This window comes from Salvelinus namaycush, chromosome 26, assembly GCF_016432855.1.
Source record: "Salvelinus namaycush isolate Seneca chromosome 26, SaNama_1.0, whole genome shotgun sequence".
In the NCBI taxonomy this organism is placed as follows: domain Eukaryota; kingdom Metazoa; phylum Chordata; class Actinopteri; order Salmoniformes; family Salmonidae; genus Salvelinus; species Salvelinus namaycush.
This window is the reverse complement of record NC_052332.1, coordinates 1,867,708-1,933,143: the sequence shown is the minus strand read 5'-3', so window position 1 is coordinate 1,933,143 and position 65,436 is coordinate 1,867,708. Positions and strand designations below refer to the sequence as shown.

Here is a 65,436-nt window from a genome sequence, read left to right as displayed (position 1 = left end):
ATTGGAGGAATCAGACTCATCACTTGGGTCAATAAACAGTCTCCAATCCTTATCTTCAAGACACCCCTCCATTTGTTCAGCCTCATCCAAGTTCTCTAGTGGCCGAGAAAGAAATATTAGAAAACAATATGGTATTGGAAGCACCTTCACACCGTATTGGTAAGAATGTATAGGGGATTTGAGTTAACATGGACATAGTGTAGCCAAGAGGTTTAGATCTATGACAACCAAAAACATGACTAAAGATAAAACACTAGTTCTACTAGTAATGTAACATGACTTATGATTGGTGAAAATTCTGCATGCAATGGAGTTTAGACAGATGTTAATGTCCCCTTAGACCACGTCATTTCTCATGAGACTGCAGACTGTGCTTAAAATCTCTTAAGGATCTGCCTCTTTTCACCTAAAATGACATACCCACATGTCATTTTGGGTATGTAGCTCAGGACCTGAAGCAAGGATATGCATATTCTTGATTCCATTTGAAAGGAAACACTTTGAAGTTTGTGGAAATGTGAAATTATTTTAGGAGAATATAACACAATAGATCTGGTAAAAGATAATACAAAGCAAAAAACATCAATTCTTTTTTTGTACCATTATCTTTGAAATGCAAGAGAAAGGCAATAATGTGTTATTCTAGCACAGGCGCAATTTAGATTTTGGCCACTAGATGGCAGCAGTGTATGTGCAAAGTTTTAGACTCATCCAATTAACCATTGCATGTCTGTTCAAAATGTTGTATCATTTAGCAGACGCTCTTATCCAGAGCGACTTACAAATTGGAAAGTTCATACATATTCATCCTGGTCCCCCCGTGGGAATTGAACCCTGGTCCCCCCGTGGGAATTGAACCCACAACCCTGGCGTTGCAAGCGCCATGCTCTACCAACTGAGCCACACGGGACCACGTGCGCTACGTGTATCAAATGTGCCTAATTGATTTATTAATAACTTTTCAAGTTCAAAATTGTGCACTCTCCTCAAACAATAGCATGGTATTATTTCACTGTAATAGCTACTGTAAATTGGACAGTGCAGTTAGATTAACAAGAATTTAAGTTTTCTGCCAATATCAGATATGTCTATGTCTTGGGAAATGTTCTTTTTACTTACCACCTCATGCTAATCGCATTAGCCTACATTAGCTCAACCGTCCCGCAGGGGACCCACATCCTGTAGAGATTTTAAAAATGTAACTACATGTAATCTAAAATATAATATTCTGAGTTGCAGTCACTTTTGAGGACCCAAGCTTAAGTACACAGTACAAATATGCTAAAAATATGAAATATTTTGACGTATTTCCGATTCAACAAAAATCGTATGAATAAGACTTGAAATGATTTACATGCTTTCTAAAAAATGGAACTGCATTTAATCTAAAATGTAATCTACGTTATCCCCGAAAGTAATAATTTATCATGAGAGGATCATAAACAATAACAAATAATGCTGCATACTCCAAAAAAGGTTACAATCTCACCATTCTGGTATATTTTTTTTATAAAATGCTGAGGTGTAGACACTGTTGAGGACACGAACTCAAGTACACAGTACAAATATGATAAAAATATGAAATATTTTATGACTTATTTCCTATTCAACAAAACTGTATGAATAAGGTTTGAAATGACGTATAGTATAATCAAATTATAAAAACCATTAACCAAAAACCATAAGACTTCACCTTCCTTATACTGTAACTGAAAATGCATCTGTATGTCTGGTTTTAGAGAAAATGTACATGTTTTCTAAAGGTCTCTCTTGATCAAAACATCTGCCCCCACTGCTATGAAGATCACACTCGCCTTTCATCTCATATTAATCTTGACAAACAGAAAGTATTTTTTTGTTTCAAATCACATTATTTGATATTAACGGTTATAAATTGATCTCAATGTGCTACCGTGGTGAAACCTTTCTCTCCTGCTGCGCTACAATGTAAGGATTCGAGACAAGTGCTTTGTCAGTGGCTGTGACATAGGATTCAGCCAGGCACAAAACATATACTACTGTGTCTGTGGGAACCAGGGCTATTGCTCAATGCCATGACTATGAAAATGATATATTCTGAATCAGGGGATGGAGAAAAATCCACCGCTTTTTTTCTGGTTAAAGTTTTTTTTAATTCTCTGGCATTCAATCGTCAATAGCTCTCAAACAAAGTGTCCCATGACAATGAAAATTATATATTCTGAATAATGGGAGGATGGAGAAAAATCCACTGTTTTTCTGTTTGTTGAATTATATATTATTTTATCCTGCAATGATTTGGGATATAAACTCAGCAAAAAAAGAAACGTCCTCTTTTTCAGGACCCTGTCTTTCAAAGATAATTCGTAAAAATCCAAATAACTTCACAGATCTTCATTGTAAAAGGGTTTAAACACAGTTTAAATGAACCATAACCAATTCATGAACATGCACCTGTGGAACAGTCGTTAAGACACTAACAGCTTACAGACGGTAGGCAAATAAGGTCACAGTTATGAAAACATAAGACACTAAAGAGGTCTTTCTACTGACTCTGAAAACACCAAATAAAGATGCCCAGGGTCCCTGCTCATCTGCGTGAACGTGCCTTAGGCATGCTGCAAGGAGGCATGAGGACTGCAGATGTGGCCAGGGCAATAAATTGCAATGTCCGTACTGTGAGACGCCTAAGACAGCGCTACAGGGAGACAGGACGGACTGCTGATCATCTTCGCAGTGGCAGACCACGTGTAACAACACCTGCACAGGATTGGTACATCCGAACATTACACCTGCGGGACAGGTACAGGATGGCAACAATAACTGCCCGAGTTACACCAAGAACGCACAATCCCTCCATCAGTGCTCAGACTGTCCGCAATAGGCTGAGAGAGGCTGGACCGAGGGCTTGTAGGCCTGTTGTAAGGCAGGTCATCACCAGACATCACCGGCAACAATGTCGCCTATGGGAACAAACCCACCGTCGCTGGACCAGACAGGACTGTCAAAAAGTGCTCTTCACTGACGAGTCGCAGTTTTGTCTCACCAGGGGTGATGGTCGGATTCACGTTTATCGTCAAAGGAATGAGCGTTACACCGAGGCCTGTACTCTGGAGCGGGATCGATTTGGAGGTGGAGGGTCCGTCATGGTCTGCAAGGGTGTGTCACAACATCATTGGACTGCGCTTGTTGTCATTGCAGGCAATCTCAATGCTGTGTGTTACAGGGAAGACATCCTCCTCCCTCATGTGGTACCCTTCCTGCAGGCTCATCCATACTGCTCGTTCTATGCGTGATTTCCTGCAAGACAGGAATATCAATGTTCTGCCATGGCCAGCGAAGAGCCCGGATCTCAATCCCATTGAGCACGTCTGGACCCCCCCCCCTTTGTTCAGGGACACATTATTCAATTTCTGTTACTCACATGTCTGTGGAACTTGTTCAGTTTATGTCTCAGTTGTTGAATCTTGTTTTGTTCATACAAATATTTACACATGTTAAGTTTGCTGAAAACAAATGCAGTTGACATAGTAATGAACATGTAGAGGTTGGGAGTCAGGACGAGAGACAGGCAGGCAGCGTTTCTCAGCCAGTCGAAATCATCAATCACCTGGCATAATTTTAAATGGATATATACAAAGAAATGCAAATTGAAAAAAGGTCAAACGAAACAAAGTGCAGCTAGTTTGCAGTCTTTACATCTTCAGTGTTTGAAGTGATTGTGTTAACGGTGTTGTTGGCTAGCTCCTCTGAACAACAGTGTGCTGAAAGGAGAGCACATTTTCTATGCCATCGGCTCATTGTTATGGATGTATCCAAATAAATTTCACTAGAAAACAGATTAAACAAATGCAAATGCAGCTACTGTTGTTATTATTTGGGGGGGGATGTGACTAAGTTAGTCGTAGTTGTCTAGCTAGCAAGCAAGGGAACAACAGTGTCCTGAAGAGAGAGCACATTTTCTATGCCATCGGCTCATTGTTATGGATGTATCCAAATAAATTTCACTAGAAAACAGATTAAACAAATGCAAATGCAGCTACTGTTGTTATTATTTGGGGGGGGATGTGACTAAGTTAGTCGTAGTTGTCTAGCTAGCAAGCAAGGGATAAGAACGTTGCCAGCCAGTATGGTAATGGACATTTAGAACGAACGTAGATACAGAACAAAAAGACTGAACAACTGGGTCACGTCTCTAGAAACCGAACCGATAGAATGAACGACCGACCAGCCGGCTTGGGTAGCAACCCTAGATTTGTGTCAGGACTATATCTTGTAAGGATGAAATAATATGAATAAATTAGCATTTAATAAAAATATGTGAATCAGTATTTTAATATGTTGGTAATCCGTACCAATATATCCTCCAAACACCGGCTTATCGAGCATTATCACTTAATTGCATCATTCACCAAGAGAATCTGTGTTCCAAGATCAAGCCCTTGGTGCTAATGGACAGCGCCTCTGTTTAGCAAGATATGGAATTCTTCCGTTTGTGGGCAATTAGATATTCAATAGACACAAGTGGCACATATGAAAATCATAACTGGCAGATGGTTAGAAATGTTAGGGTAAATTGGCACTCCACACAAAAACGGTTGCCGACCCCTGAGGTAGACAGTGATTGGGAGTTAAGGAGCAGAGGTAAGCCAAATCAACTGTTGTCACTGTAAATGGAACTTATTGATCTGTATTTGCATTTAAGTTTTGTATTTATCAGTACAACTTTATCCGCCTTTATCTGTATAACTTTCCATGCATCATTGTTCTGTTGTCTACTGTAACAAAGTTAAAAGCAAACTTTAATTTATACCTCTTGATTAATTCCTCATTTGAAAAAATCCATCATGTTAACAGTTGAAACACCACCAACCGTATTGAGCAAAAATTATGAGTTTTAATCTGGTACGTTTGGACAAGTAACAACACAAACAACAACAGTCTTATTTCTCAGCTGTCATTTAACTAACTAATTACTATCGACCAAGAAAGTCTTCAGCTAAAATTGTATGTTGCAATCGGAATACTGGATGTTGTTGACAACGTAGGCACGGATGTTGTCAGTGCCAACACAGGTGTACCTGAAAAACAAATACATGCACCAATGCATTAGTAATAATAGCCATTATTATAGCCTAAAGTTTGAGAAAGTTCTCAAAGGAAAACCTGCATCATATTGGATGTTTTTGAAAATATTACACACTGCTGTGTTTCCAGATGTAACAAAATATTTTACTGGTGTATGTGCAAAGCATATACAAAATTGTTTTATCCATTATCTTAGCTAACACGTTTCATGTCAAAATGCACATTGACTGTGTTCCTTCATGCCCCTCACACAGACCTAGAAGCTCTCAACCCAGCATGACAGAGATATTGTCCTGTTAAATGATGGGAAATCAGCTAGTTAGGCTTCCTCTTGAATTTGAGCGCTACGGGGTAGGGTTGAGAAGGAGGTGAAAATTACAAGGGCCCATATTTAGGAAGTTACAAAGAGGTGGGACTTGATCCTTGATCAACACTCTAAGACACTTTATGAATTTGGGCCCAGGGCATGAATTGACACTGGTTTTATTCAGTGACAATGTTTACTCACCCTCTTCGGCTATGGATCAGAGTTTCCCCAACTCTGCAAAGCTCTCTCTGATGGCTGGCTCCCCTTTTGCGACCTCTCCCCTGGTTGAAAGAAAATGATGCAACATCAGAGTCTAGATTAGAAAGTACAACAATAGTTATGGACTTGCAAACAGAAGTCATCATACTTTCCATACTGTCCGTAACATTGTAATGTTAGGTTAGAGCAAGGCATATTGTCTTTGAGGTCAAATGCATGCTGCTAGCTAGGAGTCCAATTAATGTTCAACATAGCGTGGACTAGTTTGATATTAAATTATGCAGTTATACTGACCATTTGTATGTGATGTGAACCTCCATTAAAGCGACCCACGTTGACACAACAATGAGAATTGGGTTCTTGAACCGTCCCATTTTCTTGACTACCAGTGGACCTAGCTGGTAAATCAAGTGCTTGGCAAACCCATTCGGGAGAAGAACGAAAATCATCTTCTCCGCCGAGAAAAGCCTTCAATGCAGTTATTTGCTGTTCTTTCAATTAAGTTATGCCCTTCAGTTCTGACATGATACTGCTACAGCAGCGGTTAACAGCAACCTCCAATCATTGTTATGATTTTTGATTTTCGTTGTCCTCAACAATTTAACCACCCCCACAGATTATCAGAGGATGCTGATTGGTCTGGCCATACGGTGGACGGGAGGGAGGGTCTCAAACGGTTTGAGTCTGATCGTGGCCAGATTATATCCATGTAGCGAAACAGATAGTAAACCTGCCGAGATCAGGATGGCTCGTATGAGGCTAGCAAACCGCTCTCTCAGGCGCCGTTCTATTGGGTTGAGATCTGGTGACTGAGACACACACACCCTTTAATGCCCCTATGCTCCTTTCAGACCCCTCTTTCAAAGTCACCGAAATCTCTTCTTTTAACCATAGCAGCCAAAATAATGGGCAACTGGGCATTTTTAAACATGACCCTAAGCATGATGGGATGTTAATTGCTTTATTATCTCAGGAACCACATCTGTGTGGAAGCACCTGCTTTCAATATACCTTTTATCCCTCATTTACTCTGTGTTTCCTGTATTTTGACAGTTACCTGTACATTTGAGTGATGGGATAGATGCAGAAGCCCAGAGCCAGTGGGAGATACTTGGGAATGATAAAGCAACAACAAATGCATGGAGTAGCGTGGGAAGTATACCAACCGTATAATGACAAGAAGATGATAAGAGGCTACAAACATGCATGTGCGATGAGTTATTGTTTCTATATGCTTAAACGTTTGTGTATTATTTATATGCTTTGGAAAGAAGAAATATTTCAAATGTAGTTTGATTTTCTCAGACCATTGAACTTCTATTTGGATGAATGAAAATGATAATGGACTGTTATTATTTGAAGTGTTAGTTCGATTATGTGATTGAGCTGGCATAGTATTTGACATGTCATTGGATTACTGTATTAGGAGGAGCACTTATGAGATAACTCCACAAGGTGTCGCCCAATACAAATGATTGACTCTTCATAGAGCTAAACCTGAGTTAGTGTATGAACTGGTAATTGGTCTGCACAAATGTTTGGATAGCTTAATCCATGAAATGTCTTTATTTTTATTGGCACAATAAAACAAAGGTTCAATTGAGGGAAAATGATTTAAACACGAGAATAAGAAAGTAAAGGGTACTCACCCGTAACCAAGTTAGTGGTGGAAAAAGTAACCAATTTTCATACTTAAAGGTAAATACACCAAAATGACTCAAGTAAAAGTGAAAGTCACCCAGTAAAATACTACTTGAGTAAAAGTCTAAAAGTATTTAGTTTTAAATATACTTAAGTATGAAAAGCACATGTAATTGCTGAAATATACTTAAGTATCAAAAGGAAAACTATACTATGTTTAAAACTAAAACTATGTTTTATTCCTTATACTGTATAAAGCAAACCAGACAGCAAATCATTTTATTTATTTAACGATAGCCAGTGGCATGCCCCAACACTCAAACATAATTTACAAACGAAGCATGTGCTTATTGAGTCCACCAGATCAGAGGCTGTAGGGACGACCAGGGTTGTTCTTTTGATAAGTGTGTGAATTAGACAATTTTCCTGTCCTGATAAGCATTCAAAATGTAACAAGTACTTTTGGGTGTCAGGGAAAATGTATGAAGTAAAAAGTAAATCATTTTCTTTAGGAATGTAGTGAAGTAAAAGTAAAAGTTGCTAAAAATATAAATAGTCAAGTAAAGCACAGATACCCCCAAAAACGACTTTAGTAGTACTTTCAAGTATTTTTACTTAAATACTTTACACCACTGAGTGTAGGCCTATGTCACAATCGTCATGTACAGCATATTTGATCTGGGGACAGCCAACACAACAGTTGTTTGACGCATGGCAATTTAAAGTAGTTCTAATTATGCACTGTTGTTCAGCTCTCTTTTATGTTTGAAATCGACAAAAGGCAGGTCTGAGTATTCCCTGGGGTATCAGCCCCTGCTCTTCCCTGAGCAAGAGGTCGGCATACCTTCGGCCCAGATGTTTGTCCGCCGCTGTCGTCGTACCTGGAAGAGAACCCGGTCAGACTTCTCAAGACCACCTCCAAGTATGGACGACAAGCGGACCGCCACCGGACCCCAGCTCCCCGGTATCGTCTCGGGTAGAAGGTATGGCTGTCCACCCGATACCTGCCCCTCCGATGGGAGTCCCGCAAACTTCCCCCCTGGTTTATCGGCTCTTTCCCCATCGCCAGTGTCATTAGCCCCTATGCTGTTCGTCTTCTGTTGCCCCGTACCCTCCATATACGTCCCACTTTTCATGTTTCTAAAATCCAACCGATGTCTCACAGCTCCTTGTCTCCTTTTGTTACTTTGACACTGTCTGCATCTGGGTCTTCCCTAAAACGTGATAGATCTTTCCTCTCAATAGCAGCTCATCATGTCCCTCATTGTCCCGAAACAATACACTAGTTTGTCTCTAAACTTTTAGGTCCCAATCGGTGGACATCTTTACACACAAAGGCGTGTTGCCCTACATCTCTTCCACAAAAACTGTAAAATGGTAACACCACAACCATGTCTTTCCAGGAGACGTGCATTACCAGCAAATCTTCTGCAAGAGGTCCAAACAGTTGATGGTTAAGGTCTACACCACTTCAGGCAATCTTATCCAGCTGGCAAATTTGTCTGCCTTTATGGATTGACAGAAAATATTTATATAAGCGGTATAGGGCTCTGTATCATCAAACAGTCATGCAGATATATCCAAAGAATGTTTAAAAGATAAAATACAAGGGAGTGAGTGTACAATACAATATTTAAGACTAACTCAAAAAGAGAACTGGGTATTCAACAAGAATGTTATATGGTAAAAGTAACATACACCAAAAACACAGCATGGACAGTGTAGTACAGTTCAGTGTGTCTCGGTGTAGTAAAGTGTAGCTACAGATTGTTACACCAGATAATGTGATTTAACCAAAGATTTTTGATATCCATTAATGGGAGGTACAGGATAGGTACTGTTTGGTGTAGCACAGCGAATTTTCGACCAACCTTAGCTTGGCAATGCTGTCTTTGTCCTCGATTCCTGGAAACAGGAGTCTCAAAATATCTGTGTCCAGTTGCATGGGGTCCGTTTAAATTTATAAAAAATGTTTTACTCCATGAAGTAATCCAACAGTGTACGCAGCCATTTTATCTATATCAAGTCTTCTCTCATTGATCGAGACAGGTGTGTCCACCCCAAAGAGGCCTATGTCATGATGACAGACACCTGTCTCACCATTCCAAAGAAAAATACACTAAGTTCAGAAAACACTTGTCACTGTGGAAGGAGTGTTGTCATGGTAAAACTGCCATTCAGCTGCTCTTGAGTAATCTTCAACTTGAAATCCAGCATAATGTCCAATCCAGCGAGAGGGATACAGTTCACGGGATACAGTTCTGCTACAATGACACACACAGCCAAAGGAATTCTGTTTCTCAACAAGGATCCACTCCAGGAAGAAGCACATGGTATTGTCTGTAAGACAAAAAAACATAATAAATGATTCTGCATTGCACAGTTTGAACAAGAGCTGAACTTTCCCAGCAGAACAACATTAGGGTAGACTAGTTGAACATGCATACATAGGCATAGAGATTACATTTAGAACAATATCTATCCTAATAGAAAGAAATATGTCATAACCTTCAACCTTTGCACAGATGTACATAGGTAGGTAAGCAGACAGTATCTAGCTACTGTACAGCCATGTCTAACAGGCATGCTTAGGCAAATCTTTTTTATAACAAAACCAGCTTATCAGTTTTAGAGATTTACAACAGTTAAAGTGTTGAATTATTGTTTCACCTCGCTGTTAGCTAGTAAACTTAACTAGCTAGCTTGCTGGATAGCCAATCATTGTTATTTACATCTGTTTGGAATCCTATCTTGTGTCTTGCTTATATTTTGTGATTTTGAAACGCATCCACAGTCATAATCATAACTATTGTCAACCCTCGTCAATTATGTTATATAGCTAGCTAGTAAAACTATTTACAGTTGCTAGTATTGCACATGTTTGCTAAAAAGTTACAAATGGGAGGTCCGGCGGCGCATAGTAACAAGTTAGCAGGCGCCTGGCTAACTAGCTAGCCAATGCTAGTCATATGCTAACTTTTGCCCGTAAACTTAGCCTTAGGTAGCTAATTTGTAAAGTAACCATATCTACGACTAAAAAGTGAAAAAGTTTACAATAGTGATACAATAGATCTCCGATTGTAAAATCTCTTCTATTTTTGTCATAGACATGGCTACCAGTAACTAGCAACCTACCTAGCTGTCTTAGTTAGCAAACATAGAATGTATTTGATTTCCCACCCACTGTAACACAGTAGTATGTTAGCCAGCAATACACAATATGTGACCCCCAACAGCTGGATTCGGTACTATGAAGAACATTTTGAAATGCTGTTTTTTTTACATTGGACAAAAGTCGAGACTCCGAGCTAGAAAATGGTCTATCATACACTGCATTTAAGGAACAATGGGAAAGTAATTCTGCTTTTTAAGTTGATAAACCTGTAACCACACTTTTGAGAAACTGGCCCTTGAATGTTTTGGTACACCTACTGGAGAACTCTTCTTTGTCTACACCTATTCAGCATCATTCACACCCTCATACGCCTTAGCCCCACCCATCACTTTAAGGATTCACATGCCATGTGCTAAATAACCAAAGATTTCAAGACTAAATGTGGTAAAAGTAGTAGCCTACAATAAGGAAAAAACTCCAGGTAAAAATACACTTTATCTAGTCCTCCTAATCTGATTTTGGTACAGGTCATGTTGATCTTCACATTACCATTTCTGGTAAAAACACACTATATAAAATCTATGTTTATTTGTCACATGCTCAGGACACAGAAGGTGTAAACGGTACAGTGAAATGGTTACTTGCATAGTAGCAAAAGTTTCCCCAGATACACTTGTATAAATTGACGGATCATGTGAAAGAAATTCTATAACCACCCCCCAGCCACATGTAGCTACGTGGATGGGTCACTATTGTCTAGACATGTACACATCTTCATGAAATACAATAGATGGCCGTAATCACACCAAGACACACCTGGTTAACTTGATGGGTCATGTAATCATCTGGTGAAGTGGAGTCTTTTGTTTAGACAGCTAGCTAGCTATCTAAACAATGAACCGGGATAATCCCAACTCATACTAATACCAATACAAACATTGTCATAGCTGTAGTATAAAGCTACAAGTAGATAAAGCTAACAAAACTAGGTTCAATGTTATCTAGGTAACATTAGGCTATAACTAGCAATGCAAATGGATCATACACATAGATCATACACGTAAAGTTAGTCAGCGAGCCAGCAAGCTAACGCTCGCTAGCTAGCAAACGGTACGCTTTAACTTGCAATGAAAACCACTTTGACAAAATTAGAAACATATCATACAGTACATCTTGTTTGGCCAGCATTGTGTCACGTCTTTCCGGTTCACATTGACCGTGGCATGTGCAGAACGTATCCCATCACAACTTTGTCCAACTGAATGTCGATAGCGCCTGCTGAATTCAATGCATCCCCTTACAAAAATGTACCATGGTAGTAAAATGAGAAAAAAAAATACCATGGTACTATCATAGGATGTATCATGTGGCATGCGAATCCCAGACCTCCTGGGCAATTATGTGTGAAACATCTCACTGACCTAGAAATGCCATGGACATGATGAAAACAAGCCCAGATTACCCTAGGGCGAAATTCCCCTTTAAGGATTAATGAATTGCTTTTTCAACATTGCTCAGTGGTGGTGATTATGGACTATTTAAAACAGCCCCACAAATAAGCCAACGTTCCTTAAACAGACATCTAACTCTTTGATTACACCGACAGCGTCATTGCGCAGAAATAGTACGCAGCATCATCTGGATATGTATGCAACAAATGTTCAACATTCACCTTCTGCTACCATTTCTGTCAAGCCGTCTACGCATACAGTTTGACGCATATGTTCGCTACATCCAACGCATGCACAGCAACTGCCTCTGCAAAGCAACGCTGCAAGGCAAACGCAGAGTTTAATTGGAATTGACTGTAATTCTGGTGTACCAAAATGCAATGACACTGTCGGTGTGTTCGAAGCATTCTGTCAAACGCCACACACCCTCTTGATGTTCAATGGCTGCTGGGGTTGAACCTCGAACGCGTCATAGGAGGAGTGATTTCAATTTGTGCTCCCTGTTGGCTTTGAACTAAGGAGTAGCTCCGCCTTCATATCACAAAGCGGTGTATAGCCATGAACAAGAATCACGTTCTATTAACAGAGCTCGACTGTCTGACATGAGAAACACTTCATTCACCATATGTAGCCTATTTGAAATCCCATGAAGTCGGCCAACACAGTATACAGCAAGGAAACAGATTTAGCCTACTTCTGGACTAGTCTGCATGATCTCCAAACGGAATACTAAACAACTGTTTGAAGTTGTTACATCTTGAGAACGGCAACAGTCGATCGTTGCAGCAGTCCACGAATTGGTTGAAATCGCTTACGCCTCGTGTTGTGACACGCGCCACCATCGTGATCATTTCTTCGCCTTGACTTCACATAAAACTACCACGACGGAAAGGTGAGCACCGGATGACATTTATTCACTTTTTTTTTTACCAACGTCCAATATGGTTCAAAGTTGCAGCCTGTGGTTCGGACGACTGTTAGACTTGTACATAGTAATGCATTTATGGCTATAATTGGAACATGTTGGTCCCCGTTTCTAGTCTATGTCTGACATGTTCGGACAGATTCTTGAGCGTAAGTTATTCGTCCGTGATTCTACATTTCCCTCTTTCCGGTGGTGAAAGTGGAGAACATGACTCACTTTTACCACTCATCGTAGCACACATCTCTTAACGGTTCGTCCATGCTGTTCTTGGAGGGGTGGGTGGGTGTCTTGACTTGACCGCATCACAGCTGCAAGAGAGCACTTATACAATGGGGAGTTGTGCTCCGTAATGGTCATTAAAAATGAGACCCTTTTTAATGAAGCAGGGATGGGTGTATTTATGGCCCTTGAGCGCATTATTAAACGAGAAGGATATTTTGCTAATCTGCCTTGGTGGCAAGCGGGCCTGACCACTGCTCACTGTAGGCCTGCTATTGGTACTATTTATAGTGTCTGTTAATGGTACAGTCATGCTTTTAATTACAAACGACTTCCCCTCGCTTGTGTGAGCAGATTATTTGTTCATTTTAAACTGAGGGGTTGGGTTTTGACAGGTTTTCATTAGTGTAGGTTTACCTAAGGCAGAGGGAGCAATGCGTCTCTACAAAGTGACTGGTGAAATTTGAACGGAGCCACTGATATATGGGACTTGTTGATGCACATGAATTGAATTTAAACAAGATAAGGCCAACATGCCTTAGCCTACAAAATGCCTGGTGGTCTTATAAAACAGTTAGTACTCACCATATGTTGAGAAAATAAGGTTATATAGGCCTATACTACCTAGGTAGGTGTTTCTCCAAAGAAGCTTTGCAATATAAGAAGATTATATGATTGGGAGATGAGCATCAAATTGAACATGGATAACATGACAGCTCCCCACTTAGGAAACCCGTCAATGTATACTGAACAGAAATATAAATGCAACATGCAACGATTTTGCCGAGTTACAGTTCATAAGGAAACCAGTCAATTTAAATAAATGAATTAGTCCCTAATCTATGGATTTCACGTGACTGGGCAGGGGCGCAGCCATGCCCCAGCCAATCAGAATGGCTTTATTACAGACAGAAATACTCCTCAGTTTCATCAGCTGTCCGGGTGGCTTGTCTCAGACAATCCCGCAGGTGAAGAAGCTGGATGTTGAGGTCCTGGGCTGGCGTGGTTATATGTGGTATTTACTGGATGCACTGCCAAATTCTCCAAAATGATGTAAGAGGTGTTTTATAGTAGAGAAATGAACATTAAATTATCTGGCAACAGCTCTGGTGGGCGTTCCTGCAGTCAGTATGCCAATTGCATGCTCCCTCAACTTAAGACATCTGTGGCATTGTGTTGTGACAAAACTGTACATTTTAGTGACCTTTTATTGTACAAGGTGCACCTGTGTCATGATCATGCTGTTTAATCAGCTTCTTGATATGACACACACGTCAGGTGGATGGATTTTCTTAGCAAAGGAGACATTCTCATTAACAGGGACGTAAACAGATTTGTTCACAACATTTAGAGAAATAAGCTTTTTGTGCATATGGAACATTGCTGGGATCTTTTATTTCAGCTCATGAAACATGGGACCAACACTTTACGTGTTGCATTTATATTTTTGTGCAGTGTATTTCTCCCCAAGTGAATAATTCAATGAAGAAGAGCCAAATGCAATTGTGTATCGGCAAGTGAACTATTATTTGCTCTGTCAACCTGAAACCAGATGCAATCCATCAGTCTGTACTCAGACAGCCACGGTATTGTGTTCCTCCTCATTAGCCTCTGTTTTTAATCAGTCTATTACTAGAGCGGAACAGCGCTGTCTCTTCTCCTCACTAACCTTTTTGTTTTGCTTGATAATTCATTTATCATGAAACACTGCAACGGAGACCACGGTTATTACAAATCAGAGCCAACAGACGCTTATTTCTCGATAATGACTCCAGTTTATCAGAGGAAAGAGTGTAAGTAGCCTAGTCAAAGACAGATTGCCAGGCAGACTCAAACTTTAATCTAAACAAATATAACTCTGTCACACCCCCCCCCCCCCCCCCCCCCCCAAAAAAACAAATGTGGTCCTTTAGTGTGTGCCACTCTTTCCTCTGTCTGGTACGCTTGCGTAGACTTTCCTAACCCCATTTTCTCTTTTTTTGTATTTAGAAAGCCAAGATGCTCCTTTTGCCTGGAGAAATGCCCTACCTTGTTTTTAGCGATAGGCTCTGGTTACAGATCGGCATTACAGAGTTGTGCAAAGTTCTGCTTGGAGGTGATAAGAAGGAACACTAAGTCCTTGTGCCCTCCAAACTAGGTGGGTGTCTAGTGTGTTCAGTGGGGAGATGAGCTTGTCTAAGTCCCGTATAGGCTAATGTACAGTTGAAGTCGGAAGTTTACATACACCTTAGCCAAATACATTAAAACTCAGTTTTTCACAATTCCTGACATTTAATCCTAGTAAAAATGCCTGGTCTTAGGTCAGTTAGGATCACCGCTCTATTTTAATAATGTGAAATGTCAGAATAATAGTAGAGAGAATGATTTCATGTATTTCAGCTTCTATTTCTTTCATCACATTCCCAGTGGGTCAGAAGTTTACATACACTGAATTAGTATTTGGAAGCATTGCCTTTAAATTGTTTATCTTGGGTCAAATGTTTCCGGTAGCCTTCCACAAGCTTCCCACAATAAGTAGGGTGAATTTTGGCCCATTCCACCTGACAGAGCTGGTGTAACTGAGTCAGGATGTAGGCCTCGCTCGCACACGCTTTTTCAGTTCTGCCCACAAATTTTTGACAGGATTGAGGTCAGGGCTTTGTGATGGCCATTCCAATACCTTGACTTTGTTGTCCTTAATTAATTAAGCGATTTTGCCACAACTTTGGAAGTATGCTTTGGGTCATTGTCCATTTGGAAGACCCATTTGTGACCAAGCTTTAACTTCCTGACTGATGTCTTGAGATGTTGCTTCAATATATCCACACCATTTTCCTCCCTTATGAATCCATCTATTTTGTGAAGTGCACCAGTCCCTCCTGCAGCAAAACACCCCCACAACATGATGCTGGCACCCCCGTGCTTCACGGTTGGGATGGTGTTCTTCGGCTTGCAAACCAAGCCTCCCCCTTTTTCCTCCAAACATAACAATGGTCATTATGGCCAAACAGTTCTATTTTTGTTTCATCAGACCAGAGGACATTTCTCCAAAAGGTACGACTTTGTCCCCATGTGCAGTTATAAACAGTAGTCTTCCTAACTGAGCGGCCTTTCAGGTTATGTCGATATAGGACTCGTTTTACTGTGGATATAGATACTCAGAGGCACTGAGTTTGAAGGTAGGCCTTGCAATACATCCACAGGTACACCTCCAATTGACTCAAATGATGTGAGTTAGCCTATCAGAAGCTTCTAAAGCCATGACATCATTTTCTGGAATTTTCCAAGCTGTTTAAAGGCACAGTCAACTTAATGTATGTAAACTTCTGACCCACTGGAATTGTGACACAGTGAATTATAAGTGAAATAATCTGTCTGTAAACAATTGTTGGAAAAATTACTTGTCATTCAAAGTAGATGTCCTAACCGACTTTCCAAAACTAGTTTGTTAACAAGAGATTTGTGGAGTGGTTTAAAAACGAGTTAATGACTCCAACCTAAGTGTATGTAAACTTGCGACTTGAACTGTAATTGTTGAGGCTTGCTCTGCATTGAAATATCTCCCCCTCTGAAGATGATGATGACATCCCCGAGGCTCAGTCTCAGATCTTGCCTTGTGCTGCAAAAGATGAATAAATGTTTATTTTTATTTAAGAGATTAGTTTTCTTTTTTTTGCGAGGTTATTTTGGCTCTTAGTGTACGGCGGACATTTCTGCAGGTGTGTGTGTTTCTGTCTGTGTTATTGCGTTCGCTGTGCAAATACATTCGCTGTGCTGCCGCAACTTGCTGCAGGTACGGCAAGGAATGCTAAAATGTTTTTATTTGCAGGGCTCCAGACTAACGTTTTCCTGTACTAACCTTTTTCATTTGATGGCACCAGCCCCTTTTCAGGTATTTGCTCTCAATTAGAGGTCGACCGATTAATCGGAATGGCCGATTTAATTAGGGCCGATTTCAAGTTTTTTTAACAATCGGAAATCGGTAATTTTGGACGCCGATTTAAAAAAATTATAATAATTTTTTTTTTTTTTTAAATCACAATTAAAAAAATGTTTTACTCTTTTAAATATATTTTTTTACACCTTTATTTAACTAGGCAAGTCAGTTAAGAACACATTCTTATTTTCAATGACGGCCTAGGAACGGTGGGTTAACTGCTTTGTTCAGGGGCAGAACGACAGATTTTTACCTTGTCAGCTCAGGGATTCAATCTTGCAACCTTACGGTTAACTAGTCCAACGCTCTAACCACCTGCCTCACGAGGAGCCCGCCTGTTACGCGAATGCAGTAAGAAGCCAAGGTAAGTTGCTAGCTAGCATTAAACTTATCTTATAAAAAACAATCAATCAATCATAATCACTAGTTAACTACACATGGTTGACGATATTACTAGTTTATCTAGCGTATCCTGCGTTGTATTTAATCGATGCAGTGCGCATTCGCGAAAAAGGACTGTTGTTGCTCCAACGTGTACCTAACCGTAAACATCAATGCCTTTCTTAAAATCAATACACAGAAGTATATATTTTTAAACCTGCATATTTAGCTAAAAGAAATCCAGGTTAGCAGGCAATATTAACCAGGTGAAATTGTGTCACTTCTCTTGCGTCAGGGTATATGCAACAGTTTGGGCCGCCTGGCTCATTGCGAACTAATTTGCCAGAATTTTACTTAATTATGACATAACATTGAAGGTTGTGCAATGTAACAGGAATATTTAGACTGATGGATGCCACCCGTTAGATAAAATACGGAACGGTTCCGTATTTCACTGAAAGAATAAATGTTCTGTTTTCGAGATGATAGTTTCCAGATTCGACCATATTAATGACCTAAGGCTCGTATTTCTGTGTGTTATTATGTTATAATTAAGTCTATGATTTGATAGAGCAGTCTGACTGAGCGATGGTGGGCACCAGCAGGCTCGTAAGCATTCATTCAAACAGCACTTTTGTGAGTTTTGCCAGCAGCTCTGCTGTTTATGAATTCAAGCCTATCAACTCCCGAGATTAACCGATGTGAAATGGCTAGCTAGTTAGCGGGGTGCGCGCTAATAGCGTTTCAAACGTCACTCGCTCTGAGACTTGGAGTAGTTGTTCCCCTTGCTCTGCATGAGTAACGCTGCTTCGAGGGTGGCTGTTGTCGATGTGTTCCTCGTTCGAGCCCAGGTAGGAGCGAGGAGAGGTACGGAAGCTATACTGTTACACTGGCAATACTATAGTGCCTATAAGAACATCCAATAGTCAAAGTTATGTGAAATAGAAATGGTATAGAGAGAAATAGTCCTATAATAACTACAACCTAAAACTTCCTACCTGGGAATATTGAAGACTCATGTTAAAAGGAACCACCAGCTTTCATTTGTTCTCATGTTCTGAGCAAGGAACTTAAACGTTAGCTTTCTTACATGGCACATATTGCACTTTTACTTTCTTCTCTTTCTTCTGCATTTTTTCAACCAAATTGAACATGCTTCATTATTTATTTGAGGCTAAATTGATTTGATTGATGTATTATATTAAGTTAAAATAAAAGTGTTCAGTATTGTTGTAATTGTCATTATTACAAATACATTTCAAAAATCGTCCGATTTAATCTGTATCGGCTTTTTTTGTCCTCCAATAATCGGTGTCGGCGTTGAAAAATCATAATCGGTCGACCTCTACTCTCAATAGGCATAAGCTATTTTCTAGTTAATGAGATGGTTTTTACGAAAGGCATTGTCCATCTATCAGAAGACAGTTCTCATTTGCATCGCTAAAGGCTACAGTGGTAGACATGCGTGCATCGCACACACACCGATGAGACGGGCTGTCCTGTGTCGCTGCTTCTTCTGAAAGTTGCAGGAAATACGAATCACTGATCTGTGATAATGGCGCGGGAGGGGATGGCTGCTGTTTTACGGTCTCCTAACCAACTGTGCTATTGTAGTTTTTTTCTAATTGTTTGTTACTTATTTTGTACATAATGTTGCTGCTACCGTCTCTTACGACCGAAAATATATTCTGGATATCAGAACAGCGATTACTCAGCTCGAACTGGACGAAGATATTTTTTCTTTAATGAGTCTGATGCGAAGGATATACTGCTTTTCCGAGACCAGGTACAAATGCCAGTTATTCGCATGAAGAAAATACAGAAATATAGGGGGCTGAGATCGGGGTGCCTTGTGAGAATTTGTCAGCGAGTGGGTAACCCGCCTTTACCATCTGTTCTATTGGCCAATGTGCAATCACTGGAGAACAAACTAGATGATCTCCATTTGAGATTATCCTACCAACGGGACATTAAACTGTAATACCTTATGTTTCACAGAGTCTTGGCTGAACAACGACACGGATAATATACAGTTGGTTGGGTTTTCTGTGCATCGGCAGGACAGAACCAGCTATGTCTGGTAAGATGAGGGGTTGGTGTGTATTTGTCAATAACAGCTGGTGTGCGATGTCTAATACTAAGGAAGTCTCGGTATTGCTTGCCTGAGGTAGAGTACCTCATGATAAGCTCTAGACCACACTATCTACCAAGAGTTGATCTATATTTTTCATAGCTGTCTATTTACCACCACAAACCGACGCTGGCACTAAGAACGCACTCAGCGAGCTGTAAAAGACCATAAGCAAACAATAAAATGCTCATCCAGAAGCAGCGATCCTAGTGCACTTAAATCTGTTTTACCTCATTTCTACCAGCATGTCACATGTGCAACCAGAGGTGGAAAAAACTCTAGACCACCTTTATTCCACACACAGAGACGCATGCAAAGCTCTCCATCCCTCTCTATTTGGAAAATCGGACCATAGTTATATTCTCCTGATTCCAGCTTACAAGCAAGAACTAAAGCAAAAAGTACCAGTACCAACTAAAGTACCAGTACCAGTGACTCGCTCAATACGGAAGTGGTCAGATGACGCGGATGCTACGATACAGGACTGTTTTGCTAGCACAGACTGGAATATGTTCCAGGATTCATCCAATGGCATTGAAGAGTATGCCACCTCAGTCACTGGCTTCATCAATAAGTGCATCGACAACATCATCCCCATAGTGACCGTACGTACATATCCCAACCAGAAGCCATGGATTACAGGAAACATCCGCACCGAGCTAAAGGCAAGAGCTGCCGCTTTCAAGGAGTGGGACACAAATCCGGACGCTTATACAGTGGTTGGTCAGCTAAAAGTTTTGAGATTATGCTGCGGGATTTAAAGGTAATTTGTGGTTTAGTACGGTACCCTGCGTCACAGCTTCATTGCTCCAGACCACCGCAAGGGGGAGTTAGAGAACTGATTATGCTTTTGTGTCCTACGGCGCTAAATGGGTCTACTTGACAATGAATGGGCGATTTAAAAAAACTAATAGAAACTGATAAATGTGCACGACTTCAAAATTGAATTTCAATGAACTGAATGATGAGGATGAAGCAGGTGATTTGAATTTATAAATGAAAATGTTAAATTATATTCCATGATGTTCTTAACTTCTACTTGGTACTCATCCCGGATCCTGGAGCACCCTCATCAGTAAAAAAGCTGACTAGCATAGCCTAGCATAGCGCCACAAGTAAATACTAGCATCTAAATATCATGAAATCACAAGTCCAAGACACCAGATGAAAGATACACATCTTGTGAATCCAGCCATCATTTCTGATTTTTAAAATGTTTTACATGGAAGACACTATGTATTTCTATTAGCTAACCACGATAGCAAAAGACCCAACTTTTATTTTCCACCATTTTTTTACTGCATAGGTAGCTATCACAAATTCGACCAAATAAAGATATAAATAGTCACGAACCAAGAAACAACTTCATCAGATGACAGTCTGATAACATATTTATTGTATAGCATATGTTTTGTTCGAAAAATGTGCATATTTCAGGTATAAATCATAGTTTTACATTGCAGCCACCATCACAAAATCTCACCAAAGCAGCTAGAATAACTACAGAGACCAACGTGAATTACCTAAATACTCATAAAACATTTATGAAAAATACACAGTGTACAGCAAATGAAAGACAAAGATCTTGTGAATCCAGCCAATATTTCAGATTTTTTAAGTGTTTTACAGCGAAAACACAATATAGCATTATATTAGCTTACTACAATAGCCAACCACACAGCAGCATTGATTCATGCACGTTAGCGATAGCGAATAAACCAGCAAAAGATATTAATTTTTTCACTAACCTTCTCAAAACTTCATCAGATGAAAGTCCTATAACATCATATTACACAATACATGTATGGTTTGTTCGAAAATGTGCATATTTAGCGGCACAAATCGTGGTTATACAATGAGAATAGTAGCCAAACTGCAAACAAAATGTCGGGAGAAATCTTGGGAGAGGCACCTAATCTAATCAATAACTAATCATAAACTTGACTAAAAAATACAGGTTCGACAGATACATTAGTTCTTAATGCAACCGCTGTGTTAGATTTTTAAAATTAACGTTACTGCGACATACAGCGTGCGTTAAAGCGAGACCGCACTGAAATTAATGGCGGAATAATAGTTTAACTTTTGACAGAAATTACGAATTAACATCATAAATAGTTCTTACTATTTGATGAGCTTCCATCAGAATCTTGTACAAGTTGTCATTTGTCCAGAATAATCGTTGCTCGGTTGTAGAAGGTCGTCTTCAACTGTGGAATTAGCAGCAAACGTTAGCCATGTGGTGCAGACGTGTCCAACTCAGCATAACGCAGAACAAAGAAAATCCCGAAAATCGCAATATACTGATATAAACTGATATAACTCGGTTTAAAATAACTACATTATGATGTTTTTAACACGTATATCGAATAAAATCAGAGCCGGATATATCTAGCGCCTATAACAACAGCTTTTCAGGACGCAATCCTGAGGTCTGTCTCGCGTCATGACGAACGTAGAAAAGACTGCACACCCGGTTCCAAGAGCTCTTGTTCGGCCTCAGATCTACCTAGACACCCCATTCCAATTCTCACTGCTTACTGACATCTAGGGGAAGGCGTATGCAGTGCATGTAGACCCATAGATTACATGCAAATTAATAAACTGACCCTGGAACAGAGCCCCCGATTTCAGATTTCTCACTTCCTGACAGGAAGTTTGCTGCAAAATGAGTTCTGTTTTACTCACAGATATAATTCAAACGGTTTTAGAAACTAGAGAGTGTTTTCTATCCAATAGTAATAATAATATGCATATTGTACGAGCAAGAATTGAGTACGAGGCAGTTTAATTTGGGAACAAATTTTTACAAAGTCGAAATGGCGCCCCCCTATTGAGAAAATTAAGATATACACTACCAGTCAAACGTTTTAGAACACCTACTCATGCAAGGGGTTTTCTTTTCTTTTTAGTATTTTCTACATTGTAGAATAATTGTGAAGACAAACTATGAATTAACACACATGGATTCATGTAGTAACCAAAAAAGTGTTCAACAAATCAAAATATATTTTATTTGAGATTCTTCAAATTGCCAACCTTTGCATCGATGACAGCTTTGCACACTCTTGGCATTCTCTCAACCAGCTTCACCTGGAATTATTTTCCAACAGTCTTGAAGGAGTTCCCACATATGCTGAGCACGTGTTGGCTGCTTTTACTTCACTCTGCGGTCTGACTCATCCCAAACCATCTCGGTTTGGTTGAGGTCGGGGGATTGTGGATGCCAGGTCATCTGATGCAGCACTCCATCACTCTCCTTCTTGGTAAAATAGCCCTTACACAGCCTGGAAGTGTGTTGGGTTATTGTCCTGTTGAAAGACATGATAGTCGCACTAATCCCAAACCAGATGGGATGGCGTATCGCTGCAGAATGCTGTGGTAGCCTTGCTGGTTAAGTGTGCCTTGAATTCTAAATTAATCAGACTGTGTCACCAGCAAAGCACCCCCACACCATAACACCTCCTCCATGCTTTATGGTGGAAAATACACATGCAGAGATCATGAGTTCACCCACATCGCGTCTCACAGACACAGCAGTTGGAACCAAAAATCTCAAATTTTCAGACCAAAGGACAAATTTCCACCGGTCTAACGTTCATTGCTCGTGTTTCTTGGCCCAAGCAAGTCTCTTCTTCGTAGTGGTTTCTTTGCAGCAATTCGACCATGAAGGCCTGGTTCACGCAGTCCCCTCTGAACAGTTGATGTTGAGATGTCTATTACTTGAACTCTGAAGGAATTATTTGGCCTGCAATTCTGAGGCTGGTAACTCTAATGAACTTGTCTTCTCCAGCAGAGGTAGCTCTGGGTCTTTCTTTCCTGTGGCTGTCCTTATGAGAGCCAGTTTTATCATAGTGCTTGAAGGTTTTTGCGAATGCACTTGAAGAAACTTTCAAAGTCCTGAATGTTTCTGTATTGACTGACCATGTCTTAAAGTAATGATGGACTTGTTTCTCTTTGCTTATTTGAGCTGTTCTTGCCATAATATGTACTCGGTCTTTTTTACAAATAGGGCTATCTTCTGTATACCATCCCTACCTTTTTCACAACAAACTAATTGGCTCAAACGCCTTTTAAGAAGGAAATAAATTCCACAAATTAACTTTTAACAAGGCACACCTGTTAATTGAAATGCATTCCAGGTGACTACCTCATGAATCTGGTTGAGAGAATGCCAAGTGTGCAAAGCTGTCAAGGCAAAGGGTGGCTATTTGAAGAATGTAATAAACAAATCAAAATATATCTTAGAACACTTTTTTGGGTTACTACGGGATTCCATATCTGTTATTTCATAGTTTTGATGTCTTCACTATTGTTTTACAATGTAGAAAATAGTAAAAATAAAGAAACCTTTGAATGAGTGGCTTTTCAAAAACGGTAGTGTATGTGTTGACTGAATAATAAGCAAGTGATGTCTGCTAAATAATCAAGTTGACATGTTGCGGTTCTTCTGATGAAGGTGCACATGGGCCTATTTATATAATGAATATGAATTCGAAGGGCAGAAATTAAAGCATTAGACCTCACTAAAGGTGTCAGTCATACAAAGTTAGACTTAAATCTGAACTGGTTTTACAGCACTCGCTCATCTTCAACCATCAGTGAGCCAGACAAAATTAAAAGGGCCTAATTGTCTCACTCCATGTTCAAGAATGGATTTTTTCCCCCTTGATTTAGGTTACAACCGCTCACTTTCGGTTATTTGAAAATGAAATCTTCAAAATAACGTACTTTTTTTTTTTTAAAGAAGGACTTGAATTTTTTTTTGATTGAACTCTGTAAACAAGGTTTCCAGTCCGAGAATGGTAAATGACTAATTAATACATTAATTCAATACATTGAAATACAAAATAAGCCACCCATCCATTTTGGACTCCCGAGTGGCGCAGCGGTCTAAGGCACTGCATCTCATTGCAAGGTGCATCACTACAGTCCCTGGTTCAGATCCAGGCCGTATCACATCCGGCCATGATTGGGAGTCATACGGCGGCGCACTATTGGCCAAGCGTCATCTGAGTTTTGCCGGGGTAGGCCGTCACTGTAAATAAGAATTTGTTGTAAATAAGTAATTTTTCCAACAATTGTTTAGATATATTATTTCACTTATAATTCACTGTATCACAATTCCAGTGGGTCAGAAGTTTAAGTTCACTGTGCCTTTAAACAGCTTGGAAAATTCCAGAAAATTATGTCATGGCTTTAGAAGCTTCTGATAGGCTAATTGACATCATTTGAGTCAATTGGAGGTGTACCTGTGGATGTATTTCAAGGCCAACCTTAAACTCAGTGCCTCTTTGCTTGACATCAATTCCCATACAGCCCTAACAGATCCACAGATGATGCAATCTGAATCGCACTCCACACTGCCTTTTCCCACCTGGACAAAAGAAAGAAACACCGATGTGAGACTGCTATTAATTCCCTAACTCTGTTTTTTTTTGTCACACTGCTTTGCTTTATCTTGGTCGCAGTTGTAAATGAAACTTGTTCTCAACTGGCCTACCTGGTTAAATAAAGGTGTGGAGAACCCCCCCCCCCCCCCCCCCCCCAAAAAAATAAAAAAAATAAACAGTTCAGCGTTCAACATCATAGTGCCCTCAAAGCTCATCACTAACCTAAGGACCCTGGGACTAAACACCCCCCTCTGCAACTGGATCCTGGACTTCCTGACGGGCCGCCCCTAGATGGAAAGGATGGGTAACAACACATTTGCCACGCTGATCCTCAGGCCCCTCAGGGGTGCGTGCTTAGTCCCCTCCTGTACTCCCTGTTTACCCACGTCTGCGTGGCCAAGCACGACTCCAACACCATCATTAAGTTTGATGACGACACAACAGTGCTAAGCCTGGTCACTGACAATGATGAGACAGCCTACAGAGGGTAGTGCATATGGCCCAGTATGTCACTGGGGCCAAGCTTCCTGCCATCCAGGACCTATATACTAGGCGGTGTCAGAGGAAGGGCCCAAAAATTGTCAAAGATTCCAGTCACCCAAGTCATAGACTGTTCTCTCTGCTACCGCACGGCGAACGGTACCAGAGTGCCAAGTCTAGGTGTAAATGGCTCCTTAACAGCTTCTACACACAAGCCATAAGACTGCTGAACAATTAATGAAATGGCCACCCAGACTATTTACACCCCCCCCACCCTTTTTTTTCCCACTGCTGCTACTCGCTGCTTATTATCTATGCATAGTCACTTTACCCCTACCTACATGTAGAAATTACCTCGACTTACCTATACCCCCACACATTGACTTGGTACCGGTACCCCATCGTTATTTTTTGTATTTTTTTCTCCGTAAATATTTTCTTAAATATTTCTTGAACTGCATTGTTGGTTAAGGGCTTATGAGTAAGCATTTCACGGTAAGGTCTATACCTTTTTGTTTTCGGCGCCTGTGACACATACAATTTTACTTGATGTGTTCTGTTCATGTCTGCATTATAAACTTGGGAAAATTTAATAAATTTTCTATTGATATCAATCAAGACTTCCTTCCTAGTACAAAATGAGGCATAGTGCACTCGCAATGGCCGATGCGCAGCTCCATATTTCAAAACCTTATTTGATATGTCAATACAGTATGAAACGGCACTGCGGAAGGGAGGACACTATCATTACAGGAATAATGCACTTTACTGTTTGACCAAATCATGGTTTTATCCACCTAAAAATATGTGATAGGTAGGTGACCAGGTGGAATGTACAGCTCGCACCAGTGTGACCAATTAAAAATGTAACTCGCACAGCCAAGTCAAAAGGTCGCAAAATACAACTATGTGGTCGCAGCCTGGAGCTCTGATTTGTGCACCCATTTGAGACTCACACATAGCTGCACTGCAGCAGGAGTTCTTTGGAGGCTTCAATATGAAGACGAAGTCAAGCTTACCGGGAAATAATCATTAATTTAAGGGCAGCCTGTTAGCCCCTTCGGTTGAACATTGTCTGCCGTGTCTTCTCGGTACATGTTATGATCTCTTTGGAGTCAAGCGAGACTTAACTAGTTGTATAGGGAAATTTCCAGCTGCCCAGAAATAAACTGAGGCATAGGACTTGTTGACATTGTATTTCAGGAAATGTTTGCATACCGTATAGATACTCTCTACACCAGGGGTTTTCAAACATTTGCTCGGGGACCCTCAGCCATTCCATATACACTATGTGGACATCTGATCATCGAACATCTCATTCCAAAATCATGGTCATTAATTTGATCCCCCTTTGCTGCTATAACAGCCTCCACTCATCTGTGAAGGCTTTCCACTAGGTGTTGGAACATTGCTGAGGGGTCGGGCACTGATGTTAGGCGATTAGGCATGACTTGCAATTGGTATTCCAATTCTCTCCAAAGGTGTTCGATGGTTTTGAGGTCAGGACACTTTGCAGGCCAGTCAAGTTCTTCCACACCGGCCTCGATAGACCTTGCTTTGTGCGCTGGGGCATTGTCATGCTGAAACAGGAAAGAGCCTTGCCCAAACTGCCATAAAGTTGGAAGCACAGAATCGTCTAGAATGTCATTATGGTGTAGCGTTAAGATTTCTCTTCACTGGAACTAAAAGGCCTAGCCCGAACCATGAAAAATAGCCCCAGACCATTATATTCCTCCTCCACCAAACTTTACAGTTGGCACTATGCATTGTGGCAGGTAGCGTCTTCCTGGCATCCAAACCCAGATTAGTCCGTTGGACTGCCAGATGGTGAAGCATGATTCATTACTCCAGAGAAAGCATTTCCACTACTCAAGAGTCCAATGGCGGCAAACTTTAAACCACTCCAGCCGACACTTGGCATTGTGCATGGTGATCTTAGGCTTGTGTGCGGCTGCTCGGCCATGGAAACCCATTACATGAAGCGCTCGACGAACAGTTATTTTGCTGACTTTGCTTCCAGAAGCAGTTTGGAACTTGGTAGTGAGTGTTGTAACCAAGGACTGTACTCGGCGGTCCCGTTCTGTGAGCTTGTGTGGCCTACCACTTCGCGACTGAGCCGTTATTGTTCCTAGGCGTTTCCACTTCACAATAACAAGACTTACAGTTGAACGGGGAAGCTCTAGCAGGGAAGAAATTTGATGAACTGACTTGTTGGAAAGGTGGCATCCTACGACGGTGCCACATTGAAAGTCACTGAGCTCTAAAAAAGCATTTGTTCAACGCGGTAGTGTAAACACATAGTTCGTGGCCAATGTGTTTGCTTGTTTGCAGACTTATTTTGTACAGCTTTGGCAGTGCTACTGATAGAACACACATGATTCTATAAAATAACTGTTATTTTACATGTCAAATTAAAAGCTTATTTAAATAGTCAAATAGGTCAAATAACATTATCTTTTTTTGACGCGCAAAGACCCAAACGGCGTTCCATAGTATGTTGTGACGCTATTACTGTGTAACTCCGATAGGGCAACGTGTAGCGGTTCTCGACCAGTCGGTGAAAGCCAACATCACCCACGACAGAAAATGGTTGATTGTCAAGGACAATGAATTCCATTATCTTGGCATTTTAACCTGTCTAGGACTGGGGAACCCCCGTTCCGCTAGCGGAACCCCTCGCCAACAGCCAATGAAATTGCAGGGCGCCAAATACAAATCAACAGCAATCTCATAAATCAAATTTCTCAAACATACAAGTATTAGGCTACATTTTAAAGATATATAATTCTCATTAATCCAGCCACAGTGTCTGATTTCAAAAATTCTTTATAGCGAAAGCTCCACAAACGATTATGTTAGGTCACCACCAAGTCACAGAAAAACCCTGCCATTTTTCCCGCCAAAGAGAGGAGTCACAAAAATCACAAATAGAGATAAAATGAATCACTAACCTTTGATCTTCATCAGATGACACTCATAGGACTTCATGTTACACAATACATGTATGTTTTGTTCGATAAAGTGCATATTTATATCCAAAAATCTCATTTTACATTGGTGTGTTATGTTCAGTAGTTCAAAAACATGCTATGATTTTGCAGAGAGCCACATGAATTCACAGAAATACTCATTATAAATGTTGATGAAAATTCAAGTGTTATGCATGGAACTTTAGATACACTTCTCCTTAATGCAACCGCTGTGTCAGATTTCAAAAAAACTTTACGGAAAAAGCATAATCTGAGAACGGCGCTCAGAGCCCAAACCAGCCAAAATAAATATCCGCCATGTTGCGCCGTCAACATTAGTCTGAAATAGCATTATAAATATTCGCTTACCTTTGATGATCTTCATCAGAATGCACCCCCAGGAATCTCAGTTCCACAATAAATGTTTGTTTTGTTCGATAATGTCCATTTATGTCAAAATAGCTTCTTTTGTTAGGGTGTTCCAAAAGCGCGTTCAGGTCCAGTCGGACGAAAAGTTAAAGTTATATTACAGGTCGAAGAAACTTGTCAAACTAAGTATAGAATTAATCTTTAGGATGTTTTTATCTTAAATGTAAAATAATATTCCAACCGGAGAATTCCATTGTCTGTAGAAAAGCAATGGGGGGGGGATTGGAGGGACGCCATGTGCGACTGACGTGTTTTCCGTTTGCTCCCGTTGTATTTTTAAAGTTTATGTGAATTTTGCAGCAGAACCGTATTTATTGTCATATATTATTTTGGTGATCCCTTCCCGTAAAAACCAAGACTACTTTACTTCCAAATGTCAGCATGTCGACGAAACATAAGGCCAAAAGCATGACTTTGAGAAAACCCGGCCTACAAGACACACTCTCATCACCGCCCTCTCCTGAGCCTGACGGCCCGGGGACTGACACTTTACCCGACACTGGCGGCGCTGAAATGAACATTCTCGAGGCCATCAAACTACTACGCTCTGAGATAGTTGAAATGAAAACGGAGGTGGTTGCTACGATTGAGGCCCGAATAAAGGAGGTTTCTGATACTTTAAAAGCAGATCTAACCATCCTGCGGAACGAGACGGTGCCAGCAATCACATCACTCAAAACAACAATGGCGTCGCACACTACAACGATTGCAGCACTGGAGACCTCCGCTACAAATGTCTCCGACTTAACTACATCCCTGGAGGCTGACGTGAAACGCCTAGCTGCGGATTTGAAAAAGGTGAAGGAGAGCTGTGTAAGTTTAGAGGGATTCTCTCGCCGCAACAACCTGAGACTTGTATCAGTCCCAGAGTCAGCGGAAATGCCTCGCGCCACGGATTTCGTTTCTGGGCTGCTGAAGGATGTTCTTGCCTTAGATGAAAAGCCCCTGATTGATCGTGCCCACCGGTCGCTGCGCCCAAAGCCCCGGGATGGGGAGAGGCCCCGTGACATAATTCTTCGAGTGCACTTTTTCCATGAGAAGATGGAGATTCTCCGACGAGCCCGCAATACCACTCTGAGCTTTCAAGGACAGAGCTTCTCCATCTACCAGGACTACTCCCCCACTGTTTCCAGGCAGCGCGCAGCTTTCGGACAGGCCAAACGACTACTTCGGGACCATCCAGGTGTGAAGTACGGACTGCGATTCCCGGTCCGTTTATGGCTATCTCATGATGGTAAAGACTACACATTTGAATCTCCGGATGAGGCTCTCTCTCACATTCAACGTCACATCAAGAAGTCTTGAACTTGCTCATAGTTCAGCAACTGTTGCTTGCGAACTGTGGATAGTAAGTAACCCACCTGTGGTACAATTTATGTTTAGCTATAACATGCTAATTTTGTATAGTTGGGGAGTTGGCGAACCCATTCAGGCTTATTTGATGTGATCTAATGTTTTGATCACCCAGTGTGCTTGCCTTACAAGCATTCAGTCATTTTAATTTCATTGTATTGAGGTTTTACTTTACTCCTGTGTTTCTAGGCTGTCTTGCTCACCTATTCAGTTTGTTTACATAGTGTCTCAGTGACTCAAAATATTCTTTGTTATTTGTTTACTGCATCCGTTTGCATTGACCCAGTAAACAGTAAATGCTTCCCGAGGCGACACGTTTTTTGGGGTCTTCACTTAAATTGTAAAAGTTCTGAGCGTCATTTATGCCCAGCAAGCGTTCAACGTTGCGCACACGTAGTTTTTTGGTCTTGGTTGTAAGCTGTCTCAGCATTCAACTAGACAACTATTATAATAATAATAATTATTATTATTTTTGATTGTCTTACTACGATTTCCTTACTTCAAATTAGGTTTTCGGCTGAGAGCCTTTATACATTTTATTTATTTTCTTTATTTTCTCTCAAATGCCTGTTATAAGACTGGGAATATAATTATATACATCTACAAGTGGTGCTTTTGTAATTTCGTTTGCACAAGGGATTCACTTTTTTTTTAAAAAATGATTATCTCTTTTTGCTGTTTGATCCACTAACAAAACGCGACTTTAAAGAGCGGGACTGTGGGTTTAGGTTTAAGACCGCACTCTCACAGACATACTGTGCGAAGAGAACATGTTCTATTTAGGCTTGTACCTCGTTTGGGGAGGTATTGTCTGGGATGGGGGGAGGGGGTGGGGGGAGGGGTTGAATTGTTCAGTTCTAATGTTGTCATTCTGTCTTTTTCGTTTTTTTCTGTACTTTTTCCAAACATCTACCACCGTACATTATTACTCTGAGACAAGTTATTCTGGGGTTTTTGGGCGCTCATTACTTTTCCATTCTATGCTTTAATGACAGGGTTGTATAACGGGAATGCCCAGAGGGGCCGAAACAATGCGATCAAGTACATTTCGTGGAACATCAAAGGGGTTAATAACCCAGTGAAGCGTATGATGCCATTCAAGGAATAATCAGGACGGGCTCAGAGCAGAAAGTCTCGCTATATGCGGATGACCTCCTTTTGTTTATCTCTAACCCTGATACCTCATTGCCACGCGCCTTATCTGTTCTTAAAAGGTTTGGATCAATCTCAGGGTACAAGCTGAATCTAGGCAAGAGTGAGCTTTTTCCTGTAAACAAGGCTGCTTTAAAGTGCTCTTTTACAAGTTCTCAGTTTAGGATTGTCCGGGATCAATTCACCTACTTGGGAGTTAAAGTGACAAGGAAATATTCAAATCTGTTTCAGGAAAACTTGGTTGCTCTAGCAGACAGTTTGAAACAATCTTTTACTTTTTGGAATTCGCTACCTCTTTCTCTTATCGGAAGGATTAATGTCATTAAAATGAGTGTGTTGCCCAAATTTCTATATTTATTTCAATGTTTACCCATTTTTATTCCAAAATCTTTTTTTATTTCACTGGATCAAACATTCATGCATTTTATTTGGGATGGCAAGGTACCATGGATTGGTAGAAAACATTTACAGAAGCCTAAGTCATTGGGGAGTTTAGCTCTACCAAATTTTCAGACATACTATTGGGCTGCAAATTTCAGAGCCCTTCTGTACTGGCTGCAGACTGATCCTACTGGCCCTAGACCACTCTGGGTCCAGATGGAGTCTGAATCGTGTAAACCTGCTGCACTTTCTTCTGTGTTGTGCTCGTCTCTCCCAGTGTCCCTAGGCAAAAGGTGTGTCAACCCAATTGTAAAGCAGTCTCTTAAAATTTGGAATCAGTTCCGTTTAGCCTTTGGCCTCCGAGGCTTTTCTCTATCAGGCCCAATCAATCAGAACATTTTATTTCCTCCATCTTTGAATGATGGGGCTTTTGGCATCTGGCACTCACTAGGCCTCTCCTCACTAGCCCAATTATTCTTTGATGATACATTTGCCTCTTTTGCTCAGCTACAGGAAAGGTTCAACCTCCCCCAATCCCACTTTGTCCGCTATCTCCAGACTAGGAACTTTGTCATAGCTAACACACCTGAATTTCCCCATAGGCCTGCGAATACAGCTATAGAGAGCATCTTGGAGCTGAACAAGCTTCCTAGGGGCGCAATTTCAGATGTATATGCAATCATTCATGACTTACAGAACCCTTCTTTGGTGCCTTTAAAGACTCGATGGGAAAAGGATTTGGGGGAGGAACTTGGGGAAGACACCTGGGAATCTGTGCTGCGCAGGGTGCATTCGTCCTCTTTTAGCACTAGACACAGCCTCATTCAATTCAAGGTGGTTCACCGTATCCACTGGTCTGGGGCCAGACTTGGAAGAATATTCTCTGATTTTGATCCTACCTGTGTCAGATGTAAAATTGAACCAGCCACACTGTTGCATATGTTCTGGGGCTGTCATAAACTGTCAGGTTTCTGGGAATTATTATTTAAATGTTTCTCTGATATATATGACACTGTTATAGATCCCTCTCCCCTTACAGCCCTTTTTGGAGTACTGCCCATAGGTACCCCCCTGTCAAGAATCCAGTCGGACACTGTTGCTTATACAACTCTTTTAGCTAGACCGCTAATACTACAGAACTGGAAGATGGCAGCTCCCCCATCTTATAAATATTGGGTGAGAGATGTGTTGTGCTCTCTGAAACTAGAAAAAATTAAATTCAATTCACGTGGGAACCCCAAACTGTTTAATGAGACTTGGGCTCCATTCCGGTCTTACTTTAAACAGTCCATCCTCTGATGCCATTCCTATTAAAACCAAAATAAGTCTGTATTTGACCCTCCTGTGACTTAGGGGTTGGATGAGCATTTCTCTGTTTTTTCTGGGGTGGGGGCATTAAGGTTGATGTGCTTATTGATTGTGGCCTTGTTCATCTTGCCCGGGCAGAGACTAAGGTGTGAGCTTGTTTTTCCCAGTTATTTTTATTTTTAAATTTTGTTCACGCCTACATAAAATTATTATTATTCATTTTTTATTTTAAAGCATTGTAAACTTTTTATTTTTGGTCCAGTGGATGGTCGGTCTGTGGCCTTGACTGTCTGTGAGTGGTTGCATTTCTCCACCCCATCCCTTGACTGTTTACAGGAACAATGGTGAGGTGTTTGCTCTGTCCCTATACTATAGATTGCCCTTTAACCTTTGTAGCCTTCTGCCTGGTGTGTTTAACTTGTCTAAAGTATGGTATTTTTAAAGCTATTTTTTTTTATGTATTATTTGTATTTTTTCTAGTTGAGTATATTATTTATATTGCTTTGTCTTGTCTGTGTGTGTAAAACTTAATAAACAGAGTTTTCAAAAAAAAGAAAAGCAATGGAACGAGAGATACCTCTCATGTGAAATGCGCGTGACTGAGAACGAGGCTGCTGGCAGACCCCTTAGTCAAACAGCTCCCATCCGGCCCCCCTTCACATGAGAAGCCTGAAACAATGTTCTAAAGACGGTTGACATCTAGTGGAAGCCTTAGGAAGTGCAACATAACCCATATCCTACTGTGAATTCGATAGGGGCTGAGTTCAAAAACTACAAACCTCAGATTTCCCACTTCCTCTTTGGATTTTTTCTCAGGTTTTTGACTGCCATATGAGTTCTGTTATACTCACAGACATCATTCAAACAGTTTTAGAAACGTCAGAGTGTTTTCTATCCAATATGAATAATATGCATATATTAGCATCTGGGACTGAGTAGGAGGCAGTTCACTCTGGGCACGCTATTCATCCGAAAGTGAAAATGCTGCCCCCTATCCCAAAGAAGTTAACTTCACTAGGGTAGGGGGCAGCATTCGGAATTTTGGATGAAATGCATGCCCAAATTAAACTGCCTGCTACTCGGGCCCAGAAGATATGATATGCATATAACTGGTAGATATGGATAGAAAACAATCTAAAGTATCCAAAACTGTTAAAATAGTGTCTGTGAGTATAACAGAACTGATTTGGCAGGTTAAAACCTGAGAAATCCATTCAGGAAGTAGTTTTTTTTTTGGTTTTGTAGTTTTCTATTCAATGCCATTACAGTATCCATTGACTTAGGACTGAAATTGAAGTTCCTATTTCTTCCACTAGGTGTCAACAGTCTTTAGAAATAGTTTCAGGATGGTATTCTGAAAAATGAGGGAATACGAGCATTCGGAATAACTGGACCCTAAAGTGTCGCAGAGCTTTTTCATGCGCGCGACAGAGAGATAGCAATTCTTGTTTACCATTTAAATTGACAACGTTATTGTCCGGTTGAAATGTTATCGGTTATTTAGGCTAAAAACAACCTGAGGATTGAGTATAAACATCGTTTGACATGTTTCTATGAACTTTACGGATACAATTTGGATTTTTTTTGTCTTCCTGTTTTGACTGCGTTTGACCCTGTGGTTTACTGAAGAAAACGCGCAAACAAAATTGAGGTTTTTGTATATAATGAGACTTTATCGAACAAAAGGAACATTTACTGAGTAAATGAATGTCTGCTGAGTGCAACCATATGAAGATCATCAAAGGTAAGGGATTCATTTTAAAATATGTTTTGTTTTCTGAATTTTTATAATGAGAATTTCTGTATTTGAATTTGGCGCCCCGCAGTTTCACTGGCTGTTGAAGAGGTGGGACGCTAACGTCCCACATACCCAAGAGAGGTTAACAAACTCTAGTTTTTGGCAAGTCTCTTAGGTCGTCTACTTTGTGCGTGACACAAGTAATTTTTCCAACAATTGTTTAGATATTTTATTTCACTTATAACTCACAATTCCGGTGGGTCAGAAAATAAATCGTAGACCTCCACAAGTCTCGTTCATCCTTGGGAGCAATTTCCAAATGCCTGAAGGTACCACGTTCATCTGTACAAACAATAGTACGCAAGTATAAACACCATGGGACCACGCAGCTGTCATACCGCTCAGGAAGGAAACGCATTCTGTCTCCTAGAGATGAATGTACTTTGGTGCGAAAAATGCAAATCAATCCCAGAACAACATCAAAGGACCTTGTGAAGATGCTGGAAGAAATGGGTACAAAAGTATCTCTATCCACAGTAAAACGAGTCCTATTTCGACATAACCTGAAAGGCCGCTCAGCAAGGAAGAAGCCACTGCTCCAAAACCGCCATATAAAAGCCAGACTACGGTTTGCAACTGCACATGGGGACAGAGATCGTACTTTTTGGAGACATGTCCTCTGGTCTGATGAAACAAATATAGCACTGTTTGGCCATAATGACCATTGTTATGTTTGGAGGAAAAAGGGGGAGCCTTGCAAGCCGAAGATCACCATCCCAACCGCGAAGCGTGGGGGTGGCAGCATCATGTTGTGGGGGTGTTTTGCTGCAGGAGGGACTGGTGCACTTCACAAAATAGATGGCATCATGAGGTAGGAAAAGTATATGGATATATTGAAGCAACATCTCAAGACATCAGTCAGGAAGTTAAAGCTTGGTCGCAAATGGGTCTTCCAAATGGACAATGACCCCAAGCATCCCAAGCATACTTCCAAAGTTGTGGCAAAATGGCTTAAGGGCAACAAAGTCAAGGTATTGGAGTGGCCATCACAATGCCCTGACCTCAATCCTGTAGAACATTTTTGGGCAGAACTGAAAAAGCATGTGCGAGCATGGAGGCCTACAAACCTGACTCAGTTACACCAGCTCTGTCAGGAGGAATGGGCCAAAATTCACCCACCTTATTGTGGGGAGCTTGTGGAAGGCTACATGAAACGTTTGACCCAAGTTAAACAATTTAAAGGCAATGCTACCAAATACTAATTGAGTGTATGTAAACTTCTGACCCACTGGGAATTTGATAAAGTATATAAAAGCTCTCGACTTATTCTGACATTTCACATTCTTAAAATAAAGTGGTGATCCTAACTGACCTAAGACAGGGAATTTTTCCTAGGATTAAATGTCAGGAATTGTGAAACTGAGTTTAAATGTATTTGGCTAAGGTGTATGTAACTTCCGACTTCAACTGTAGGTATGAACATCAGCTTTGACATCGGTTTTGCACATCGTCGTTAAACTGGACATCGTATCGATGTCGGCATTTTTAGCTATTATTTGCAGATTTCCGTTATGTTCACCTAATATATTGTGCATCCCTCATTTCCGGTCGTAGCTGTATGCCATTTAGTCAAAACCCTTGAATAGATTAATCAGGTGAGCTAGTTCAGGTCTACAACTAATTTGTGAAACGTCAGGGGGTCCCAGAGGAGAGGTTTGAAAACCACTGCTCTACCCCAGTCCTTTTGAAGAAGATAAACAGGGTAGCTCATACTCAAATACATGTCTATGAGAGCTTAGAGAGAAAAGGAGGTCACATTGGCGCCGCTGGTCCTGGATTTGACCAGAATTCCTGTTTTATATTTCACGCGGTTGGAGGTTCTTGTATTTTGGGGTATAGTCATTGATTTCACGCTGGTATTTCACTGCCTGAGGAGTCTGGCTCTGAGCACAGGAAACGGACTGCAAACTAGCAAGTAGGAGAGTGCCATGTAAGGTGTCTTGTGCTCCAAACTGTACACGCACTAGACGGGCTGTGTATTCATCGTATACTATGGCTTCATTGCACTAATTGAATTGTTTATAGCTGTGTGCCATTATGATAGTTCTGGTTCTGTCTCCCCTGTCTTGTACCTTTCAATGTTTCCCATATTATTTCTTAGGTGGGATATGCTATCCCCCCCAACTTTGATGTCCCCACATCCCAAACAAATCAGGCATCGAGTGTTTTAATTTCAATTTGATTTCAGTTCCCCATGCTCAGATGCAGCTATGTGATCCACGGCTAAGAACAGCAAGTACGGGAAACCCTGCTGTTTCCCCAGGTATATTTGAATGCTTTTCTCAAGTTGCAACCTCTGGTCTCCAGTTTTCATTGGGTGTCAGGGTTGTCGTTGGCTGTGGGAAAGCACATTGCCAGCTGGCATTTGAAACTGACTGGAAAAGGCTTGAATTGTGTCACAGGATGACCCCCCCCCCTCCAGGAAAGGGTCACACTGTTTTCTGTGGCACCTTGGCCCTCCGTGACCCCTGATTGACCTCCCCAATCAGAGCAGCTCAGTGGATGACCTTTGAACTCCCCATGGCATCTGTTGTCTGTTGACCTTGGTGGAAGAACCGCTAGTAGAAATAACGTGATGGCGTCCTAGACGGAAGGCAAACCTCCACATGCAGACTCCAAGCTCTCTTCCTTCTCCATACAAAACCTTTTGATTTGAAGCAACAGTAATCTGTTCCCCCCCCTCGTCTTTGCCTGGTTAGGGGAGTTTTTCAACTCTGCAGAAAAATTGAGGGATCTCTTTTGAAAGGTGCTTGTGGAAACCGCTTAGTGCTTAGTCATCAATCGAACTGAGAAATGTCTTGTACTGATGTTCATGTTTGATATACACTGCTCAAAAAAATAAAGGGAACACTTAAACAACACAATGTAACTCCAAGTCAATCACACTTCTGTGAAATCAAACTGTCCACTTAGGAAGCAACACTGATTGACAATACATTTCACATGCTGTTGTGCAAATGGAATAGACAAAAGGTGGAAATTAAAGGCAATTAGCAAGACACCCTCAATAAAGGAGTGATTCTGCAGGTGGTGACCACAGACCACTTCTCAGTTCCTATGCTTCCTGGCTGATGTTTTGGTCACTTTTGAACGCTGGCGGTGCTCTCACTCTAGTGGTAGCATGAGACGGAGTCTACAACCCACACAAGTGGCTCAGGTAGTGCAGCTCATCCAGGATGGCACATCAATGCGAGCTGTGGCAAGAAGGTATGCTGTGTCTGTCAGCGTAGTGTCCAGAGCATGGAGGCGCTACCAGGAGACAGGCCAGTACATCAGGAGACGTGGAGGAGGCCGTAGGAGGGCAACAACCCAGCAGCAGGACCGCTACCTCCGCCTTTGAGCAGGAGGAGCACTGCCAGAGCCCTGCAAAATGACCTCCAGCAGGCCACAAATGTGCATGTGTCAGCATATGGTCTCACAAGGGCTCTGAGGATCTCATCTCGGTACCTAATGGCAGTCAGGCTACCTCTGGCGAGCACATGGAGGGCTGTGCGGCCCCACAAAGAAATGCCACCCCACACCATGACTGACCCACCGCCAAACCGGTCATGCTGGAGGATGTTGCAGGCAGCAGAACATTCTCCACGGCGTCTCCAGACTCTGTCACGTCTGTCACATGTGCTCATGTGCTCAGTGTGAACCTGCTTTCATCTGTGAAGAGCACAGGGGGCCAGTGGCGAATTAGCCAATCTTGGTGTTCTCTGGCAAATGCCAAACGTCCTGCACGGTGTTGGGCTGTAAGCACAACCCCCACCTGTGGACGTCGGGCCCTCATACCACCCTCATGGAGTCTGTTTCTGACCGTTTGAGCAGACACATGCACATTTGTGGCCTGCTGGAGGTCATTTTGCAGGGCTCTGGCAGTGCTCCTCCTGATCCTCCTTGCACAAAGGCGGAGGTAGCGGTCCTGCTGCTGGGTTGTTGCCCTCCTACGGCCTCCTCCACGTCTCCTGATGTACTGGCCTGTCTCCTGGTAGCGCCTCCATGCTCTGGACACTACGCTGACAGACACAGCAAACCTTCTTGCCACAGCTCGCATTGATGTGCCATCCTGGACGAGCTGCACTACCTGAGCCACTTGTGTGGGTTGTAGACTCCGTCTCATGCTACCACTAGAGTGAGAGCACCGCCAGCATTCAAAAGTGACCAAAACATCAGCCAGGAAGCATAGGAACTGAGAAGGTGACCACAGACCACACCTGCAGAATCACTCCTTTATTGAGGGTGTCTTGCTAATTGCCTTTAATTTCCACCTTTGGTCTATTCCATTTGCACAACAGCATGTGAAATTTATTGTCAATCAGTGTTGCTTCCTAAGTGGACAGTTTGATTTCACAGAAGTGTGATTGACTTGGAGTTACATTGTGTTGTTTAAGTGTTCCCTTTATTTTTTTGAGCAGTGTAGTATGTGTGCACTTAACTTATTACAGGCCTACAGTACCAGTCAAGTTTGGACACCTACTCATTCAGGGGGTTTTCTTTATTTTTACTCGTTTTTACATTGTACACATATGGAATCATGTAGTAACCAAAAAAGTGTTAAACAAATCAAAATATATTTAAGATTCTTCAAAGTAGCCACCCTTTGCCTTGATGACAGCTTTGCACATTCTTGGAATTCTCTCAACAAGCTTCATGAGGTAGTCACCAGGAATGCATTTCAATTAACAGGTGTGCTTTAAGTTAATTTGTGGAATTTCTTTCCTTAATGCGTTTGAGACAATCAGTTGTGTTGTGAGAAGGTAGGGGTACTATACAGAATATAGCCCTATTTGATAAAATACCAAGTCCATATTATGGCAAGAACAGCTCCAATAAGCAAAGAGATCTGACAGTCCATCATTACTTGAAGACATGAAGGTCAGTCAATCTGGAAAATTTCAAGAACATTGAAGTTTCTTCAAGTGCAGTTGCAAAAACCATCAAGCACTATATTGAAACTGGCTCTCATGAGGACCGCCACAGGAAAGGAAGACCCAGAGTTACCTCTGCTGCAGAGGATAAGTTCATTAGAGTTACCTGCCAAATAAATGCTTCACAGAGTTCAAGACACATCTCAACATCAACTGTTCAGAGGAGTGTGTTTGAATCAAGCCTTCATGGTTGATTTGCTGCAAAGAAACCACTACAAAAGGACACCAATAAGAAGAGACTTGCTTGGGCCAAGAAAGACTAACAATGGACATTAGACCAGTGGAAATCTGTTCTTTGGTCTGAGTCCAATTATTTGAGACTTTTTGTTCCAAACGCTGTGTCTTTGTGAGACGCAGAGTAGGCGAACGGATGAAATCTGCATGTGGTTCCCACCACCTTCAAACACAGTGCCTCTTTGCTTGACCTAATGGGAAAATCAGCCAAGACCTCAGAAAATAAATTGTAGACCGCACAAGTCTGGTTCCTCCTTGGGCGCTTTTTCCAAGCACCTGAAGGTACCACGTTTATCTGTACAAACACTGGTATGCAAGTATAAACACCATGGGACCACGCCGCCGTCATATCGCTCAGGAAGGAGACGCGTTCTTCTGTCTCCTAGAGATGAACGTACTTTGGTGCGAAAAGTGCAAATCAATCCCAGAACAACAGTAAAGGACCTTGTGAAGATGCTGGAGGAAACAGGTACAAAAGTATCTATATCCACAGTAAAACAAGTCCTATATCGACATAACCTGAAAGACCGCTCAGCAAGGAAGAAGCCACTGCTCCAAAACCGCCATAAAAAAGCCAGACTGCAGTTTGCAACTGCACATGGGGACAAAGATCATACTTTTTGGAGAAATGTCCTCTGGTCTGATGGAACAAAAATAGCACTGTTTGGCCATAATGACCATTATGTTTTGAGGAAAACGGGGGAGGCTTGCAAGCCGAAGAACACCATCCCAACTGTGAAGCGTGGGGGTGGCAGCATCATGTTGTGGGGGTGCTTTGCTGCAGGAGGGACTGGTGCACTTCACAAAATAGATGGATTCATAAGGGAGGAAAATGATGTGGATATATTGAAGCAACATCTCAAGACATCAGTCAGGAAGTTAAAGCTTGGTCACAAATGGGTCTTCCAAATGGACAATGACCCAAAGCATACTTCCAAAGTTGTGGCAAAATGGCTTAAGGACGACAATGTCAAGGTATTGGAGTGGCCATCACAAAGCCCTGACCTCAATCCTATAGGAAATTTGTGGGCAGAACTGAAAAAGCGTGTGTGAGCAAGGAGGCCTACAAACCTGACTCAGTTACACCAGCTCTGTCAGGAGGAATGGGCCAAAATTCACCCAACTTATTGTGGGAAGCTTGAGGAAGGCTATTTGAAAATGTTTGACCAAAGTTAAACAATTTAAAGGCAATGCTACCAAATACCAATTGAGTGTATGTAAACTTCTGACCCACTGGGAATGTGATGGAAAATAAAAGTTGAAATAAATAATTCTCTCTCCTATTATTCTGACATTTCACATTCTTAAAATAAAGTGGTGATCCTAACTGACCTAAGACAGGGATTTTTTACTAGGAGGAATTGTTCAAAACTCAGTTTAAATGTATTTGGCTAAGGTGTATGTAAACTGCCGACTTCAACTGTATACACTACTGTTCAAAAGTTTGGGGTCAGTTAGAAATGTCCTTGTTTTTGAAAGAAAAGCACATTATTTGTCCATTTTAAAATAAAATTGATCAGAAATACAGGGTAGACATTGTTAATGTTGTAAATTACTTTCTTTTGAAATTCGTCAGTCTATTCTTTTTCTGAGGAATGATGGCTATTCCATGCGAGACATTGCCAAGAAACTGAAGATCTCGTACAACGCTGTGTACTACTCCCTTCACAGAACAGCGCAAACTGTCTCTTACCAGAATAGAAAGGAGTGGGAGGTGTCTAGAAGTGCGTTAGTGTCTAGTTTGAGGAACAGACGCCTCAAGTCCTCAACTAGCAGCTTCATTACATAGTACCCGCAAAACACCAGTCTCAACTTCAACAGTGAACAGGCGACCCCGGGATGCTGGCCTTCTACGCAGAGTTGCCAAGAAATAGCCATATCTCAGACTGGCCAATACAAATAAAATATTAAGATGTGCAAAAGAACACAGACACTGGAAAGAGGAATTTTTACTATTTTCTACATTGTAACCCTAGTGAAAACCTTTTTGAAAAACCAACCCCTCTGTCGACTGTAGTCTACACAGCTCTACTCTGCAATGCAACCCAACAATAATCGCCCAACAACATTTATTCAGTAATCAGCACTCTGCAACATCAAAGACTTCTCCTCTGGGACTTATTTGTAAGTGACACTGAAGAGGTTTGTGTGGAGGTTGTCGTGGGACAACTGCTTTCTAGGATGCCAGTCAGTTCAAAAGCGCATGTTTTCTCAGGGAACTGCCCTCCCCACCCACCCATATTCCTTAAATAAATAGGCATAAGCTCTTTGCCAGGGAGACCCTAAGCCAACCGATTGGTTACGGTGCCAAGACTCACATTTGGGAATCAGAGGCCTCTTTCCTGTCTTTGAGGCTTCTTTCTCCTAGCGACACACGTTCCAGGTGTGTGTAATGTATGGCACGGATTTATTTAGGAAGACCCTGATAACGGGGATGATTGAGAAGCATCTCTTGTGAACGCTCCCAAGGAAGCTACATTTCCTGAATGTTCTGGTGGTTTACGGAGTAGAGTCTCCTTCACATGGTAGAAGCATCAACCCAAATACTCATAGTTGAAGTAAAGATTCACGGTGGGTTTATGTTAGTGGTCGTATTCTTGCCTTGACTGTTAATGACAGGTGTTTTGTAGGCTTTATTTCGCTGGTCCTTAAACGTCTGTCCATATTAAGCTACATTTTTGTGCTGCAGAATAGACACTCTTCTCCATTCACCCACCCTTGTTGTTACCAGTCTTATATCGCCCCCTCCCTTCTTCTCTCCAGGCCAGCCATGGTGAACAGCCGGGTGGAGGCATCAGCCGTGGCGGTGACAGGCGGCGGCTCGTCAGGCAGGTCCTGCGCGGGCTGCGGCGGGCGCATCGCCGACCGCTTCCTGCTCTTCTCCATGGAGCGCTACTGGCACACGCGCTGCCTCAAGTGCTCCTGCTGCCACGCCCAGCTGGGTGAGATCGGCACCACCTGCTACAGCAAAGGGGGCATGATCCTCTGCAAGAACGACTACATCAGGTGAGCATCAGGGGAGGCAGCATTCAAATCAGAAAGGACTGGGGTGGGAGTGGTGGATGCAACACGGTAATAGCTTCACCTCTGGTAGGCCAGGTGTGGTGTCTGCATTCATTTTGGTCATGCAGTTAAAGGAAAGAGATTTGATTGCAATCAACCCTACTAGAGTGACAGATATGGGGAATGCGGAATTACGTGGGGGAAAGTTATTTGACTATGTTATACAGCAGTCTGCAATGACTGTAGTTTGTAGGTTAACGGTCTCAGATGTTTTAGCTAACGTCAACCATTTTTGACATGGACAATGAAAATAGAAATTAAAAGTTAATAGTGAAAGTGCCACAGAAATCCACTTTCCACAACTGATCACGTGTGATGAGTCTTAATGTTTGTCCAAACAAGCACAGACGGCTCTGAAACAGGTGGAAGAATGGAGGAATGTGTCTTTGCACATGTAAAGGCACCAAGTGTTCGTGTGTGAATGTAAACCGGTATGGCAGGATAAGAGCGACAGGAGGGTGTTACGGAAGGGGTATAGGCACACACCAGGGTTGTGTGTAGGGCCGGGGGAGCAATGGATTTTTAACAGCAACTCTCTAACCTTTCAAGACATGACCAACTGTCTCAATACTTTTTAGACATTTGATGACAAAACCTTAAGGAGTTGCGTAAGGTGAGAGGAAACCGGGAATAGACTGCACATTAGCCAATTCCATCACCACTGCATTGCTCCTACTCCTACTCTTAATTTCTTGCCCAATCGTGTGTGTGTGTGATGCCTGGTACACTGAAATGTATGTACCTTTTCAATACTACATGAAAAAAGGTTTGTACAAGAATTGTTACTTTGGGTTCTTCCATCAAATGTGTCTGACGTTTGGAAATCAGCTAAATCTATTGAACCAATTAGAAAAGTAAATTTCCTGAAGAAAATGTGGTGTGCATGCTAGATTGTGAAGGATCCATTGATTGATAGGATAGCCTGAACATGTGAAAGTTGTTTTTTGATGCTAATTTATATAGGCTTAATTGGCCAAGGATTATTTTAAATAGCTACCATTATATTACTGGGGTTCTAATTCAAATCAATTCCAATTTTATTAGTCACATGGGCAGAATACAACAGGTACCTTACCGTGAAATGCTTACTTACGAGCCCCTAACCGACTGTGCAGTTTCAAAAAATACGGATAAGAAATTTTAAGTAACAAGTAATTAAAGAGGAGCAGTAAAAAATAACAATATATACAGGGGGGTGCCGGTACAGAGTCATTGTGCGGGGGCACCAGTTAGGTGAGGTGGTACTTACATGTAGGTCGGGTTAATTAAAGTGACTATGCATAGATTACAATAGAGAGTGGCAGTGGTGAGGGGAGGGGCAATGTGAATAATCTGGGTAGCCATTTGACTAGATGTTCAGGAGTCTTTTGGCTTGGGGTCTTTTGACTTTTCAGTCTCCTGAGGGGGAAAAGGTTTTGTCGTGCCCTCTTCACGACTGTCTTGGTGTGCTTGGACCACGTTAGTTTGTTGGTGATGTGGACACCAAGGAACTTGAAGCTCTCAACCTGCTCCACTGCAGCCCTATCGATGAGAATGGGGGCGTGCTCGGTCCTCATTTTTTTCCTGTAGTCCACAATCATCTCCTTAGTCTAGATCACGTTGAGGGAGAGGTTGTTGTCCTGGCACCACAAAGCCAGGTCTCTGACCTACTCCCTATAGGCTGTATCGTTGTTGTTGGTGATCAGGCCTACCACTGTAGTCATCTTCAAATGTATTGATGGTGTTGGAGTCGTGCCTGGCCATGCAGTCATGAGTGAACAGGAAAGTACAGGAGGGGGCTGAGCACGCACCCTTGAGGGGCCCCTGTTGAGGATCAGCGTGGCGGATGTGTTACCTACTCTTACCACCTGAGGGCGGCCCATCAGGAAGTCCAGGATCCAGTTGCAGAGGGAGGTGTTTAGTCCCAGGGTCCTTTGCTTATTGATGAGCTTTGAGGGCACTATGGTGTTGAACGCTGAGCTGTAGTCAATGAATAGCATTCTCACGTAGGTGTTCCTTTTGTCCAGGTGGGAAAGGGCAGTGTGGAGTGCAATAGAGACTGCATCATCTGTGGATCTGTTGGGGCGGTATGCAAATTGGAGTGGGTCTAGGGTTTCTGGGATGAGGGTGTTGATGTGAGCCATGACCAGCCTTTCAAAGCACTTCATGGCTGCAGACTTGAGTGCTACGGGTCAGTAGTGATTTAGGCAGGTTACCTTAGTGTTCTTGGGCACAGGCACTATGGTGGTCTGCTTAAAACATGTTGGTATTACAGACTCGGACAGGGAGCGTCAGTGAAGCGTCAGTGAAGACACTTGCTAGTTGGTCAGCGCATGCTCGTGTCATTGGGCAGCTCTCGGGCTGTGCTTCCCTTTGTTGTCTGTAATGGTTTGCAAGCCCTGCCACATCCGACGAGTGTCAGAGCTGGTGTAGTACGATTCGATCTTAGTCCAGTATTAACGTTTTCCTTTTTGATGGTTCGTCAGAGGGCATAGCGGGATTTCATATACGCTTCTGGGTTAGAGTCCTGCTCCTTGAAAGCGGCAACTCTAGCCTTTAGCTCAGTGCGAATGCTGCCTGTAATCCATGGTTTCTGGTTGGGGTATGTACGTACGGTCAGTGTGGGGACGACATCATCGACGCACTTATTGATAAAGCCAGTGACGACAGTTACTAGGAGCGCCGCCTCTGGGTGAGCGTTTTTCTTGTTTGCTTATGGCGGAATACAGCTCATTCATTGCCATCTTGGTGCCAGCCTCAGTCTGTGATGGTATGTCAACAGCTACAAAGAATATAGATAAACTCTCTCTGTAGGTAGTGTGGTCTACAGCTTATCATGAGAAACTCTACCTCAGGCGAGCAATGGCTCGAGACTTCCTTAGATATTGTGCACCAGCTGTTGTTTACAAAAATGCATAGACCGCCGCCCCTTGTCTTAGCAGACGCCGCTGTTCTATCCTGCCGGGTACATCTTATAACCAACCAGCTGTATGTTGATATTGTCTTTGTTCAGTCACGACTCTGTGAAGCATAAGATGTTACAGTTTTCAATGTCCCGTTGGTAGATTAATCTTCCCAATAGCTCGTCCATTTTATTGACCAAAGATTGCATGTTTGCGAGCAGAATTGAGGGGAGTGGGGGTTTATTCGATCGCCTCCTACTCCTCAGAAGGCAGCCCGCTCTCCGGCCTCTCTTTCGCCGCCATCTCTTCACGCAGATCACTGGGGTCGGGGCCTGTTCCCGAGGGAGCCGTATATCGTGAAAGAAGAAAAATGATTGTGCTAGTCCGTGGTGAGTAATCGCAGTCCTGATGTCTAGAAGTCATTTTCGGTCATAAGAGACGGTAGCGGCAACATTATGTACAAAAATAGTAAAAAATAAGTTACAAACAACGCAGATAAATGAACAAAAAAACACAATCGGTTGGGGGCACGTAAAGCGCCTTCTGCTCCGGTGCCATCTTACTAATTTAATTACTAATTGAAACCCATGTTAAGTTAGGCAAATTTGAAATGGTTATCATTCAAAAAGGTATGTAAAATATGAAGGCAATCTAAGTTGCGTCAGTCTCAACGTTGGTTTGGTGTTGATACTGTAGCTTAAATGGTGGAGGAGATGCATGCTCAAATTTCCAAATGCTTCCCAGTCTATGGGACTTGTATTGCCATTGAAATGCATTGGGAGCTCATTTTAAATTGTTTTGTAGTATAAAAAGTATAAATAATATCAAAATATTTTCTCAAGCAGTTGGGGAAGTCTGCACATATGTAAGTTGGTTAGATGTTAATACTGTCGCTTGAGTTTATTTAAGCGCTAGATCTAACCAATCAAATAATAATGAGTAAGTAAGAAAGCGAGAGTTTGGCATTGCTTTGCATGCACACCTAATTAGTTAATTTGCCCAAGTTTATCATGAGACCTAAACGGAATGCATCAGTGATTCGTATTCCCTCAAACCTTCTGAAGAGGCAACAGCACAGAAATGCCCGTCTGTGTGCGCGCGTGGCACGTGTATGTCTACCAACTTGTGTAGCCGTTAGCAATGCTAATGATAGGCTAACCATCTTTAGGTAGATGAAAAGGCTTTCACAAATGCCTTCTCAATTAAAAGTTAGACTACTTTGTGGTTATGCCTACCTGACAGAATTTGCATCAATCCACTGGCCATTTTGTTTTGCAAACTCCATCACATGTGGTTTAAGCATTGTTGTGGACTTAGAACATCCAATTTATTATTTTTTTATACAAACCATTTTGATAATGATAAATCTGCTCTTTTCAATGTATTTATTTTTGCCGTGGTATCGTTTTGGTATTGAGTATCATGATACTAAACCTGGTATTGGTATCGAAGTCAAAATTCTGGTGTGTGTGCGCGCGCACGCGTCAGAGAGGCTGGCTGATATAACACAGACAAGGGATTGTGTGGGTGCCTGCGTTGGCACTGCCCAGGCTCTAGCGAGATCTGGAGCAGTCTGAAAACCCACGGCCCAAAAGCGCCCGCACGGAGGGAGGCCTCCTGGATAGTGCTCTGGGCACTTTGTACATTTGTCCAGTAATAGTTCAGAGGATTTAAAGCCACTCCCAGTGGAATTAATAAAGCACTTATACTTCACTACTACACTGAACAAAAATATAAACGCAACAAGTAAAGTGTTGGTCCCATTTTTCATGAGCTGAAATAAAATATCCCAGACATTTTCCATATGCACAAAGTGTAATTTGTGTACAAATATGTTTACATTCCTATCAGTGAGCATTTCATCTTTGCCAAGATAATCCATCCACCTGTCAGGCGTGGCATATCAAGAAGCTGATTAAACGGCATGATCATTACACAGGTGCACCTTGTGCTGGGGACAATAGAAGGCGACTTTAAAATGTGCAGTTTTGTCACACAACATAATGCCACAGATGTCTCAAGTTTTGAGGGAGCATGCAATTGGCATACTGACTGCAGGAAGCTCCACCAGAGCTGTTGCCAGAGAATGGAATGTTCATTTCTCTACCATAAGCCACCTCAACGTCATTTTAGAGAATTTGACAGTACGTCCAACCGGCCTCACAACCGCAGATCATGTGTAACCATGCCAGCCCAAGACCTCCACATCCGGCTTCTTCACCTGCGGGATTGTCTGAGACCAGCCACCCGGACAGCTGATTAAACTGAGGAGTATTTCTGTCTGTAATAAAGCACTTCTGATTGGCTGGGCCTGGAGCTGCAGTGGGTGGATCCAGGCCCACCCATGGCTGCGCCCCTGCCCATTTATGTGAAATCCATAGATTAGGGCCTAATTTATTTATTTCAATTGACTGATTTCCTTATATGAACTGTAACTTAGTTAAATTGTTGCATGTTGCATTTATTTTTGTTCAGTATATGTGATCTTCAAAATATGTATGGTTGCGAAATGTAATGTACTGTATTGCTTCAATTTCACCTTGACGCCTGTGCCAATAACTCCTCATTGCAACCATCACAGAATGAGTGGGAATTGCATAAGTGTTTTTGCCCCCAAAATACCTATGTTAATTAGCCATATGGATCGACACCATTTAATATAACAAGTATCTGGTTTTTCTGCACTGCTGCTTAACGATCGTCAAACGTAGTGCACACTCGTGGAAAGAACCTTGTGTCCATGCACGCTCAAGGTCCATCCTCACAGACTTTTGTAACTCATACCGGTATGCAATTCGCAGCATATCAAATATATCAAATAACTGTATAATACAGTTGGTGGGTCATTGCCAAGTGACCCGGTGCCAATGAGGTCCGATAAAGGGAGAGGGAGCTTTAATTAGGGAGAACAGGGTTCTTCTCTGGCACTTGCTTATTAATTTACTGTTTGGATTAAGATCAATAGGGCAAGGGAGAGAGTATAGAGGGGGAGGTATAGCAGCCAAAACCGGTATGGTAGGCCTCACAAGGAAGAGGGTGTAATGAGAGCAGGAAAGAGGCTTCCTATTAAGACTGAATGGTTTAACTGTTTACACGCTAGGGGCACTGAGAGATGGTCCGATTGGCTCTGGGTAGTCAATACTAAATGTGGTGTGAAGGTTTCTTGTAAGTTGCATGTAAACTCCGCAAAAAAAGAAACGTCCTCTCACTGTCAACTGCATTTATTTAACGCAAACTTAACGTGTAAATATTTGTATGAACATAAGATTCAACAACTGAGACATAAACTGAACAAGTTCCACAGACATGTGACTAACAGAAATAGAATGTGACCCTGAACAAAGGGGGAAGGGGGGGTCAAAATCAAAAGTAACAGTCAGTATCTGGTGTGGCCACCAGCTGCATTAAGTAATGCAGTGCATCTCCTCTCATGGATTACACCAGATTTTGCCAGTTCTTGCTGTGTTACCCCACTCTTCCACCAGGGCACCTGCAAGTTCCCGGACATTACTGGGGGGGGAATGGCCCTAGCCCTCACCCTCCGATCCAACAGGTCCCAGACATGCTCAATGGGATTGAGATCCAGGCTCTTTGCTGGCCATGGCAGAACACTGACATTCCTGTCTTGCAGGAAATCACGCACAGAATGAGCAGTATGGCTGGTGGCATTATCATGCTGGAGTGTCATGTCAGGATGAGCCTGCAGGAAGGGTACCACATGAGGGAGGAGGATGTCTTCCCTGTAACGCACAGCGTTGAAATTGCCTGCAATGACAACAAGCTCAGTCCGAAGATGCTGTGACACACCGCCTCAGACCATGACGAACCCTCCACCTCCAAATCGATCCTGATCTAGAGTACAGGCCTCGGTGTAACGCTCATTCCTTCGACGATAAACGTGAGTCCGACCATCACCCCTGGTGAGACAAAACTGCGACTCGTCAGTGAAGAGCACTTTTTGTCAGTCCTGTCTGGTCCAGCAACGGTGGGTTTGTGCCCATAGGCAACTTTGTTGCTGGTGATGTCTGGTGAGGACCTGCCTTACAACAAGCCTACAAGCCCTCAGTCCAGCCTCTCTCAGCCTATTGCGGACAGTCTGAGCACTGATGGAGGGATTGTGCGTTCCCGGTTTAACTCGGGCAGTTGTTGATGCTATCCTGTACCTGTCCCGCAGGTGTGATGTTCGGATGTACCGATCCTGTGCAAGTGTTGTTACACGTGGTCTGCCTCTGCGAGGATGATCAGTTGTCCGTTCTGTCTCTCTGTAGCGCTGTCTTAGGCGTCTCACAGTACGGACATTGCAATTTATTGCCCTGGCCACATCTGCAGTCCTCGTGCCTAAGGCACGTTCACCCAAATGAGCAGGGACCCTGGGCATCTTTCTTTTGGTGTTTTTCAGGAGAAAGGCCTCTTTAGTGTCCTAACATTTCATAACTGACCTTAATTGCCTACCGTCTGTAAGCTGTTAGTGTCTTAAGGCTAGAGCTAGCCAACATCTGCTGAAATGTTAGAGTGCGAAATTCAAAAATATTTTTTTGATATTTAACTTTCATACATGCACAAGTGCAATACAGCAAATTAAAGCTTAACTTCTTATTAATCTAGCCATCGTGTCCGATTTCAAAAAGGCTTTACAGCGAAAGCACACCATTCGATTATGTTAGGTCAGCGCCAAGTCGCAGAAAGAGATAAAATTAATCACTAATCTTTGATCTTCATCAGATGGCACTCATAGGACTTCATGTTATACAATACATGTATGTTTTGTTCGATAAAGTTCATTTTTATATCCAAAAATCTCAGGTTACATTGGCGCGTTATGGTCAGTAATATTGTGCCTCGAAAACATCCAGCAAATTTGCAGAGAGCCACATAAATTTACAGAAATTCTCATCATAAACTTTGATAAGATACAAGTGTTATGCATAGAATTAAAGATATACTTCTTCTTAACCTCTCTGGGATATGTGGGACGCTAGCGTCCCACCGGCCAACATCCGGTGAAAATGCAGAGCGCCAAATGCAAATAAATTACTATAAAAATTTTACTTTCATGAAATCACACATGCAATACACCAAATTAAAGCTACACTTGTTGTGAATCCAGCCAACATGTCAGATCTGTGTTCAATACCGGAGGAAAACAAAGTGTAGCTAGCTTTCAGGTTACGCGCCTCTAACAAAGAGTACACTTCCCTCCAGCTTCATTCTGAACAGTGCTACTTCTTAATTTCTCAAAGGAAAAACCTCAACAAATTTCTAGACTGTTGTCATCCATTGGAAGCGATAGGAACTGCAAGAAGGTCCCTCAGAAATCTGGATTCCCAATGAAAACTCATTGAAAAGAGTGACCTAAAAAAAAAAAAAAAAGATCTAAATGGTTTGTCCTCGGGGTTTTGCCTGCCAAATAAGTTCTGGTATACTCACAGACATGATTCAAACAGTTTTAGAAACTTCAGAGTGGTTTCTAATAATTTTCATATATTATCTTCTGGGCCTGAGTAGCAGGCAGTTTACTTTGGACACGCTTCATCCGGACGTGAAAATACTGCCACCTATCCCAGAGAAGTTAATGCAACCGCTGTGTCAGATTTCAAAAAAGCTTTTCGGAAAAAGCACACCATGCAATAATCTGAGTACAGCGCTAAACCACAAAAACAAGCCATACAGATAGCCGCCATGTTGTGGAGTCAGAAATAGCGTTATAAATATTCACTTATCTTTGATGATCTTCATCAGAATGCACTCCCATGAATCCCAGTTCCACGATAAATGTTTGTTTTGTTCGATAAAGTTCATCTTTATGTCCAAATACCTCCTTTTTGTTAGCGCGTTAAATTCACCAGGCACGGACGTAAGTCCAGACGAAAAGTCAAAAATGTTCTATTACAGTTCATAGAAACATGTCAAACGATGTATAGAATCATTCTTTAGGATGTTTTTATCATAAATCTTCAATGTTTAAACCGGACAATTCCTTTGTCTTTTAGAAATTAAAAGGAACGCAGCTCGCTCTCACGGCCGCTCGCCTGACTTAGCTCATGGCATTCTGCCAGACATCTTAGTCAAACAGCTCTTATTCTCTCCCCCTTCACAGTAGAAGCCTGAAACAAGGTTCTAAAGACTGTTGATCTAGTGGAAGCCTTAGGAAGTGCAATATGACCCCATAGACATTGTACACTGCTCAAAAAAATAAAGGGAACACTTAAACAACACAATGTAACTCCAAGTCAATCACACTTCTGTGAAATCAAACTGTCCACTTAGGAAGCAACACTGATTGACAATACATTTCACATGCTGTTGTGCAAATGGAATAGACAACAGGTGGAAATGATAGGCAATTAGCAAGACACCCCCAATAAAGGAGTAGTTCTGCAGGTGGTGACCACAGACCACTTCTCAGTTCCTATGCTTCCTGGCTGATGTTTTGGTCACTTTTGAATGCTGGCGGTGCTTTCACTCTAGTGGTAGCATGAGACGGAGTCTACAACCCACACAAGTGGCTCAGGTAGTGCAGCTCATCCAGGATGGCACATCAATGCGAGCTGTGGCAAGAAGGTTTGCTGTGTCTGTCAGCGTAGTGTCCAGAGCATGGAGGCGCTACCAGGAGACAGGCCAGTACATCAGGAGACGTGGAGGAGGCCGTAGGAGGGCAACAACCCAGCAGCAGGACCGCTACCTCTACCTTTGTGCAAGGAGGAGCACTGCCAGAGCCCTGCAAAATGACCTCCAGCAGGCCACAAATGTGCATGTGTCTGCTCAAACGGTCAGAAACAGACTCCATGAGGGTGGTATGAGGGCCCAACGTCCACAGGTGGGGGTTGTGCTTACAGCCCAACACCGTGCAGGACGTTTGGCATTTGCCAGAGAACACCAAGATTGGCAAATTCTCCACTGGCGCCCTGTGCTCTTCACAGATGAAAGCAGGTTCACACTGAGCACATGAGCACATGTGACAGAGTCTGGAGACGCCGTGGAGAACGTTCTGCTGCCTGCAACATCCTCCAGCATGACCGGTTTGGCGGTGGGTCGGTCATGGTGTGGGGTGGCATTTCTTTGGGGGGCCGCACAGCCCTCCATGTGCTCGCCAGAGGTAGCCTGACTGCCATTGGGTACCGAGATGAGATCCTCAGACCCCTTGTGAGACCATATGCTGGTGCGGTTGGCCCTGGGTTCCTCCTAATGCAAAACAATGCTAGACCTCATGTGGCTGGAGTGTGTCAGCAGTTCCTGCAAGAGGAAGGCATTGATGCTATGGACTGGCCCGCCCGTTCTCCAGACCTGAATCCAATTGAGCACATCTGGGACATCATGTCTCGCTCCATCCACCAACGCCACGTTGCACCACAGACTGTCCAGGAGTTGGCGGATGCTTTAGTCCAGGTCTGGGAGGAGATCCCTCAGGAAACCATCCGCCAGCTCATCAGGAGCATGCCCAGGCGTTGTAGGGAGGTCATACAGGCACGTGGAGGCCACACACACTACTGAGCCTCATTTTGACTTGTTTTAAGGACATTACATCAAAGTTGGATCAGCCTGTAGTGTGGTTTTCCACTTTAATTTTGAGTGTGACTCCAAATCCAGATCTCCATGGGTTGATAAATTTGATTTCCATTGATAATTTTTGTGTGATTTTGTTGTCAGCACATTCAACTATGTAAAGAAAAAAGTATTTAATAAGAATATTTCATTCATTCAGATCTAGGATGTGTTATTTTAGTGTTGCCTTCATTTTTTTGAGCAGTGTATATTGGATAGGCAATGAGTTGAAAAACTACAAACCTCAGATTTCCCACTTCCTGGTTGGATTTATTTTCAGGTTTTCGCTTGCCATATGAGTTCTGTTATACTCACAGACGTCATTCAAACATTTTTTGAAACTTCAGAGTGTTTTCTATCCAAATCTACTAATAATATGCATATATGAGCTTCTGGGCCTGAGTAGCAGGCAGTTTACTCTGGGTATGCTTTTCATCCGAACGTGAAAATGCTGCTCCTATCCCAAACAGGTTTTAACGACCGACCATTCCACAATAATTGTTTATGGTTCATTGAACAAGCATGGGGAAACAGTGTTAAACCACTTTACAATGAAGATCTGTCTAGTTAATTCGTAAAAATCCAAATATCTTTGAAAGACAGGGTCCTAAAAAAGGGACGTTTCTTTTTTTGCTGAGTTTACTTACTTGGTCACGCTCCAAGGAGGAGGCTAAGTGTTTGACAGGAGCAAGGCAATATGTAGTTCACCAAAAATAGTCCAATAGCGGATCACATTGTTTTCTTACGCTTCACACCAAACAGACATTATCACTGGCACCTACAAAAGATATTCACTGACTCGTGAAGAAAAATCCTTAATCCGTGTTCTTCACCAGTTTCAGCTGAAACATATTTCTGGGCTCTCCCAGTAGCCTGCCATGGACTTCATCTACAGCTCAACCCCCACCTGGAATCTGTATTCGCCAGCTGAGCACCACAAGACCTGAGTCACGTCGCAGCACCACCACCAGCACTATTCCATGCTGCATCCCTCCCATTCAGTCCTTCTGGACTCCTACTTAATTCATGACTTCAACCACTTCTCTGAGAACTATTTAGCATTAATTGCTTGAGTTGGTTCTAGTTAGGATCGGGAAAGGGTAAGCTGAATAGAATCAGCTGTTGAAGGCCGAGAGTGGTACTGAACCACAGCATCATTGTCATTGACCAAGTCACCACATGTTCCCAATCTGTTGAAGGTTAAGTGGTTGCAGTTGTCTGACACAGTTTGTTTGGGTTGACCCGCAGGCTGTTCGGGCACAGCGGGGCATGCAGCGCCTGTGGCCAGTCCATCCCTGCCAGTGAGATGGTGATGCGGGCACAGGGCAACGTGTACCACCTCAAGGTAAGACTAACTTCAGCCTGAAAGTAAAGCCCGACGCCAACAGAATCTGCAAAAGTTAAATATTTAAGGGCCCTTTGACCCATGCTTCTGTTGCTCATTCTTAAACTGGTTCATTAAACAACTCCTTCCTCCATTTTTCCTTTGTCCCTCCCTCTGCAGTGTTTCACCTGTGCCACCTGTAGGAACCGGCTAGTGCCGGGCGACCGCTTCCACTACGTTAACGGCACCATCTTCTGTGAGCACGACAGGCCAGGGGGCGCTCTACTCCGCAGTCACATGACCCCACTGCAGGGGAACGGCATGATGCCTGACCAGAAGGTATGAGGATGTGCTCCGGACCGTGTTTTGATAGAACTACACAGTTTGTGGTTGATTGTCCCTTATGTGTTAAGAATCCATGTGGTTTAATGAATGAATTTACTGTTTTGGTAATAGTTTTTGAAGGTGGTGTTGAACTGTGGTTGTCTTACGGTCTTTGCGTAATCAATGCTTATCATTAATCACCTCTTTCTCCTGATCTCAGGTGTGCTGAAGAAGGATGGATGACAAAGCAACGTGTGCCTTTTCCCCCACATCCTGCTCTTCCTCCTCCATCTTTAAGTTTGTCCTACACCATCCATCCCTTCGTTCAAATATTCCAAAATCCATACTCCGGATACTGCTGCCAGTGTCCAGTGGCTTTCTTAACACGTCATTCCCAACAAAATGATTTTTCTTCTGTTCATAGAGAATCATGTTCTCAACCTTCAAGGGGAAGATGCTGAGGAGGGAAATACTATTGATGAGGATGATTTATACTGTCAAGCCAGTGTCCATGCCCTGAGAGGAGGACTATGGCATTTTCAGTGATGGACCATTCACTTTCCTTAGCCAGCACATAACACTACAGGGAGAGAGATGACACGGACTAATACGGAAACACGTATAAACTGGTTCTGGTCAGGGGCTCCTTCAACCAAGCTACAGTATACTGACTCTTAAAACAGGAAGAGCACATTCAAACAAGACAGGCTACACGAATACACAGATGCACCACTTTCTGAGCTCAGACTCTCTAGACCCTGTCATGTGTTGCGAGAAACAGGAAGTACTGTGGTTGCAGTGCTATCCTGCCGTAGCTGTGGTTCACTCGACTGGTGAGTTGGGCCGAACAAGTAAAGATCAAATACACCTGGCTGGATGTCTCATTTACATAAAAAATATATACTCTGTGTACAAAATGTAAGAAAGTCTATAGAATATTCATCAAAACACACCTTTTAGTCCCATGATTCTTTTGTACTACAAGTGGTTGCCTTTTTGTAGATTTTCTTTGATATTTAGTTATGTTTTCAGGTGAAAATGGCTTCTGGGGTTAGGACATTTACTCATGTTTATGGGAACATAGAAATTATGCATTTTGTAATTTGTCGTTTTTCAAATATTTTTTACTCCAGTGACAATTGTAATTCCAACATGACTTCGCAGCAGTGCTCCATACGTCCTAAATGTATTCTCGTATGTGTGGTGGTGGAAGAGGAGAAGGTCCAAGTTGAACTGGTCCACATTTAACCTGGGTCATGTTGAGTAGGGCTCACTGTAGCAGTTTCTGAAAAGAAAAATAAATGTTTCTTATTGCAGAAGTTCAGGTAGTCCCTACCTGGTTCAGGCTGTTTTCTTCCGTTTGGTACCTACTGAACACGATCCAGGTTGAGGGAATAGGGGAGCGGCATGGGGATGGAGAGAAGTAATAACTGTATATATTTTTTCTAGTGCTATAATTGTATTGTGTGCTCTATGGTTGAATTTTGTCGTTGTGTGGCCTTTGTCTCAAGCAGAGGCCCATTTCAAATGCTGTAAAACATTTCATAATAACTATACTCATAATACCGCAAGTCACCTGTGTCACGTCTTAACGAGTGGGTGATTCGATAATATTTACGTGCCACAGGATGAGGGAGAGTGGCGTGCATGTGTGTAGCGAGGTGTGACACATATCCCTTTCAAACCGAAACGTAGCTTCGGTAATGCTCCAGGACTTGGACTAACATGGCTGATTTCAAAGACTTGATCCGGGGCCATTACAGAAGATATCTAAGTGGTATGTGTTAAAGGCCCGGGCTTTTGCTGCAGTCCTGGGCCGGAGTCTAATCTGGTGTGCCGGCCTAATTAAAAAGGGAGGGACCCCTTTCCCGTGGGTGCTTAGAGGAGCAGTCCAGCTGTTGACTTTACAGCACTGCAAAAATGCAACAACAAACGGAAGAAATAAGCGAACCTTTTCCTTCACCGTTCTACTAAACTCCATAATTGTATAACTGTTCTGTTTCTTTACAATGAATAACATTTTCACTTAGTTGCTGAGTTCTGAACTTGGTAGTTGGAGTAGAGGGCCCTATACTCATACTACTGAATTGCATTTTGCAATAGTTTTTTGGCACGCAAACGCTCCTCAGATCTTATTTAATTAGCTCATTAAATTCCATCTTTTTGTAGGTGCCTTTGGCCTAGAAATCACAAGGTGTTCTCTGCCAGTCGGCTTTCATGATCCTCTTTTACTTATCGTTCCGTGACTTTTCTGCGGCGAGAAATGAAAACCAAACTTGCAACAAAGAGGATGAAACAAAAAATCTATGGAGTATCCAGCTGTGACTTTAAAAAAATAATATGCCATGAGAAAACTCTTACCGTAAGTGGTGTGTCTCTGTGCCTCAGCTGTTCCTCTTTTAGGGTTAGCCAATTTAGGTTGACACTCAAAATAACAATGAGCTTTCTAATGGCTGGATTTCAAACCATTTCTATTTGTAATGATGCAGAATGATTTAAAATGATTAACACATTCCTCGGGTTCTTCAGACCTATAATCCAAACCTGAGTTTCAAATCTTAAAAAAAAAAAAAAATTGTCAAGATATTTTTGGCATTCCTCAGTTTTTCTAATTGGACTCCCATACTTCCATAGACACAAGTGGGGTTCAATCCGAATAAACCTGATCTGAAAGCACTACACAGGAGAAAGCAATATCTCTTCAACCAAACCTACTGAAGCAAACATTTTACATATTTTCTAGCACCTGTTATCGCATTGCAGTTACCTAACCAGTCCTTAACATCAGTGTGGATGTTTAAAGAAACGTAGGAGAACTGCATACTGATAACATCCACACAAACAGTCTCTCTAACCAATGTGACACGCAATGTTCAATTTGTATACCTAATTACGATTTTATTCAAGCTTTACTAATAGTCATCTCATCAAAATATATTGAAAAACTCCTCAGGCAATCCCTTTAACTGTTCAGTCAAGGTTATAAGACAGACACTGAACACGATCAAGAAACTATTGATTATAGGTAACTCATTCACAGGAAATTCCATAATTAAACATTGTTTACTGATTTGTAAGTCTGACTCAAAATATCTGCCACAGATAATGAATAGCAATCTTCAGTGAAGACTGGTTTTATTTGTAGCTCAACAGTCCACACCCTTCTGCAGGGTGGCAGCTTGACATCCCCAGCCCTTGTGCTGAAGTGCTGATATGTTATCAATTATTTATCCCATGTCTGTGATTTTTGGAAATACATCAGACAAATTAATTAATGTATGCACATGACCCTAATTGCAATCATCTCCATATCTTGATAAGTAAAAGAGGGGAGGGAATCTTCCAACCCCTTCTGTGGTGCAAGTTACACTTTGCTTTCAAACCAATCAAGCCTCATCTGCATACCACAAATTAGCGCCACATATTCAAAAACCAATTAGCGTGTCTCTCAAATAGCTTCTCCGCCACACGGCTTTGCTTTTTCAACCGAGCTGGCACAAGAAAAGTTCTCAGGTGCAGTTTCATGATGTGCCTTTCCCTTCTCGAGAAGTGGCGTGAGCTTTTTTTTTTCTCCCCTCAATTCACTAGTTAATCAAATTAACACATGCAAATTGGTGTAATTGCATTGTTTCGTCACCTCATGTTGTGTGAAGGAGGGGGAAAAACTAGGGAAGAAACAACAGAGTTTTGTTTCTCCTGATGCTGGAGAGAGAAAGACAGACGTGCCGTAGACCTGCCCCTCACAGCAGGGGCTGGGCGAGAGTGGTGATGCCACCACCAGCGCATGAGGCCTGCAGACTCACTATCAGGCACAGAGTACTGTCGCTGGTTGTCAATTGTCTTCCTCGAGTCCTCACGTCGACTCTCCTCATCACTTTCTTAAACTACATTGGAAAATAAGGTCCCAGGACTGGCTTCTCCAATGTATTTTGAGGAGGAGGCGAGACCTAATACCGGAGAAAGCTGACCCTTCCCAAAGTGCTTGACATCCATTCCTAACAAATCCTATCTGCAGATTGTAACACAATCCCTACAGTACATACACACGGCATCCCTTGAATTTATCTGGGAATTGGTTTTCTAAGACCAGTATAATACTTCCACCAAATGCCCCTGCCTTCACATGGCACTCTGGGAAATGAGGCCATATGTCAACGTCCTCTTAATTAGGATTAGTGTCCTTGGAATTATCAAAAGTTATTCAGAGGTAGACCACAGTCACTTCTTTATCAAGCCATAACCAAGTATCTGCTCCTGGCATCTTATCTACATGACTGAGCTCATGCAATCTCATTGACAGTGTCTGTGCCTTTTCCTATCTGAACACGCATACAGTCAAGGCTATGTATTGTCTTAGCTAAACAATACCATGGGATAAATACATGAATGTATTTAACATTCTGTCATCCTGTTTCCAACAGACACAACAACCATGGACGCAATCCTAGCTAACTCTCAGAGCGAGCTAGCAACGTTAACTTCCCTGACTAGTTGTAGCAGTAGTTTTTCAAGCCATTTCTCCCATCCTGCAAATACAATTGAGGCGAGGAGTAACTATAGCTGCAATTACAGTGCCTAGTGAATGTCTACACACCCCTTGCACAGTTAACATTTTGCAGCCTTAAAAATCTAAAAAGGATTACATTACCTTTTTTTCCTACTTATCTACACAAGCTGTTTTGATATTTTCAGTGAAATGAACATGTCTTTCCACCCCACTTGGTGGAAGCACCCTTGGCAGCGATTACACCTGTGAATTGTTTTCATGCTCATCAAACCAGTCAGTGACCACTCGTGCCCTGTGAATGAGGACGTTGTCATCCTATGGAGGCATAGCCACCATGGTAGCCAAAATAATGGCCTGCCCAGCATTTGTATACCCTAACCATGATGGGATGTTAAAAGCTTAATTAACATATTTGCTGTAGATTTTTAATTAAGAAAAAATATATATATATATTCATTTGAAAATGTTAAGCAGGTTGTGTAGATAAGTAGGACAAAAATGTTATCTCTATCTAAATTGCTTTTTAAGGCAGCAAAAATGTGTTAACTCGCTTGCTAGTCTCAGTAGAAAACACACCTGTTCAAGAGATAATGAACCGTGAAAACAAAGTCATTGGGATTTTGTAGGCGGCCTAGTATGAAACAAGTTTTACAAGGCCACAAACAGTGCTCTTTCTTTCATGAAATCTGTACCTCGAAAAAAATTATGCAATGTGCCTATCCCAAAAGTGCCCGATCACTTGCAAAAAGTTTAACTATTCTCCAGGTTTCTGGAGAAATGGCTTGATTTGAGGCTAGCAGAGGGCTGCATCACAGAGCAGCACCACTCATCATGGGAGTGTTGAGTGCGTTACACCATGCTGAGTGCGTTACACTATGCCCATTTCAAGTCTCTTTATGAACTCCGAAATATTACGTTTTTTCAGAATATTCAGGAAAGCTAGATGGTTAAATCATTCATCCTACTTTATGACATATCCCCTTGCAAGATGCTGGAGTTGTGGTGTTTGCTCTCTGTTTGGACCAATGCGAGACGAAGCATGGGTCATGTTCAGTAGGGCCCACTGGGGAAAAAACTTTTCACAATGGAAAACGATGTTCTTAGTAACAGTCAGTTCAGTAGTAACAGTCCCCCCCCCCACTCAATCCTGGTAAAGGGAGGCTAGTCTGTGTAGGCCTCACACCAGTGTTCCCAGTCTAGTACATTAGCTGGGCTTTTCATTCCCCTTCTGCCATCTCTTAAGTCCACAGCTGTCTGGAGAAGAGGGGTCGTGCAAAAGACTGCCTATGCGAAAGAAAGGGAGGAGGAGAAGAGATGGGGAAAGATGCGTAGCGAGAGAGATGAGGAAAGATGGCTAGAGGGGGAAAAAACAGTTGAAGGGAAATAAATCTACACTGAACTAAAATAAAAACATGTTTCATGAGCTGAAGTTAAAGATCCCAGAAATGTTCCAAATGCACAAAAAGCTTATTTATCTAAAATGTGCAAAAATTTCTTTACATCCCTGTTAGTGAGCATTTCTCCTTTGCCAAGATAATCCATCCATCTGACAGGTGTGGCATATCAAGAAGATGATTGAACAACCTGATCATTACACAGGTGCACCTTGTGCTGGGGGACAATAAGGCCAAAAATGCAGTTTTGTCACACAACACAATGCCACAGATGTCTCGTGTTATGAGAGAGAGTGCAATTGGCATGCTGACTGCGGAAATGTCCGCCAGATCTGTTAACATTCAATTATCTGCTCTGGTTATCTACCATAAGCCGCTACCAACGTCATTTTAGATAATTTGGCAGTATGTCCAACCGGCCTCACAACCGCAGACTGACCACGTGTATATGACGTTGTGTGGGCGAGCGGTTTACTGATGTCAACGTTGTGAACAGAGTGCACCAGGGTTATGGTATGGGCAGGCATAAACTACGGACACAATTGCATTTTATAGATGGCAATTTGAATGCACGGAGAACGTGACAAGATCCTGAGGCCCATTGTCGTGCCCTTCATCCTCTGCCATCACCTCATGTTTCAGCATGATAACACACGGCCCCATATCGCAAGGATCTGTACACAATTCCTGGAAGCTGAAAATGTCCCAGTTGCCTGCATACTCACCAGACATGTCACCCATTGAGCATGTTTGAGATGCTCTGGTTTGATGTGTACGACAGCGTGTTCCAGTTCCCCCCCTAAGATCCAGGAACTTTGCACAGCCATTGAAGAGGACTGGGACAACATTCCACAGGCCACAACAACCTGATCAACTCTATGTGAAGGAGATGTGTCACGCTGCATGATGCAAATTGGTGGTCACACCAGATACCTGCTGGTTTTCTGATCCACACCCTCCCCCCCAAAAATTTTTAAGGTATCTGTGACCAGCAGATGCATATGTGTTCCCAGTCATATGAAATCCATAGATTAGGGCCTAATTAATTCATTTCAATTGACTGATTTCATTATATGAACTCTAACTCAGTCAAATCTTTGAAATTGTTGCATGTTGCGTTTATATTTTTGTTCACTGTCAATAAAGTGGAACAGTGACAAGGACTGTCTGAGAGAGGACAGTTGTTAGGGTGTTGTTGGCAACAGACTGGGATGAATCAGCCCTCATTAACGTGAGTCATTAGCCTAGCCAGAGGAGAGACTGACCATGTATTGTAGCTTAATGTCGATTATGGTAGCCCCCCCGCACCTCTCTGATTCAGAAGGGTTGTGTTAAATGCGGGAGACACATTTCAGTTGAATGCATTGCAATGACTAGGTATCCCCCTTCCCCTAACGAATGCAGCTAGCCTAGCGGGTCATCAGGCAGCAAGACAGGGTAGCGCTAAGCTAATAACATCGGCGAAGAATCAATAAGAGTATCATATCAGCACTGTTTTGGGTCAGCGATAAGGACAAATCTTATGGGGCTCACTGCCTTTCGATTTGTCGACGGTGGGCTAAAACGTCCCTATCATAATGGGACCTCTTGGCTAAAGGGGCTTCGTTTGCACTCTATAGATATGACCGAAGCTATTAAGTGTCCATTTCCATATGCGAATGCGCTGCAGCAATAAGAGGTGCCAGCTATCGGCGACCGAGATTCCACCGTCAACTTTATGGATAGGGGGTGGGTGTGGTTGGGATAGTTTTGGAGGGAGTACGGGGGTAGCAGTTCCATCCAATCCGAGCGCTTTCAATCATTTAAACTGATCAACTTCATTAGCTAAATTATGTTGATTTGACCACAGAACATGGCCATATGGCGCAACGAAACAAAAGAGGAGGAACTAATTAAAAGTACAATAATAAAGATTTTAATGAACTGGTTTCCCAGACGTCAGCACATGGGGCTGTGGAGTCATAATTAAGTGCTGTAGTGCTGGCAACATTCTCTCCCTCATTTTAATAACGGCAAGGGTTCCAACCATCTAATTAAATCTGTAAATGAATTAGCAACATTGTGGTTCCCCGCTTGATTTTTACACCCCACCTCCCGCACCGTTCACTATTCCCCAAATAACTTCATACACACACACACACTCGTTCTCTCACACACACATACATACACTTTTCCATCCAAACACATTGGATGTTAATGAAATGTAATCATTATTGATACACTTTCAGAGGGCTTTAGCAGTTGCTAATGCATCCTAAAAATGCTAGGATGCAACACTGCACACTCACTGGAGAGTATGATAAATGGTTCTGGGGTACGGATGTGTCTGTTGAGAATCAGTCTGTCCTCCCCTTGGAATTCCTACTTTGTTTTAGGCCTTTCTTCATCACTAGCTAATGCTATCACATTTTTTCTACAGGTGCATCTCAATAGTGGGTTCCTCTCGTCTCCTTTCCTTCATCTGCATGGGTATGGAAAACGAGACAGGCGGGAAGCATCATTCCTTGTAGACATCCAGCAAATTGCTCTCCCTATCCTGTGACCTCAAATGAGGTACACATGAAGGAGACAAGATAAGGAAAGGTAGCCACTGCGGAATATTTGGACATACTCACACCATTTAGACCTGACGTGTAGTTTCTGACACTCATCTCTTCTCTCCAATCTCCCCCCAGGGAACCAACCTTCTGCTCTCTATCCTCCCTTTCCATCTCAATCTGGGGATCTGGGAAACTAATTAACAAAAAAATCACATGGACTGACAAGGGAGTCATTTGCATATTAAATTAATTGGATCTTCACTTGGGTCTCTGTATACTGATGACATTGCAAAATGGAAGGCGTGGAGAAAAAAAAGTGGGTTTGTGTATCGACATTTCTCTGTTGGTCGTGTCAGGCTAGTCGATATGGCAATGTTTTTCTTCTGCGTACTTGTCGTAGGAATAGGTTAGGTTACATTATAACAACAAACATTTCTTTCCTGGTTTCTTTTATTTCAGGACCACTGATAAATTAGAAAACTGAAGAGATTTCCAGCGTAGATGCTAACGTGTTAGGATTGACCTGCAATTACAGCAGAGCCAGTTGCCTATTGGAGCCATGCTGGGGTTTCAGTGCCTGATCTGAGTCTGGCAGTGGTATTCCTCTAGTGCAAGAAATGGATCCCATCCATCCATCCCATCCATCCATCCTTCCTTCCCAGAAGCAATCACAGAAGTAATGGGAATAATATGTAACCTGAAAATGTGCTGTTATTGGCAGAGAGGTTTGGAATTCACTTTGTTTTTGGTCTATTAACTTATACCTTGTCACAAGGCAAGCAAAACTCCACCCTTGCAAAACCTGCTGATTAGAAGGTCCTATGTAGATTGTATTTTCAACCAGCAACTGTTGGGATAAAGAAAACACTTTCAGTGTAAATATGATACAAAACAGAGAGGGGAAAATGTTTTGACTGCACTTGGCCTTTAAAGCAAAACCTTTTACAGCCAGTCCAACAAAGTGCAAGTCTCGCTCTCGTTTCTCAGTTAGCCACCATCACCATCATCATCATCATCATTGCCAAAAGGACACCCACCCACGTTGAAGGGCTAGCATGTGTTGGCACAGCAGGTGCCGTTACCACAGCACACACTACCACGCTGACCTCAGGTCAGTGCCCCCTCCTGCTGCGATCAGAGTCTAACAGTCTAACGCAGTGGTTCCCAAACGGTGGGTCGGGGTTCACGTGGGGCGTTGAAAATAAAATAAAAATGCTTTCAGTGTGAAGTTAAACGACTTAAACCAAATAGAAAGTATGTAGAAATGATAATGGACCTGAATATGTTTTAATAATAGCTTATAATCTTTGAAAACGTATAATCAACTAAATAGAAACGAGAAAATCAGGCCTCAATTGATTTTATGTTTGAGCATAATAACACAACATTAGCCATGTCAAAATGCGTAGAATTGCAGGATGATATTTTGACTTATTCTTTGGTCTGTGTATGTTTTTTCACCTCTCAACCCTTATGGTGGGTCGCGACTCAAAAGGGACCTCAGTTGGTGGGTCACGAAGAAAATATTTTGGGGAACCCCTGTCTAACGGATGGGTGACCGCCCCACGCAGCAGATCCCAGGTCAGTTTCCAGAGGCCACAGTGACCCTTGGAGCTAATTAAGGCTAAATATAAGGGCATTAATGAGCCAGGGGCCCTGATGAAAGGAGCATGACAGCTGAGCCTGGGAGGGGGGTGAGGAAGGGGGGGGAATGCTCTGTTTACACAAGTTACCCCCAGTAATTGGTAGGGATGGGGATAAGATACAGGCTGATCCTTTTGTCAAATGGGGGTGGGGGGGAGACAGCTGTCACACACACACACTGTTGTCGTTACTCGGAGCATGTGTCGCCTCGACGGTTTGGCACTTGGAGGGTCCTGGGAAACATGTACCGGCTGGTGAATGACATTGGTCGGAACATGTGTAACCTTGGAGACCAAAAGTGGAATGTCTTGGCACTATCTAGCTTGAGTTTCTTACAACCATGACTGTCTACAGTAAATAGGAGCACAGAGAGGGTACAGTATATTGAGGGTAGTTTGATGGATCTAAAGTCCACATGCAAATACTTCCATTAA

General features: G+C 42.3%; 1 protein-coding gene across 2 annotated transcripts; it reads left to right on the top strand.

Annotated features, from left to right (window-relative positions):
• Nucleotides 1-12,362: 12,362 nt before the first annotated feature.
• Nucleotides 12,363-56,488, top strand: LOC120021273 (LIM domain transcription factor LMO4-B-like). 2 transcript variants are annotated; one of them, XM_038964948.1, is made up of 5 exons: nucleotides 12,363-12,692; nucleotides 42,546-42,788; nucleotides 54,518-54,614; nucleotides 54,774-54,932; nucleotides 55,138-56,488. In XM_038964948.1, the coding sequence occupies exons 2-5, from the start codon at nucleotides 42,553-42,555 to the stop codon at nucleotides 55,144-55,146; spliced, it is 501 nt and encodes a 166-aa protein (XP_038820876.1). In that variant the 5' UTR covers nucleotides 12,363-12,692; nucleotides 42,546-42,552; the 3' UTR covers nucleotides 55,147-56,488. The 2 variants fall into 2 exon arrangements, with proteins under 2 accessions (XP_038820876.1, XP_038820877.1); XM_038964949.1 differs by lacking the exon at nucleotides 55,138-56,488 and having other exon boundaries at nucleotides 54,774-54,938.
• The last annotated feature ends 8,948 nt before the right edge of the window (nucleotides 56,489-65,436 follow it).

Excerpts from the sequence above, each read along its gene's own strand:
- LOC120021273 (XM_038964948.1), top strand. The coding sequence starts at position 42,553 with ATGGTGAACAGCCGGGTGGAGGCATCAGCCGTGGCGGTGACAGGCGGC. Across the intron at positions 42,789-54,517 it reads TGCAAGAACGACTACATCAG|GCTGTTCGGGCACAGCGGGG; the intron begins GTGAGCATCAGG and ends GTTGACCCGCAG. Across the intron at positions 54,615-54,773 it reads GCAACGTGTACCACCTCAAG|TGTTTCACCTGTGCCACCTG; the intron begins GTAAGACTAACT and ends CTCCCTCTGCAG.